This window comes from Phaethon aethereus (assembly GCF_964289735.1).
Source record: "Phaethon aethereus genome assembly, chromosome: 26".
NCBI lineage: Eukaryota > Metazoa > Chordata > Aves > Phaethontiformes > Phaethontidae > Phaethon > Phaethon aethereus.
In genome coordinates this window covers 3,097,598-3,167,362 of record NC_138602.1, presented here as the reverse complement: position 1 = coordinate 3,167,362, position 69,765 = coordinate 3,097,598, and the positions used below count along the sequence as shown (strand labels likewise).

General features: G+C 51.0%; 4 protein-coding genes across 5 annotated transcripts; 3 read left to right on the top strand and 1 right to left on the bottom strand.

Annotated features, from left to right (window-relative positions):
• Positions 1-29,451: 29,451 nt before the first annotated feature.
• Positions 29,452-47,155, top strand: DPP9 (dipeptidyl peptidase 9; the record flags this gene model as incomplete). The annotated part of the gene is made up of 20 exons (XM_082011033.1): positions 29,452-29,507; positions 32,476-32,729; positions 35,497-35,609; positions 36,635-36,808; positions 37,036-37,204; positions 37,367-37,480; positions 37,774-37,906; positions 38,420-38,477; positions 38,967-39,067; positions 40,538-40,715; positions 41,526-41,691; positions 41,801-41,880; positions 43,413-43,565; positions 43,782-43,917; positions 44,524-44,669; positions 44,973-45,119; positions 45,273-45,425; positions 45,973-46,115; positions 46,453-46,564; positions 47,063-47,155. The coding sequence occupies 20 exons, from the start codon at positions 29,452-29,454 to the stop codon at positions 47,153-47,155; spliced, it is 2,679 nt and encodes an 892-aa protein (XP_081867159.1).
• A 4,231-nt stretch (positions 47,156-51,386) lies between these two features.
• Positions 51,387-53,613, top strand: LOC309413823 (procathepsin L-like; the record flags this gene model as incomplete). Of its 2 annotated transcripts, XM_082011038.1 has the most annotated exons (7): positions 51,387-51,503; positions 51,663-51,785; positions 51,994-52,143; positions 52,398-52,622; positions 52,708-52,876; positions 53,081-53,195; positions 53,414-53,613. In XM_082011038.1, 7 exons carry the CDS (start codon positions 51,387-51,389, stop codon positions 53,511-53,513), a joined length of 999 nt encoding a protein of 332 aa, XP_081867164.1. In that variant the 3' UTR covers positions 53,514-53,613. The 2 variants fall into 2 exon arrangements, with proteins under 2 accessions (XP_081867164.1, XP_081867165.1); XM_082011039.1 differs by lacking the exon at positions 52,398-52,622.
• Positions 53,614-54,237: 624 nt separating this feature from the next.
• Positions 54,238-57,842, top strand: MYDGF (myeloid derived growth factor; the record flags this gene model as incomplete). Its single annotated transcript, XM_082011041.1, has 6 exons — positions 54,238-54,474; positions 55,274-55,324; positions 56,224-56,285; positions 56,631-56,712; positions 57,318-57,390; positions 57,763-57,842. The coding sequence occupies 6 exons, from the start codon at positions 54,238-54,240 to the stop codon at positions 57,840-57,842; spliced, it is 585 nt and encodes a 194-aa protein (XP_081867167.1).
• A 3,571-nt stretch (positions 57,843-61,413) lies between these two features.
• TNFAIP8L1 (TNF alpha induced protein 8 like 1) lies at positions 61,414-62,056 on the bottom strand (the record flags this gene model as incomplete). The annotated part of the gene is made up of 1 exon (XM_082011040.1): positions 61,414-62,056. The coding sequence occupies one exon, from the start codon at positions 62,054-62,056 to the stop codon at positions 61,496-61,498; it is 561 nt and encodes a 186-aa protein (XP_081867166.1). The 3' UTR covers positions 61,414-61,495.
• Positions 62,057-69,765: the final 7,709 nt, after the last annotated feature.

The following is a 69,765-nucleotide window of genomic DNA, read 5'->3' as shown; positions in this document are numbered from 1 at the left end:
GTTTTTTTTTAAAGACAGCCCTTTCAGAGAGAGTAGATTTTTAAAATAGAGCTCAGCTTTGAATGAACAGGCACCAGACTTATTCCTGAGAAGCAGTGGCATACATGTGAGATGAGAGCTACCAGCACGTTTCATGCAAGACTCCATACAAGGACTCAAAGCTATGATGACTGATAGCTTCATCCAAGTCGCTTTTTATTCCTTCCCCTCTTAGACCTGGTAATTAGATGTTTACTTGCAGTGTATTACTAAACCATTAGATGTCTTTTGTGTTCCAGTGCATGGTCCCTGGTAAACAAGCAAGAGAATGTTGACACTCAAGCTGTGCAGCAACCCATTTGTATCTATTAGTGATAACTCTTTTGTTTATTTAATACCTGCTGATTAAAATGGACTAAGATTTCCTCATGACAGCAGCCCTTCACCGTCTCAAAAGCTGTACAGGTCTGGGGCAATTGCTGGTGTGCCTGCTGAAAGGGAATATTGAGAGCAGAACAAAGCACACTTGCTCTCTCCCATTACTGTCATGGGCAGAGATCCTCCGTTAGCAGTGCGGAGTCTATGTCACGTAGCTGGGCAATTCTCACATCAGCTACTGATTCCTGTAGCACACACACACTTTAAAGCCACCTCTTTAATACAAATTTAGGAGACCCACTGTAGTAGGTGCTGCATGTGTATCTCAAGTTAACCCTAAAGCCTTCAGCACGGCTGCACAACCAAGCTCCAGTCCCCGTCTAAGTAGACTTCCAACACAATCCTTAGCAAAATCTCCAGGCTATCTGCAACTAAAACCTAATCCTGACAGAAACGAAATCCTTTCCTCTCTGAAACAATGTCCCTTGGAATGATTTTGCTGCTAATGAACCCCGACTGAGCTGCTGTATTTTGGAGCCACTGGTGTGCATTTTAACAAGGAGCTCTCTCTGTGTGGATGTGCATCAACATAGCCAGCCCCCGTAATGTTCGGCATTGTAAGTCCCGCATTAGGCTGTGCCTGTGGGAACCCTGGGACGTTCCACGGAGGCTGCCTGAAGGTAATCATCTCTGCCAGGCCCCTGGCTGTCCCTAACCAAGTGCTCCGCTTGCATCTATTCCAGGAAACAGCTCTGGAGATGAAGAAGTTTAGACCCTAATGCATTCGCTAGCAAGAAGGAGTGGGGGGAAGTGCTGTTTGATTATAGATGAAAAGGAAAAATGCAAGGGGCTTTGGTATTCAGAAGAATCTCCAACATGCTGTGATTTGGTTGTTGAACCCTGCAAGGGACTGGAAGCCCTTGAACTTCGTTGTTTTCTCTGAGTCAGTTCAGCCAAATCATAAGCAATACTTGAAAAACATAGTCCACCTTGAATTAGCATCTTAGCATCCTGCATGATTAAAATGATGCATCCCAGTACTTCCCATCACAGAAACCTATTTCATATGTTACATCCACTTAAATATGTATTTTTTGTGTGTGCTTGTATCAAACACACATGTCACAGGGAGTAGAACATATATGCATTATTTAGATCAGTGTACGTTATACAGAATGGAGTCCATTCTGTCAAAATTAACGAAATTTTCAAATTTTCAAACCCATTCCTTCATTGATAGGCCAGCAGAAAAATACAATGCCAGTCTTCTAGAAAAAAAAAAAAATCAGCTAATTTAATTTTAAAAGTTGTGAACCCATTAGTTGGCATCTATTGTTCTACCTACCTGTGTTGCACCTTGTTAGCTTATGTAAAATCTGCACATACCTCTGTTGCCAAACACACCTTCATCAGCATGTAGTGAGGACTGTGCTAAAGTAAGATGTTGGCTGAATTAGATGGAGCAGATTAGAAAGATGATGAAAGATAAGCTAGGAGAAAATAAGACGATAAATAGGTCTGGCAAGATAGATGGATAATCTTCCTCCCAGACCAAACATGACAAGATAATATCCTTTTTCTTTTCTCTAGTTCCATTTACTCTTGGATCTCCAGAGCTTTAAGTATATCACTTAATTTGGACTTCTGGTACCCCTGTGAAATGAGTATCACCATGTCCATTTTTACAGAAAAAAAAAAGGAGCTGAGGTACATTACTTAGGAATAGGTTTAAGTTTAAGATTAGGCTTGCAAAAATCAACTAAGGCATTCTCTTTTGTTGGTTTGCTTCTTAGCTACCACTGTGCCTCGGGCAGTACGGTACGCCGAGGACAAGCCGGTAAAATCAGCGAGCTACAGCCGTCTTTTCACAACTCGCCTCGGCCACGCCGTTTGCACAGCCAAGCCGGAGAGGGAGCGAGTCCCGTCCTCTCCTTCGGAGCGCGTCCCTGCTCCCGTCACCAGCGGGGACAGAGGCTGGCGCAAGAGCCGGGCCGCGTTCAGGGCCAGATGCAGCCGCGGCGGCGGCGCAGCGCTCCTCCGGCTCCCTCGCCGGGCTGGGACCTGCAGAGCGGAGGTCGCGCCGGGCGACGGGGTCGGGGTAACTTCCCTTCTGTCCCCTACGCTTCCCGAACATAGATTATTTCTGAGCAAATCTAAACAACCTATACGAGCGCCTGATATGCTCGTTAAAGAGTCAGGACTATGGCGGCGCTTTCTCAATTGAGAGAAAGCTTGTCTGAAGTGTCCTTCGCTCTCCTTGCTCAGCAGGAATTCCCATTCCCTGCTAGATTCAGTGCAAGGTCTGAGTCTGCAAAGCACTTTTCTGGGTCCTTTACCTTCCCGATGGCGACATCGTAACTGAGTGCGAGGTCCTAAGTAAAGTTTCCTATCGCTTTGTGTGGCTGATTTCTCCAGGTACATTCAACTGGCAACACAGGGCAACAGAATATCTGATTAGACAGAATTAGAGACCACAACAATAACAATTTTGTGAGTTTAACTGAAAAGATTCGCAAATGTTCTCCCTGGGGACTGTGCAATTTTTCCCTTCTTAAGAGAAACTCTCCTTTCTGCTTTAATGGCAGGGTGTATTGTCATCTTACGGCAGCAGGTACTGACTGTGCTTCTGGTTCGGGGGGCTTGGATCCGTGCCATTTTCATCGGGGCCGGAATCTTGTAGGTGGACTGTTCATGGCAGCTCTAGGTTTTCAAAAGAAGTTAGCAATTTTGGATACCTTACGTTTGTATCTGAGACGCTTTGAAAGATTATGAGAGAGGCAGGTGCTCAGCGGTCCCTGGAAATCAGGACTAATTGACGTATGTCATGCTGGGCACCTGAAAACACTAAATGCTTTGGAAAATCACAGGGGGGTGTTCTGTTTCTGAGCATGACTTGTGAAGACTGTACAGCCTTAAGTAACACAGGATAAAAAGAAGGTCTTTGCATAATATTGTGGAAACATCCTTTAAGCCTCAATTCAGCCAAGTGCTTAACTTTAGGCATGTATTTGATTCCTGTGGGAGTTAAGCGCTGAAGTTTCTGCAGGTGCATTTTGTATTTTCGTGAAGCGGGGCCTGGTATTGTGTAAGTCACTGTAGGTTTGTTTTATGAAAATTTCTGAGTCAAGTCTCCAAATTAAAATAAAACAAAAGGCAAAATTCTCCCCTCTGTCCTGAAGTGTGATGCTGAGTAGGACACACAAGGCTTTGCTGGCTTTCTGCATGCCCGTGGGTTCAAATGCAGAGCCACAGACTGTAGCATGAAATATCTATTCTTTGCACTTCATAAAAACCCCAAGCCTGACTCACAGACTGTGTTAAGTGCTGAACTAACAGAGAACAAAACGTCCATGCCCCAAAGAGATTACAGTCCCATGCAGCCAGGCTGCTCACCGTCTGCAGCCGCGGTGATGTAGCTGTAGGGCTTGAATTAATGCAAGATTCCGCATGGCTGCAAACATGCACTTGAGAAGCAAACAAGTAATAACGCAAAGAAAACCCACCCAGCTCCTCCCCTCGTCAGTCCGCAGCCCATCTGAAAAATCCTCGTTGGGCAACACTTGTTAGAGCCTCTTCTTACAGCTCGGAGGCTGCTGGAGGCAAAATCTTGGTGTTGACCCTTAGCTGTACTACTACACACACAACTGTGCGGTCTGTTTATAAACAAGGTAAAACTAAAAACACTCCGTCCTCATTATATGCCGGGAAGGGGGCCGTATCTCACAACCGAAACTCGCAGGAGCCATCTGGTCTCTGTAAATAAGGGCTACTGGAGTCAGGGCGTGAGCGTGCAACGATTGTAGTACGTGAATGGCCCTATTCATGCATGTAGGATAACAAGTCCTAAGCTACCAGCGTGCTTAAGGCTCTGCTGAGTCAAACAAAAATGTGGCAATAAAGGGTTTTTTTCCTGTTGCAGGTTCAAATCTATAACTAGAGGACGGAGCTGCTTTTAAGGCCGGGTTGGGCGCTTGCTGTGCATACTGTAGTCGGGATAACGCATGCTCCGTCCTGGTTTTGGTTTGTCAGCAGTGAGCTATGGCTAGGATTTTCAAAGCTGCTTGGAGGGCAATTCCCTTTAATCTCAGCGAGTGTTGAAGACTCTACATATCCTGGGCAGCCTTAGGGTACTCAAACACAAATATCAATATTGAATATTGTATTAACTGTTCCTTAGCTATTTGTTTTTCTTTTTCTATTTTGTCTCTAAGCTTAAATTCAGATAATTTTATTAAATTAAAACCCCAGCCTCTATTTCACTAAGGGTATGATTTACAAAGGTATTTCAGCATCTAAAGACAGATCATCTTAATAGAATTTACCAATGAATATGGAACCCCACTCCTGATTATGTTCAGGTGAGGTATATGCTGACTCGTTTTACAAATCCCACCAGGACCCTAACATTTGTTCTAAACTCATTCAGTTTTAAAGAGGTGTTAAACAATGACACAGTTTGAGGCCACGCAGCAATCAGAACAGTCTTGGAGGAAAGGCCTTGCCCGTACAGAATGTCTACAGCAATTTTATCACCCGTTTTTCATCTCTTCTGTGCTTTGGGTCCTTATCAGGACCTTAGGGTAGTTCCACAAGAGGTTTATTTCTTTTGCTTTCTTAGGAATTGGTCGCTCTGGAGGGGTCTGAATTTAGTGTCTTAACAGAGACAACTCTCATTGATTTCAGTGAGCAGAAAAGCCAAATTCTTTGCTGAGTCGTTCCTTAAAGATCTCATTCTGGCCCTGATTCAGTTGCGTACCTAAATCCTGCTGAAGTGTTTGCTGAGCTGGGGGTGGATGCAGGTGCTTAAACTGAAGTGTGTGCTTGAATGCTGGGCTGAGCCAGACCCCTCGTCTCCTGCTGTCCGGCAGGGAGAACCGGGTTAGGTAGGACCATGCTCGTGTCGCAGTGCAGTAGTGGACCATGGTGCACGCAGACACACACGCTTTTAGTGCACATGAATGCAGGTGTTCGAAAGAGACGGAATGTAAAATCGCATGCGAAGGCAGGTGTCTGGAGCAGGCATGGCGCCTAGGTCTGCATGCCAAGTTCAGGTGTCTGGGGCGGAACAAATCTCTGCCAAAGAGAGAAGAACCTTGACATGTTTATCCAAGCTCAAAAGCTGTTGCAGATCTCGTGTCTGAAATCCACTCTCTTTTTGCTGCTGAGATTCCCAAGCACCTCCCAGTCTCCCAGCTACTCACAGCCTGAAACCCTACCAGATGCCATGATTGCAGTGGAAAAGCAGCTCATTACTGGAGTGGCAGGCGACGCACAGACAAATATTTGTGCAAGGCATACAGAGCCCAGGGACTGGAACACATTGTCTCTGCGATGGGAGGAGGAAAGAGGAAGGAGGATCTTGCCTTTAGCAAAATTAAAAACCAAAAATCTATACAGTGTTTATTTCTAGCAAAACTTAAAATGTTTCTTTCTAGCAGGCAATAAGGTAACCTCCTGCCAGATTGATTCCCAGTTTACGCATTTTGCTAAATACTTTAAGGTTCAGGAACTAAATTGAATTAAGTTCCAACCTTACCCTGAATCCCCTGTTCTTCGGAGACTTCTGTGTTAGGATTTCTCAGAAAAGAGACGAGACTGTATCCTTCTACGAGATGTGTTTGTTTTTGAGATCTACAGAAAATTACTAGTAAAAAAAAAGGTGACAAAATATGCCCTAAACAAATTGAAATGACTTTGATTAAGCAATACACTCTGCACAATACAAAATTTAGTTAGCTTCAAGGATATGGTATCATCTCTCCTAATTTTTTTTATATTCAGTATGAAATCTCATTAGGTAATTTCCCAGAATGCAGAGATAAACCCCTAAAAGAAGGAATAGGTATTTGGTGCAATATAATTTTCTGGCTTCTCCTCAAGTCCTTTTGCATGCCTGTGTTGGGGCAGGAGATAAAGAACATTCTTTCTTGCTCTTATTTTACAGCTGAACTTCAAAGGGAAAAGACCTTATATCGATGTTGTAAGAGACAAGGCATTGCAAAAACTGAATCTCAGGGTTATGATGAAGAACGATCACAAACTGAGTCACTGTGTGGACACAGAACTGATGGAAGATGTTAAAAGATTTACAGATAGATAACAGAAAGATCTCTCTCCATTCAAATTCCATAGGCAAGCATTTCCACCATTACTTTGTTCAATGTATAGAATGTCTGTCTCTGAAGGCTGTGTATCTATTCAAGGCCTTTCAGGAAATATCAACTTTATTTTCAAGTGCTTTTCTTTTTTCCCAAGTATTTAATTTCAAAACAGCAAATAGGAATCTCCTTAAAATGGAGAATAGCTTGTTTCCTTTTCCTCTCAGAGACCAACATTACTTAAGAAAAATATAGGTGTAAAGAGAGGAGACAGTCTGAGCCTTGGGTTATATTGCCTTATTGAGCCTCTGTTTAGCAAAGTATTTAAACATATGTTTAACAGAGCTAGGTGAGAATTTTCAATGAACAGGGATTCATTTAGTGAATAGTCTCAGCTTCCAAAAATGGACATAAAACAAATGCAGCAAATCACTTCATCTGACAATAGCAATAGGAAATGCTTTATTTCCAAAGTGCTCAAACACTTTACTTTTAACATTTTCGCATTTTTATCTTCTAAATTATATCTGTGGTTCAATAATCTAAACAGGAGAAAAATGTTTTATTTCAGCTTTGTTCAAATTTCTGAGTTGAGCCAGAGTGAAATACTTTGTTGTTTCAATTTTGTCAGAATTAGAAAAGAAAAACTTTGTTTAATTTGATCACACTCGATTTTTTGGGGGGAGGGGGGGTTAAGCACTTTGTGAAAAAATCCACTATGATATAGCCATTGAGCACTTAAATATAACACAATCTGTCAATGGACTCTAAATGTACTACTAAAGCAAGACAAATTTTGAGTACTCAGATAGAATAAACTACTGAGCAAAAATATTTTCAAGTAACTGTTCATTGAAAAATTTACTCCCAACAGCATCTTGGTGAATTATCCTATTTCTCCTACAAACTAGAGAATTTTAAGTGCGACTTTATACACCCGTCGGCCACATTTTCCAAACAATCATTTTGACTTTTTCAGCATAAAGCTTTGATGTTGGAGTAGAAGGAAGTGTAGATTACATTCAGATTCATACAGTCATTCTTGGCTCCCTGAATTATTTTAGTTCCTGTCCTACCCCAAACTACCCCAGGTCTATTTGGGAGAATGCCACTAAATCTATTCCCATCTCCCTTTCCACCACATTCATTCCGTGGGATCTCAGCCAGATCCCAGCGTTCCTGACTGCAGCCTGCCTCCCCAATGCCCCCGCTCGGTGCCATGGAGCGGTCACTAGTGTTTGTGCATACCTGCCCAGACAGCAGCCGGATGGTGAAACGGCACGGGTATTTCTGCCCCAGCACCGGGCATCATGCGGGCTGACCGAGGCCGTGCCCACTCCCGTTCCCAATTTGCCTTCCCTCTCCCCCCAGAGACCCCTTGCCATTGTCCCCTCCGGGACTGGACTCACCCTGGCCCTGTCTGTTCCCGGTGAGCAGTCCAGCACCGCTTCGCAGGCTCTGGGAGGGGGACTTGGCAGCGCTCTCCCTGGGTGCCAGTGCCTGGTGCCCAATGCTTGCTGCCGGTACTGGTGCTGGTGCCCAGTGCTCAGTGCCAGTACCCAATGCTCGGTACTGGTGCCCTGTGCCAGTGCCCGGTGCTGGGTGCCCAATGCCAGTGCCTGTGACAGGTACCCGGTGCCTGGTGCTCAGTGCCAGTGGTCAGTGCCCAGTGCCTGGTGCCGGTGCCTGTACCAGTGCCCAGTGCTCATTGCCCAATGCCCGGTGCTCAATGCCTGTACCGGTGTCCCGTGCTCACTGCCTGGTGCCGGTGCCTGGTGCTCACTGCCCGTACCAGTGCCCGGTGCTCAACGCCCGGTGCTCACTGCCCGGTGCCCGGTGCTCACTGCCCGTACCGGTGCCCGGTGCTCAACGCCCGGTGCTCACTGTCCGGTGCCCGGTGCCGGTGCCCGGTGCTCACTGCCCGTACCGGTGCCCGCTGCTCAACGCCCGGTGCTCACTGTCTGGTGGCCGGTGCCGGTGCCCGGTGCTCAATGCCCCGTGCTCACTGCCCGGTGCCTGGTGCTCACTGCCCGTAGCGGTGCCCGGTGCCCGGTGCTCACTGCCCGTACCGGTGCCCGGTGCTCAATGCCCGGTGCTCACTGCCCGGTGCCCGGTGCTCACTGCCCGTACCGGTGCCCGGTGCTCAATGCCCGGTGCTCACTGCCCGGTGCTCACTGCCCGTAGCGGTGCCCGGTGCTCAACGCCCGGTGCTCACTGTCCGGTGCCCGGTGCTCACTGCCCGTACCGGTGACCGGTGCTCAGTGCCCGGTGCTCACTGCCCCGTGCCGGTGACCGCCCCGGCGGGGGGTGCCGCGCGGGCCCTGTCCGTGGTGCTGATCCGCGGCTGCGGCAGGCGGGGCCGGGCAGCCCGGCCCTCCGCCCGCTCCGCTTCCCCTCTGCCCCGGCTGCCCCCCAGGCAAGCGCCGGGGGAGGCCGGACCCTTCTCCTGAGCACCCCCCCAGGACCCTGTCCGCGGTCCCTCTGCCGAGCCCGCCGCTGCAGCAGGCGGTCCGGCTCCCTGGCAGGGGTGGGACAGGCTCCACAGGTGGCCGCGGTGCCCCTCGCCTTCCCCCGGGCACCTGCGGCAGCCCCGGCTCAGCCCAGCCCTGCCCGCCCTCGGCCGAGCCTGCCTCCGCGCCCTCGCCGGGGCTCACCTGTCCCTGGGTCACCTCTGGGAGCCGAGGGGCTGGGAAAGCTGCCCTGCCTCTGCCCCGCGGCTTTTATGAGCCGCGGCGGGGGGGGCGGCGGGAGGAGCACCCGGGCGGGGACTCTGCGCCTCGGCCAACGGGAGGCTGCTGTTCCCTGCAAATGCACAGACCGCACCGATTACATCATGGAGAGCCGCCTGCGCTTCAGTGTAAAAGTCTCCTCCTCGCGTAAAGGCGGGTCGGAGGAGTGACGGCAGATAGCAACAGGTCTGCCCGTTGGGGTAGAGACGCCTGGAGCCCTTGGGAAGAGGGCAGTGGCGGGGAGGTGGGTGATGGAGCTGTGCCCATGAGGGACACCGCCAGGAGGGCCAACGAGGTTCTTCCTGTGCTTCAGTCTGAGCAAGGACCTGCCGGTTTTGCCTTGCGGAGGTGAGTTGCTCAGTATCTCCCAGGACCAAACCCTAAACAGCCTGTTCTTTCCATCCTACCACAGTGTCCCTCAGCCTTTGCCGCTCATACTCTCTGATTTCCCAGCCCAATGGACAAGCCAAGTTTCACCCTAAATTCTCAGCCTTTATCATCCTGTTTTCAGATCTTTTACACAAAAACACAGCCCTCCATTTCTTCCCAGAAATACTGAGCTGAATTGCAGACCAGATCTGAGTATCTAGAATCCATCCGGCTCTCTTACCTTCCTAGAGCAAGGAGGTCAGACAGTTACTCCCTCAAGTGTGCCAAAGAACAAATCACTCGCCAGTGAAAACACATTTATTTCCTAACCCTTACATCCAGGAACATGCATATGCTTCTGACTTTGACTGGAGGGTGTCAGCTGGGGTGGATTTGTGTTGCACCTCTTAGATTGCAAAAACACAGGTTGCAGATGTCAATTCTTCAAGATTGCCCTAGATTGTCCTAGGTCATCAGTATGTTGAGGTAAAGCTTTGTCTGCTGGCATATCCTGTGCACAGGATATATTATCACATGATACCAAAGGAAAAATAAGAATTGATTGTAACATTAATTAGATAGAAATTGAAATGGCCCAAAGTAAAAGGCTTGGTCTAGGTAATACTTGAGATCCACATTCAGATCTGATTTGGGGAAATTGCTGCCTGCTATGAACAGATCTCCTGCGGGTAAATACTGAGCTCTTAAGATCTGCATCTAAAAGCAGATGACATGAAGGGAGCCCGTTTTCAAGTGGCATTGGATGCTATTCAAATTACAGCATGATTAGAATAAAGCCAGGTGCTCTGTTTCCAACTCTTTTTTTCTTCTGGTCTTTATTACCATTGTGGATTGTGGGCCAAATCCTTTGGCTGTCTTACATCAGCTGAGAATCTGACCAGCCACTGCAACATTTTTGTTGTTGCCCAAGATAAAAGATGGTTTTGAGCAGAATGTATCTGTGTTCAACATGAATCAGTGAATACCCTGGGAGGCTCAAACACTGATCTCTTGAAGGAGGAGATGGAGATTGAGCAGTACCCGATGACCTTGCAATGCATTAGTCACAGCACGAAGAATGTAGACTGGTGTGTGGGTAAAAGAAGATGTTACAGCCTTGCTAGTGCCTGGCATTGAATGTGTGTCTGTGAGAGATTTTCATTCAGGAGCCAAATCTGGAAGCCTTTGCTCTGGCTTTATGCAGGCAAAACAGGAATTGGGGGGGAATGTGGAAAGGACAGGAGCTGAAACTGTAACAGGCATCTTATGGAAAATGCGGAGGGGTGCCTAGTCCCTCCAGAACATAGATCAAAAGGACAGTGAGACCTGGGTACCTAATTCCCATAGAAGATCCTACTGGAAAAGGAACCTGGAGTAAGGGATTGGATCAGTGCTTATGTCTATTACTACCCCAGCTGTCTCTTCATCCTTAGTTTTCCCTTTACCTCATTTGCTCACTAGGACTCTCCCAATTTGCTCTCAGTTCAGTCCCAGTTTCATAACTGCTGCTCTCCCCTGGCCCAGAGCTGCAGCTACAAAATCATCTTTGATTTCCCTCCAGCTTCTGCCTTTGAGTCTCTGCTCCTAAGTCAAATGGAGAAAGGCCCCACTGAGCTTAAAGAAATGAGCCATGAGGAATGATGAAGAATAAACCCTCCAGCTGCATATCTGCGAAGAACAGCCATTTTGCAGTCGTTCACAAGGGATGAGAAGTGCACAGGCATTGCCTGTTTTCCTGACAGCTGTAGCCTCTTCTTTTAGAGGTATCAGGCGGGACTTTGGACTCAAGTCCTCTCTGTGCCATCTAACCAGTAATTTTGGCCAGCAATTTCACTTGAGACTTCAGAAACTTGATTTTCAAAGGGATCTGAGTTGTGAACATGAGGTGTACCTGTCAAGTCCAAACTGTCTCAAGCCTGAGCTACTCATTCAAAAGATGCATTTGAAATGTAGGGTTTATTGCGAGAAGAGACATGGAAACTCACCGCGTCTATGGCAGATTCATTCTCTCTGGCTTTTCCACCTTACAAGACTCCTCTGTAAACTTATTTGCGTTCTAGGTTTGTTTAAGTGGAAGAGGGGGTTGGACAGATTTTTCTCGTGGAGGAAGTCTGGGATGAACTTAGAAGCCACAACAGGAAAGGTCACTGTTTTATTTAATTATTTCAAGTTGTTTTCCACCCCCTACTCAGAGCAGCCCTTGCGGCTCGGTAATTAGCAACGAGGCGAAGGGGGAGCGGGCTGGACTTTGGCCCCAACTGACCTGATTCATACAACATGTCTGATTAATGCACCTGGTCACATGGCAGCTGCCAGCGACTTGTTGCTGGGCATCCAGAGGTTTCCAAGGGAACCGCTCCTTCTCCTGCCGATGCTCCTCAACAAGTGCGGGAGAGCCGCAGTTCGGAGGGCCTGATGTCCAGCCGGGCACAAAGGTGCGTGGAGAAACACGCAAAACAGAAAGCGCCCGCACCAAATTTAGTGATGCTCCGTAGCAGAGCGGCTCGGACAAAGCCCTCTGAGCAGAGCCCTGCGGTGCGTGCTCGAATCCCTGAGCCACTGCTCAGCCCTCCCTGCCATCCTCTCCTGCACATCTCCCTCGTGCACACAGCCGTAGCTGCTGCACACCTATCCCAGCCCACGCACGCAGCGCTCGTGCACAATCCTGCATACGCCCCGTCAAACCAAAGACACATCACAAACAAAACAACAGCTACGTGCTAACAGAGGCACGCTCCCAGCCCCCGTGTATTTTCCTCTTTTCGCAGAGGAGCTGTAGGACACATTTGAGACCCCTTTCCTGAGGTGTGTTTAAAAACGGTCTTTCATATTACAGAGACCTTTATGGACAGCGCTCCAGTCTCCTAGGAAGCTTTCCACCACTGCACACGCAGATGTAGCCTACCTATGCGGAGTGGCACAGAGCTCCCACGTAGACCAAGCTCATCTCCCTCCCCCAAATCCCTCTCCCCATACACGCAGCCAGAGTGCTGCCTACACACAGGCGTGGCGGCTTCCACATACACAGCATCTCTTCACGCCTCCCCTCCAGACACACGGCCTTACACATGCACACATTCTGCACTACTTGCGGGCATCTCCCTCTGTGCACGCACTTCTGCAGACTTACACTCACATCCCTGTTTGCAGACGTTCCCGCTTGCTTGCACACAGATGGAGACACCCTCATGCATGTGCACACACACTCACACTTTCGTTTCACACTCCCCACAATCTGCACGCTCACCCTGAGCACGCAGCTCTGCGTGCACCCATAAATGTACTTTTGGTGCCCACCAGCACACCCCAACACCTCTGACAGGGACTTCTGCTGGCATGCACCCTCTCATCCCTTCTCCCCTTCCTTGTAGCTGCAGGCATTGTATCTGCATTGTCTCACAAGCCTAGCATGTGCGATACACATGTACACGGGCCAGCAGTTCTTGGCAGTAAAAACGAAGTCCCTGAACTAGCAATCGCAGCTGACTTGGCAAGTAGCACTCTTCTGTAATACCAGTCTCCCTAACATATTAGGCAGTCTCACAACAGCCTGTCTTTCCTCTTTTCCCTTTCACTGTGATGGAGGGTGTATATCTGCACCGTGTGCTCTAACAGTAACTTCCCAAGCTTGTTAATGCTGCTCCAGTTTTGTTAGTCATGGGGTAAGCATTAGCCGCAACGAGGCTCCAGAGGTTGTTAGCGCTGTGCCAGGAGACCTTCCATTCAAATCTCACATACACCAGATCCTTGGCAGCAGAGAGTCAGCTTCATTCAACTGGTTTTTGTAGAGCAACACTGATTTATCCCCGCTGACACAATGGTTTGCATTGCTGAAGGACACGAATGCTCAGGGAAACATGTTTCAAACACACTCGGTTTCTTCACACTCTTTACCTTCCAAAGTTAATGCAGGAAGGTAGTGCATCCTCGCTAACTCTCTGGATAAAACTGCTTTCAGGAGATGCTTATCCACTATCTTTTATCTAATCTTCCAAACTAGAGCATATGCCTGCAAGAATATAAGAAGTGAATGGCTTCATGTAGCAAACTGGATTTACATGACGGGAAGAGAAAGATTGAAAGGGTCTGGTTCCTGTGCCTCTTAACTCAGTTTTACACCACATCAGAACATTTGATACAGGAGATCTATCAGACTGAGAAGAAATGTTATTTGGACTAAGCTCAAAGGCTTAAGCGAGAGAAGGCATGTTCAAAACTGCATATAAAACAGTGGAAGTTAACAATGCAACCAGGAAGATACAACTCCATGGAGGGCAGAAAAGGCTACGAATGAACAACTGCTTGTTAGAGTCAAGGTCTCTGTATGAGCATACGTAAGGAATCAGACATATTTTTGTCAGGGTGAGCTATCTCTCACCATGTTCAAATTATGTGTGTGAGTATGCACGCCTGTGAAAGTACAAGGGCATGTTCATCTGTAATGAACACACTTTTAATGAGGTGTCTGCAAAAGGCACAATCAAGCAGCGGCAGAATACGTTCATGCCTCAGGGGAGAGTGTGGAAGTCTATCTCCCTGCCTTTATCTCTGTGTTGTATTAAACCCCATGTGCATGTACTTGAACTTGTGACATTGAGACCATCACAAATATAATGAGGAGAAAGAGGTCATTCAGACAAACTTGCCTGTCCTTGGTTGAGTTTGTGTTCATGTCTCCAGCAACAGACACTCAGCTGCTGAAGCAGTTAAAAGGAGAATATTGTAAAAATAAAGCCCATGCTGAGTAAACAAGAAGCTTGAGAACTGGGTCTGTCAGGGGCTAGAGCAGCTTGTAAGCAGAGGTTAAAGGAAAAAATAAAATAAATAAAAACAAGTTGAAGAGCAAACAAGAGCACAGGCAGTATTATCACAAGCATTAAAAGTAGAACCTATGTTCCATTTTCAGAAGTGATTTTAATACTTGGAAGTCAAAATCACATGACCTTTCAATAAAATATGGGATTCTATGTGCCTTAGATATTTTAGATGCTGTTTCTCACAATATGAGAAGTTGATGCCCCAGTGAAATTATCAGGCAAGTTTAAAACAAACAAAAATAAGTGCTTTTTCACACAGCACATAATTAAATTTTGGAGCTCATTTGCCACAGGATATTGTGTAGACTGAAAGTATAAATAGGTTCAAAAGGTTTTAGACAAGTTTATGGAGGTTTGGTCTATCAGTGGCGATTAAACTTAATAGTCTGGGTGCAACATCCAGGCAGTCCTCGCAGATTGCTGGAAGGTACAAAACTACAGGTAGGAGAAGCCTTATTCTTTATATACCCTTGTACACTGTCCTAAGTATCTTCCTCTACTTACTACCAGGGCCAGTACACTGGGATGCGGATGTGTCTGCTGTGGATCAGTCAGACCATGTTTATATTCCTAAACATACCATGAATCACCAGTTTAGGCTTTCAGAGGGATCTTAATAATCAGTCATTTAGGAACCCTGATCCTTAGTGATCCTCATCTCATTGATGCTGCTACAAATTAGCTGCTGTTGCCACTAGACTCCAACAGAATTACACCTCTGTGGAACTCACCTCATATGGTGAATTCCAAACAGTTAATCCAGGGTCATTTGACACTGGATTTGAACCCAGGGTCTCCTCAACAGAGAGATTCCAGAAGGTGGTGGAAATAAGGCTTTAGTTGGCACAAGAGCACATATCACTGCATAACAAGACAGTCCGGCTCAGATCCCACCACACTGGTCAGAAGCAAATTCAGAAAAGGGGGTCATTGTGCTTTGAAGAGATTTTACAGGCTGTGCTGCTCCACATGCCCATCCCAGGAGAAAAGTAAACTGCGTTATGAGGAAAGGCGTAGAGGCAAATCCTGCCCTCACATGCAGTGGTGTCAGTATGGAATATCTCCAACCTGCTGACAGATGCTTAACTAGTGCAGAATTAGTGAGCACAGTGCCGGTCAGAGAGGCTAAGTCCTAAGAAACTCCACTGAGGTGGGTAGAATTACCAAAAATTGATACTAATTCTGAACTGACTGGGACTACCAGAGGCAAATGGCAATGTCTGGTTGCTGAATATCTACACCAGAGAATAGTAAGCACTGGCCCATTGATGTCTGTATGTTTTGTAGTCTTTCGCTTCTGGCAGTGGACAATGATGCTTCCGAAGAAAGATGTGCCCCTTCCAACATCCAGGATCAAATGTTCGGTAATTGTTCTCTGTGTGTGTATGTATGAGTTCCTCTTATCGGGGTTCCCGGAGACCCTACTGGTCCAAACCACAACATGCCTGTTCTGTGTTTATTCATGCCCCTTCTTCATTTCTCGTCCCCTTCTACTCTCATCCATATTTCTTCTCTTCTTCCTTTCTCTTCCCCTCTGTCTCTGTCCTACCCTCCCTGCATACCACTCCCACTCAAACACCCAAGCCTTTTTTTGGTTGAAAATGATGAAAAATAAGCCCCTTGTGAGGAGCTGCAGCATGTGCTCTGCAGAGAGCAGTCTTATTCATTAAGGTAATGGTCTTGTATGCATTTGGGCATGTTATCAGTAACACTCCAAAGGGAAATGGACTACTTAAACCTATTATATCACTGCTTTATTCACCATGTGCTGCCATTTACCTCCTACATGACGCTGGGCTCTAATAGCACCAGTTCTGAGAAACCCTGCACATTAGCCACAAGCAGCTCATTAATCCACTGTTTTCATTCTTGAAAAAAAATGGGCTCCAACCACATGAGAGCTCAGATGCCGAGTGCTCAGCCAAAACCAAAACAGCTTTGTTGTGCCAGCAGCTCTGAGGTAGCCCCAAACAGAACAGTGCTTTCTGCTGATGGGGCACAGAGGGGGTCCTTGGAGGACAGGGAGGTGCATCGGGGAATGGGACAAAGCTGTCAGCCAGCAGCTGCTGCAGGGAGACTTGGAGAATCTGTTTCCTGGAGGGTCCAAGTCAGGCCTGTGTAGACTTCATTAGAATCAGGTCCTGGCTGTTGATGCAGCTCCGTCCCAGGATATCAATTGTCCCAGACAGAAGAAAGAAAATGGAAGGCATCTCTTGAACTCCAGCATGAGGAGTCTGATCAGACCGGGGACTGGCAGAATTAATTCCAGGCAGGTACAATGAGATCTTCCTCGAGAGCTCTTGAAGAAAATGAAAGGCCTCGTGTCCCAGCCCTGAGCAACAAATCTGTGAGCCTTTTTGCTTCTTTGCAAACACACAGCGGTTGTGGCATAAAAAAGCAGTCACATCTGCTTCATCAAAGAGAAGAGCCCTGCTAAGGGCCCAGGCTTTCTCTCCGCAGTCCCCTGCTTGCAGCATGCTGAGGAGGCAAGCTGCTCCATCTCCTGGCTGCCTGGGCTCCCTGTCCAAGCCCCTCTATCTCAGGGCAGAGCTCGCTGGAGAATGGTGCAGGTGTCTCCAAACATGATTATTTATTTCTGCTGAAATCTCCAAGGCTAACAAACAAACCCTTCTAACTAGAAGATGCGCAGCTCATGGACAGTAGTTCACATAAAAAAACCCCCGCTCATCCATGTGGGAATAAAAGAACATCTGTGTCCACAAACTAGGCACAGACCAGAAACAAGAGGCAACGCTTTTTCATGAGTGGGACATCAGGAATCTGGGATCTGTTCTTCTGGGGCCTCTTGGTCACTTTTTCCTGCCTTATTTATCAAAATAGCTGCTGCTCCCTGGCTGCAGATCCCTGCTTTCCTACAGGACAAAGAGAAACACAGAGGCAAGAGGATCTGGCCAGGGTCATTGGTGGAAACAGGAGCAGAATGCAGGAGCTACTGCAGTATTTAACAACCCCACTTTGAGCCCTGCCTTCTATTTCAGTAATTCTAGTTCAACCTAGTGGTTGAACTAGGTTGAGCTCAGCCACAGCTCTGCCATGTCATGGCCATCATCAAACCTTCAGCTCTCCTTTTCAATCTTACAGAAAGCTGTTGCAGAGGCAGGGAGAACTAGAGATGCAAATGTAGATCTTCAGGACCTACTGCATCTTCTTAAGACCTATGCTCTCCCCCTAACCAAAGAGATCCCTTTCCCAGCTGGAAAGAAGGGTAGAGGTGCTGCTACCCACAGAGGAATAGGAGCTGGATGCAGGATTCAGCTCTGGAGATACTGTGAGGCAGAAGTAACCACAAGAGAGAGTCATCAAATGATGGATCTTCTCTAATTTTAGATCCCAGCTGCCGCTTCTGGACAGCAAGCAAACCTAAAACATTATCTGCCTTCCAGATGTGCACAGCTCTGTTCCACTCCCAAAGCCCTTCCAAAGTCACTGGTGTGCACATGTTGCTTTATTTGAGATGGCTTAGTGAAAAAACTGAGCAGGGAAATAGGGCTTAGAGGTGTGCAGTTGAATTAATTTCTGCTCTTGAGTGAAGACGTGAACGAAATGGGAGGCGAGGGGTAGAGGGCTGCTGCTGGTGGAAGAATTCCTGCCTGGCTTGACTGTGAGGTCTGCTCGGGAGAGCCAGACAGCCACGCAGTTCAAACTGCCCTGGGAGACCAAGGCTGATAAAATACCTGCTGCCAAAAGGAAATGTGATTACAGGCCTGATCCTGTGCCCTGCCTGCTTCAATGTGTCTATGCAGAATGGCTCACATGGAGCGCAAAGCTGAGAGGCACTTACAGAGGCATTTAGTCTAACACAAAACATTCTCTTGGGGCACAAGGGGGATGGAGCAAGGCTGGGCAGACTCCTCTCCATTGAGCTCAGCTTCACTGAAATCAATACATTATTATGGTAGCGACTCCAGCCCTTAATATTCTACCTCTGAACAGTATCATGTTTGTGTTGAACAAGGAAGACTTAGGCTCGACATCAAGGCAAATTCTTTGCAGTGACAGGAACAATTAAGTCCTGGAACAGAGCACTGGGAAGGGGGTACAATTTCTAGTGGACAAGGTTTTTAAACAGAAATTCAAACAAAATTCTTCCAGAAGGGATGTGAGGCAGGGATGCTGCCTTAAGGCAGCAGGATGGGACTTCTGCTCAAACATATTTCTGGTCTTGTGAAACACAGTTAAAACAGGTTTTACAGAGCTGTACAATCGCCTGACCACTCTTTGAATAATACGGGTGACGGGCCCTAGCTTCACCCTGTCTGTGCCCCTCTTTCCTACCCCTCTTCTCCAGTCCTTAGCTGAAGCTTACCTGCTAACTGACATGTAAAACAAAGCTACAAATCCCCTCTCCCTACCTCTTGCATGTCTCTGCCTCTCACTGCCCCACCTGAGGGCTGTTTTCTCTTTTGATGCTTCTAATGAAACTAAGTGGCTGCAACCAGAAAGTTTCCACTTTCTGCCTCTGGGCTGATTACTGTGGAGCTGACACAGGCAGCATCCTGCACCGGAGCCTCTATGGATGGGAACCCTCAGGGGAGGGGATAAAGTAATGCTCCGTGCCCTCTGCTCACCAAGCACCATTAGAGTACTGACTGCCTAACCTGGCAACCTAAGAGAGCAGGACCTCACCAGCCTGATTCTGGGGCCAAGGTCTCTGGAAAACATGCACTAGTGCACGGATGCGTGATATCCTCTGCGGTCCTTGATACTGAGCTTCAGAATCAGAACCTAGAAAAGAATAAGTAAAGTTCTTTTATCAGCCATGCTGCAGCAAACTTGGCTGGTGCTGCTAAAGGGGAGCTGGTCTCACTTGCTATTTTGGTGTGTACTTAACACTGTCTAGAGGCACATCTCCACATCCCTAATGGACAGAGACTGTTTACGCCCTGAGTGGGGACAGACGGAGCAGCTGTAAGGTACTGGTCCATCTCTCCAACCCCTTCTGCCTAGCCAGCCTCATCTTTGAAAGCCGGTGAGAGAAGAGTCCAGCACAAATTCAGGCCCTGGCTTTCCTGCTGACAAGGATTTCTACTAGAGATTTATGAGCACTAAGGCTGAAGTTTTCTAGAGCAGCCACTAGCTTTCTGCCTGGACAGAAAGACTGAGGCTGAGTAGGCTGAGCTCGCTAGGATTTCCAGATGACCAAGACACTGAAAATCACACTTGGTTGGGTCTCAGGAGGCAGGCTGCTGCCTTGTTATTCCCCCTCCCTCAGTTCAGAAACCATGAGTGCATTGCTCCAGGTAAGATCAATGCCGAAGACCTCCACCAAACACACTGTATGTTTCTCAGCAGCACTTTGGCACTAACCAATTCATCACAGACAAGGCTCTCATGCCTGTTGCTCCTGGCACCTATTGCTCCTGCAAGGGGCTCCTGCCCCTTGTGAAACTTCACTCCGGATTTCTCCGTTAGCCACGTGCTTTCTTCCTGCACGTGAATCGAGGGCTTCCCAAACAACATCCTGACCTCTTGCAACTACAGCCCTGTTCTTGGGCTGAACTCTGTCTTAGATCAGGGCTGGTTGATGCCGTGGTGCCTCAAAGATGGCTTTTGGGACAACTCTTGCACCCGAGTTCCTGGCCACTCCTGGAAAACCAGGCCTATAACAGTAGGGCTCAGTTACCCTACATATACCTTGCTGACATGAGGGGAAAGTAAACAAGATTCTGCTCAGCACTGCGGAGACCAACTGCTCCAGCGTTGCTGGCAGATGGGACCCAAGAGGGAGACCATCTGTTCCTGAGTGAGGCCCTAAATTTCTCCCTGTGAGATCCTGGGCTGAGGATATCCAACTGAGTTCAGTGGGCACAGGGGAGCAGCCATGACCTTGACTGCTAGTTCAGTCCTTGCTGACTGGGCATCTTGCAGAGCTGAGCCAAGGCTCGGGCCTTGATTCCGTAGGCTGTTGGATTCCTGCAGCATTCCTACTCCCTACATTAATTTTTTTTTTCCTCTCTCCTCATCTCCACCCTCGTTTCATCTCTGCAGTCCTTCCCACATGCATGCAAAGCTTTGGTAGAGTATGTGTTCCCTGTTGCAGAACTGGACAGAGTTCCTTCCCTTGCAGCCCTCACGGCTGCTGCTAACTCTGCCCTGTACCCACTCTGCTCTCCTTGTCCAAAAAAGCACAACTGCCCTGTGCAAAGGGCATTTGCCCAATACTTGGCTGTTGACTGTTCATCTAGATCCTCCAGCACATCCTGGTGACACTGGAGGGGGTTTTTAGGCTCTTCAGGCACACTGGGGAGGTTGCAGAAATGCTGTTAGAGCTCAGGGAAAGGTCTGGCATCTCAGAGAGAGAGAGAAGAGGATGACATCCAGGGAAGGCTGGAGAAGGAAAGAGCAATCTGCTGGTAGTCAGCATGTCTGAGAAGCTGGGAACATATTGCATTAAACCGATAATAACACCTTGAACAGCAGGGTGGTAGTTTCCATCTGGCCTCGTGCTGAGCTTGGTCTCTCTCATTTCTTCCTCCCTGCAGCCAGGGAATCTGCGGCATCGGGTTGGCCACGGGTCACCCAGCAAGGCTGTGGCAGAGCAAGAACAAAGCGGAAGAGCCTTATAGTGAGAGCAGGGTGCTGAGAAGCAGCAGCACAGCCTCTTGACTCTCCTTTCGCCCCAGCTAGATCCTCCTTAGGCTTGGGAGGTGGGAAGGCACTAGAGCTCTTTGCTTAATTAGTAGCAACAGCTGAAGCACTTGAGAAACAAAAGCTCCTCTCTCTCTCTGCCCCACTTTTACTTGGGAGCCAGGGGTGGGGAGCGAATTGCTTGGAAGCCAGAAAGTGCCCTGGATCTTGTCACCATGGCTGCACAGACACAGCCTCCTGTTATCTCCAGAGGAACAAAACCCTCCTCCTACCCTCTCCTGTCTCAGCTGGAACTGATAAAAGAAGAAGAAATAAATAAAACAAATAATAATAGTACTAATAAAAAAATACCCCAACCCAAACCAGCAAATAAATATCCAGGGAATAAACCAGCCTTCTGCAAAACATGTTTGTTTTTGCAGTGGTTTTTGGGTTGCTGGAGAGCTGAAGGAGTCAAATGAGCATTTCAGGTTATAGAGTACATCTCAGTAATACCAGGATTTACAAAAGTTGCAACTCAGGAACATCCCAGATCATATAATTTGCTTGAGAATAATGATCTCTAGCTATATATACCTAATTGTATAGTTCTGATTTATTTATATATATGGATGTGTGTACTATTAACATCATTATATAACATTTTTATGTCTTCTTGTTCAGAACCCACAGAGATCACATCAGTAAATTTTCTGTAAGAGCAGGAGTCTTGCCTCTTCTGTCTCTGTATTGCACCACGTGCAGGGAGAGGCATCAGAGGTAGCAGCGAGTGAGTGGAAGAAAGTATCAGAACTAATCAGCTAACACAGGTTTTTGTGCTACCACAGTTAAACTGCTTTTGATATCTGGGCACCTCCACTCTTGACTGCAGTGTGGATAGGGACTTTCAAAAGCAAAACAAAATGAAAAACAAAGTGGGACTTTGTTGTTGTGTTGGTTTAGTTGTATTCTCACAACTAAAAGCCTAAAAATATGCCAAATAGCATAGCAGTAAAGCAGCGAAAACTAGCAACCATATATTTGTATTTTGAGAGAAATTAGAGCTGTTATGGTTGCTCCAGACGGGCTTCCTACATAAACTGGGTAGATAATTTCACTTGGTGCTTCATGCATCAAAGCTCTGACCATCTGGCTGAACGCGAACATACCTTTTAGCAACATGTCTCACTTTGGCTTGATGCCTTCAGGGCCACCTCCCTACAACAGGCACTATTTCAGTGCTTAATTACACTTACTGTTAAAAAAGGACAATTTATTTTTAGTGTGTGTCTTTCCAATATCAGCTTCTGGCCACTGAATATTCTACTGTCTGTGTATGCATATAGGAAGCGGTATGTTTAAATCAACCTGTGAAATGCGTAGGCCATTGGGGATCAGAAGATAAACCACAGAATGACTCTAAGTTGTCTTGCATTTTAAAAGAAGTCATTCCTATGTGAACAAACAAATGAAGAATAACTGGTAAGTTATTCAAAGTTTAGCCTAGCTTTCTCCTTTTGGCACTGGCTGGCACACTCAGTTCTGTGGCCTACCCACTTTTTTACTATCAGTATTGAAAATAATAATGTTTGGCATTCTACTAAGAAAATTATGACTTTGCAATACAATAAACATTTTGCTTAAATGATAAGTATTGTCTTTGTTTACAAGTTTTTCTTGCAACTGCCAAAGAGTATCAGGTTGTCCTTTGATTCAATAAGGCTGAAGAACACCATATTAAATGGCTGACTACATCTTTCAAGTTTTCCACACCCACATTTTCTCCCATCAGTAGCTCTTTGGCCAACTGTAGAAAAGTGTTACTTATAGAAGTCCAGTCTGGGTAGCAAAAGACCATTCAGTGAGAGACATTTCTGCCTGGGAGATTTACGGGGGTGAACTCTTGCTTTTAAACTTACGTGACCTTCCTTTGCATATGGACTTACCTGGATAAATTCAATTAGACCATGACAACAGCTTGCCTGAAAAGATCAGGCTCTTATCGATAGCTCTGAGCACATTGTTATTGCTAAAGGAAGCATGCCGCTCTCATGTTCTCCCATTGCCAGATAAACATGAACATCTGCATAACTATTGTAATAACAGCAATAGTAATATTAATGATACTGGGGTGAGAACAGGGACTAGTCTCCAGTGCTTATATTCTCCTGGGCAACTGTCTCCAGGATCTCTCTCCGAAGGCAGTCAGACACTCAGATGTCTTTGAGAACCTGGGTTAAGAGATCATTTTGAAGGAGTTGCTGGTTTTTCCCCAAACCCACCAATCGATAAAGAACTGAGTGTAGGATTTCATAGCACATCAGGTGTTCAGGCTAGGTGTGGACTTTTGATGGACTTATGAGGGGAAAAAAATTGCAAACCCTGGTCAACACTGAGGATTGCAACCTAGGTCTCTGGGACTTCATCATACTTATCATGCCCTGACTGTGCTCCAGAAAAACTACTGTCTCTTTGCAATTTACTTTTTTTTTTTTTTTTTGCTAAAAGGAAGAACAGTATCTCTGGGCCTGAGGTACAAGAAGTTAGTCCCGTAGTACAAAGGCCCCAGAGGGTCTCTGCCCTCCTTCCCCCTGTATGATCGACAAGGCTTGCGCTAGTGCTCACGGAGGGTGTTATGGGTCAACGTCATTGTCACCCCTTTGCCTCATAACCAGTTATGATTAAAGACCAGTTTCCAAGGGTGCACAGCTGCGTTCTCACACCCCTTGGTGTGGCAGAACTAGCTGATAATTTTGTTTCTGCAGAGGGAGTATTTGACCTCTCTGTCCCCTGCTGCCCAGGTGCCCCCTTTTATGTATCAGCATCACGCGTTGATTGGAGTGCCTACCCCTCTGCTATCACTCACGTACATACACCCCTCCATCTCCCAGCACCCACCAACTCCCAGCATCTGTGCCACTTGCTTGGCCTCTTTTCCTTTATGCCGCTCCCCTCCACAGTCGTGTGACTGCTATTGTGTGGTCCCCGCCACACAAAAGCTAGCCTGACCTAATTTAAATCAGTGCTATTGAAGCCGTTCTTGTTTTATCTCCCAGCACAAGGGCTGTGCTCCCCATTTCAGAGGTAGTAGAAATGAATGGCTAATTGGGGGGTATTGTGCAAGGCAGCGTTGTCTCCCAGCTCTGATTGTCAGCTCTCCTGCTCGACAGTGCTCTGAGCTCCCTTCTCTTGTAACAGCCATGCAGGCTGTTTAGGGAGTGGAGGGAGGAAAAGGGGAGAATGGGACTCCGCAGCCATCGCAGCGTGTCAGGCAAACAAAGCAGAGCATGGCTGCCTTCAGCGCACTGGTGAAAAGGCTGGCTGGGGGAGGGCTCCCTTGTTCAGAAAGGGCAGACGCTGTTGATAATAGTAGAGAATATCCATCCTTCACCTCCAAATAAGCCCCCTGCTTTCTTTTTCATGGGTATTTATATGACAGTCCTTCCTCACCCTGTGGAGACTGTTCTTGGTGAGGGGGGTGAGGCAGAGGGGGCTCTCACAGGCGAGCAGTGCCACAGGGGTGGTAAGTCTTGGGAGCAGAGGAAGCGGGATAGGTCCGGGGCTGGAGGGGAGACTGAGATGCTGCCAGTCTCTTTGTCCTGCAGGGCAAAGTTTGAGCAGTCACTGAAAATGGATCTTTGTAAGAGAAGCAGGTACATCCCCAGGAGCCATTCCAGCAAGTGGCAACCAGCACGAAGAGGGAGCTTTGTCTGGGTCCTCAAAGCCAGAGCTGCCTATGCGAGGAGGATCTAGAGCCCAGGACCCATCTACACGGTATGTCTCAAGGCTACCAGAATCCAACACTGTCTTAACGAAGGACCACCACAATATCTTAACTACATAGGTTTGGGAGTTAACACCGGCAGCACAATGTCTTTTGTTTAATTTCTTCCTCTGCCTCCCACAGGTACCTTCCAAGATCTTCCTCCCTGGGGTTGTCTGGTCTGCAGCTCTCCTTTCTCCACCTACCACCAGACTGAAAGAGGTCTGTGGAAGAAAACAAAACCCCAAGCATTTCAATCTTTCCATTGATGGTCTTGGGTTACTTACAGATCTACTTCCTCCTGCTCGAGGGAGAGGATTTTGCCCCCAGCACACTCTGCTGATGCACAGAGCAAAGGTTGCTACCAGAGTCCTCTCCTGCAGGCTTTGCCAGCTGCAGGCAAAAAGAGCAACACCGGCGTGTTTAACAGCAACGTGAAGCAAACAAGTCAGGTTTGCCACGGCCTTCAATGCAATGTTCTAAACCTTATCACAAGTCAGATCAGAATAAAGTACTGGCAAGTCCTGGAGTTAAAGGACATGTAACAACCTCCTCTCTATCCCTTTTGGCCCCAAATCAAGAGATCAGCTACAAAATTGTAAAATTAAAAGTAGGTTTTATTAAAAGTGACGTTCTTTTCACTGGATTTATGATTCATTTCCCCCTTCTAAGCTTTTTTCCACAGCCATTGGAGCATAAAACACACTTCAACAAACAAAACAAAACAGGAAAAATAATTCTTACATTACCATCTGATTCCAAGGGCTGAGGTTTTACCAAAAAAAAGAGCGATTGCCATGGGTGTATGAGTTGCTAATACTGCATTAAGATAAATGAAGAGGAACTAGCATATTCCTAGAACCATCTGGGATCGTCTACAGGGACTTTACCCAAACCTCCGGTGATGGGAATCTCACTGCAGCGTGATGCTGGCATGCTGTGCCATCCTCTTGCACGTTGCCTTGGAGGGAGACCGGCAATGAGAACAGTCTGGCATGTTATGCATTATAGAAGCTTCATTTGCCGGGAGGGAAAACTTCTCCCCAGTGGAGGGGGAACACCAAGGCTCTGCCCTTCTGCTCAGAAAATGGCCAGTCCTCTTCCAGTCCCTGTCCCCTGGGCTGGATCCGCTCCCTCCTGAGCAGCTCTGCAGGGAGCTCTCCTCCCTGTTGCCACTATTCTACCGACATCTGGTGGCAGCTGCCTTAGGAAGAAAAGAGGCTTCTTCAAAAGTGGCCCAAGGCCTGGCACGGCCTCCACGCCGAGCCTCGGGCTGGGCCTCTGGGCCAGGGGATGCGCCCAGGCTGGGCGGGTGAGGCCGGGCCTGGAAGGGGAGGCCAGTCCCAGGCCCCCCCCGGCGGCCCCCGTGGCTTGGAGCAGTGTGCAAGGCCAGGCCATGCCGGTTTGGGGGGAGCCCCTCCTGCTCCCCCTCAGCGGGAAAAGGCAAGTTCCTTTTGGGGCTGTCCCCTTTCTGAGGACAGCACCACCGAAACGCAGCCCAAAGACACCCACCTCAGCCGCCTTCTGAGGCGAGTGCACCTCTGGAAGCACTAATTACGCATTAACGCTAATCACCTGGGATTCCGCGCGGCGTTTCTCACTGTTTGGGGTAGGTTCTGTGTGAGGTTGCCGTAAGGCGAGGGCCGCGCCGAGGGGCAGAGGCCGGTCCTCAGCCGCCGCGCAAAAAGGCGCCAACATCACGCCCCGCTCGAAAAGCAACAGCAGCGCGGGTTTCCGTAGTGTAGCGGTTATCACGTTCGCCTCACACGCGAAAGGTCCCCGGTTCGATCCCGGGCGGAAACATCCCGAGTTTTTTTTCCCCCCCGCCTTCTGTTTTATTTATTTCCCCGACGGTTCGGGGGTCCCGCCGCGAGTTGGGAGAGAAATAACGGCACCATGTACCGCACCATCACGCAGCCCCCGCGTCCCGCCGCGCCTGGCTGGCGACCGCCGAGGTTCAGGTGGGTAAAGCGCACCTGGGCGGTGCGCTTCGCGTGCGGACGCGTTGAGAATCAGTTTTGGGAGTCGGTGGGGAGCCGGGGTCAAAAAAAAGAAAAAAAAGGGGGGGAAGAAAAATATCTCATTGCGTTGGCCGGGAATCGAACCCGGGTCAACTGCTTGGAAGGCAGCTATGCTAACCACTATACCACCAACGCCTGGCGACAACATTTTCCCCGGCCTGTCTCAGCAACTTCACCCGCCTGGCCCCAACCATACTCCAGGGGCGAGGGGAACGCAGCGAGTGCCTATAACAGCACCACAGTTGCCCCACGGCGGCAATAAATGCTGATTAGGGGCCCGTCTTGGAGGCTGGGTGGTGAAGAATATTCTCTTTGATTTTTTTTTACCTTCTGTTAGCCTCAGTTTTCTCTACCTCCCCTCAGTAGGACGAATGGTTCCATCCTCCCGCAGGCATCTCCCCCTCCCACGCAGTGGTTCCTCCCAGCCCCGGCTCTCCCCGCCGCCCCCACGTAGTTGGTACTTTCCTCCCTCCGCGCGCTCCCGCCATCCCGCCCCGCGCGCTCCCGCCACTTCCGCCGCCGGGTGAAAGGTCGCGCTTGTGGCAGGCCGCCGCCCCCCCTCCCCCGTTTCCGGGGCTGCTCAGTGTCCGGGACATGGAGCGGGAGTGACGGAGCCGCCGCCGCCCCCCCCGCCCTCCCGCAGAGGAGCCGCCCCCCCCACCCGTCAGGGGGAGGTCGCCGCGCCCCGGGGTGAGTGGGGAGGGGAGGGGCGCTCCCTGGGAGCGGCGGGGTGGGGGCTTCCCCCGCCCCCGGTACGGGCAGGGCTCGGCCGGGGGAGGTGGGGGCCCGTCCCAACGTGGGGGCGCTTGCCCTGGGGGAGGCGTGTTTGCCCCCTCCCCTGGGCCGGGGGGGGGTTTCCTTGGGGGGCGAGAGTTCCATATTAGGCCCCCCGTGACTCGTGTGTTCCCCTCCGGCGGTGGGGGGCGGCCACCCCGTGCCCGGGGTGTTCTCCCACGGTTTGCCCTCCAGGCGTGGGACGGCCGCCGGGCCCGGAGGGGATTGTTTGCGTTTCACTCCCCCCAAGGTGCCCCCAGCGATGGGGCGGGACCCCTTGCCTTGGGGGGGTGCCTGCCCGCCCAGCAGCCTGTGCTCTACCCAGGCAGGTAGAAGCTGCTCGCTTCTCTTCTCCCACAGGCGAAGAGCAGCCTACAGCCTCCAGCAGTGGAGGGAGGTGGGGGACAGGCTGCTCTGTCCCCTGGGCTCCCCCCTCTCCTCCTCAGCCGTGGCCCGGCCTTCTCGCCGCAGCAAGGGCAGGAGCTCCCTGCCAGCCCCGCTCGCGGGCCTGCAGGGGTGGACACGGGCTGCTGGCAGCCTTTGCCAAAGCTCGTCCCTCTGTAGAGAAATCCCCACCCGTTTATTCCACCCTCAGTTGCTTTTATTTTTAGAGAAGGTGGGCTTAAAGCTTCCAGCTGTGACAGGGACACATTTGTAAGGGTTTCTCTAGGTGACTGTGTTGCTTCGGCGCTTCCTGAATGCACCAGCAGGCCCCTCAGGGTCTCGCTGACAAATGAGCGTCATGATTCATGCCAGGCTTCTGATCTCTCCTGTCTGTTTTGTTCAGTTTCTTTTTCCCTGGGTTCAGCATCAAAAGATGTTAAACTGTTCTTTTCCTCTGTGAAACGTGTGAGCTGTGGCGGGTGGGATGAGGGTGAGGTGTTCCCCTGAATCATTAAATTCACAGAATAACTGAGATTGGAAGGGACCTTGGGAAGACTCTGGTCCAACCCCCGGCTCGAAGCAGGGTCAGCTGTGAGATCAGACCAGGTTACTCAGCATTCCTGAGCATCGCTCCTGTTGCCCTTTGTGCTTGCATTGAAAATTGCCTTTAAATTACTGGATACTGCTACTTCATCCCTCTCTGTCCTCCTCTGCAGATTAGGAACTTCATTGCTGGCACTTCTTTGTGACGCTTTGTCTCTCCTGATCCTCTGTGAGCGCGGTTTTGGTGGGGAAATGGCTATTTGGGCAGACCAGGGCCCTCGGTAAAAGATAGTGGCAGGTCTCGGGTGTGTTTGTGATTCAGAGCTCTCTTGAAGAGGAGACAAAGATCTTTGTACTTTAGTGTACTCGGGTAGAAAGGACGATAGTGAAGGTAGCGCCTTCTTTTCCCTGTGGAAAATGAGCTTGTGTGGTGAACGTGGCATCAGGCTGAGGCAGAGGGAAGCAGCAGTCTGGCTGGGAAGACAAATGTGGTTTTTATGTTCCAGGTGGGACTGTGACGCTGTTGGTAGTGGGGCTGCTGACCCTCTGCTTGGCTCCTTATGGTGTCCTTTGTTTGACTCTTGCCTGTAAGTGTATGGACCAGACTTCTGTTTTCTCAGTTCTTAGTACCCAATACTTCTGAGAATTTCAGGACTTGGGGAGGGGAATGAAAGGAAGGGTCAGTACTGAGGATTCTCAGATTTTAAGAAGATTTTTGGAGGAAGGAACGAGGCAAGCCACAGAGTTCATTGAGTCCCATTGTTCAGGTGAAGAAATACCCCTCAGATTTATCTGGGCTGTTAATATCCAGCATGTGCTGGCAGAACAGATTTGAACTGTAAAGTGCAAACCAAGGATTTTGTTTGTGCCTCCACGCTCAGTTGGAAATGTGCCTTATGGAGGATGCTTTTATACAGTCTTATTCCTATGACGGGAGAAACTATATGAAATTTGCTTTTTCCCTCTTCCTCCCTAGTTTCCTGTCCTGCCCAGCTTGCTGAGTAGTTAATGCAGAAGATAAAGAGGGTTCGTCTGGAAAACGAGACTGCAGGAAGTTGGAGAAGGTATGTGTCCCGGTTACTCCCAGGGCCTTTATTGACCTTTAGATTGTGTGGGACAGAGCAATAAGCACTTCTTGGAGTCAATGAGGTTTGTGAAGAATCCCAAGTATATAATTCTGCCGGGGAGCTCTGTGTCAGGATCTGTGGGTCAGGAAGTGACTCAGGAAGATAACTTGTTTTACTGACTTCCAATTCCATGGTTTACAATTTTTTCCCTGGGCTGATGTCCCACCTGTGCTTGCTTGTTGTTTTCAGACTAACATGTTCCCCCTGAAGGGGGGGCTTGGTGGATGTGTGCCTGATCCATCTAACCTGGCCAGGCAGGGCAGAAAAAGACCTCCAAGGGATAGCTAGATGTTTTTGGGAGTGCTTCTGCAACAATACTGAATCATCTAAATCAATGCCTCAGTGTGAGGACTGTAAAGGACAGTGTTTTTCCAGTAAGGTGTAAATCTTAGATGCGCTATATTGATGCCGAAGTTTCAAGACAGTCTAAGAGTAAGGTGGTTAAAATTGGTGCCTTGATCCAATTAATCTTTGGATAATTTAATCCCCAAATTCACTCTGCAATTCAGTTAGGTAAATTACTCCTATACTTGTTTACTTACATATGTGGTGTTGCCAAATACTTGCTACATTTTGTCCAAGAGATGGCTGTAGTGACAGATGAAGCAATTGGATTTTCTTTTTACTCTGTATCGGGTCAGGACCTAAGTTTTGCCAGACTCCACCACACTCCAGCTATGATAGTGGTATTTCCCAATGCTTTCATGTAACTTTGTGTGATGGCTACTTTGCTTATCCCACTATTCCACTCTGTTCATAGTGTCAAAATCACCAGGATAAGAACAGTACCAAGCTGAAAGTTGTGCCTTTCGCTTCCTTAGTGAATCATAAAATCATGGCAGTATCGTTTGGAAGGGGCTGCAGCCTCCAGTTCAGTTTGGGACAGTTACCAGTATTACATTTGTGAACTGTTTTGAGCCTGTAAAGGTGCAACTTTTCCTTGTCAGAAGTCAAGCTGGCTGGTAAGACAGTTTCATCAGCTGAGTGAGAGTAACCTAAGGGTCAGGCATTTTGAGCCAAAGCCAGATTATTTTAATTGACTGACTTGATCTGCAGTGGGATTGGGTTGAGAGAATTGTGCCAATTTATGGAGTTTTGTGGTCTTCCTGTCATGTGTTTCTGATAGACGACACTTCTGCCTTCGGATGTGATTTTAGTTGCAGTAATGAAGACCCTGGATATAGGCAGTAGAGGCCACAGACACACTCACAGTCTTAGAACATCCCGTCACATTCTCTTTTGTGGTTTTACTTGGGCTTCCTGCCTGGCTTTGATTGGAAAATACTCCTCTCTATTCATTTTCAAGCTGTGGATTTACTGCTGGGCAATAGGTACCAGGAGTACCTACAGATTTATTTCAGGACCCTGTTCTTGTGTTATTATTCGCACATTTTGTACAAGTTAGGGACTTAGCAGTTTGAAGATGTGGTTATATTTACAGACCTTGTACCATGTGCCTGTAGTTTAAGGAAGTCCAGATGTACATTGGTTTAGGTTTGCTCATCTCCTGCCGTAATTGCACAAGATGTCGAACTAGGTGAGAACTTCCTTTTAGTTTGTTAGAAGGTACAAGCTGGTGGGGAATCTTCCAGGAACACTTGGGGTTGTCTTGAAAAATACTCATGGTAGAAAATGGGCAGAGGTGAGTGTTTTCTTGTGATATAAAAATCCTTCTCTTTTTCCCCTGATTCTCTCTGCGTCACGAAAGAACTCATGCATCTTACTGAGGCTGAAGTCTTCGAGATTTGGTTTATGTGTACTTCTTGCTTAACCCTTCATCTCAGAAGCTGCTCTCCTGTGAGAATGCAGGTCACTGCCCTACATGACAGAGGACACTCAAGAAACATCTCATTTGAAAATGTAAATTTCGGGGCTGCTGAGGACAAGGGCTTTTTTGGTGTGATCCTTAGTCACTGGTTTGCCTCTTGATGCTGTGTCAAAGGTAGCGATTCTGTCTCATGGAGCAAACTTCTCTGGCCTAATTTTTCAGTAAACTGAAGTTCTTCTGAAATTCTTTGTAGCATTCTTCTGGATACCCCCAAAACAACTAAAATGTCCTCAAGGAGGGGAATCCAGCTTTTCAAATGGGGTGACAGAAACTGGTTTCCCTAGTCCTAGGCTCATTCCTGCTTTGCAATAGATTACATCATTAACCTTGGGCAAGTCTGTTAGTCCACCTCTCCTCAAATTAACGTTTGCTGTAGTTGCATGTGGAGGCGTTTTTTGTAGACTCTCATTCAATAACTGCTAGCTTGGAAATGTATGAGGAATGTGTGCCGCATGTTGCAGGGTACGACCAGGGTCTGTTATTGCTGTCTTCCTTCTGTTAGCAAAGACACTTGCACTGTTTTCTTCCTGTTTTGCCATCTCTCCTACTTCATTCCTGGCTGCAGTAGCTGTTCAGGTAAGTGAGGTGCTGTGCTTGGGCTTAAACTTCTCTAAATGATGAACAGGCTTTCCTGTAGGGCAGGAAGGGGACTTCACTTTTGTGGTCTTCCAGGGCAGAAGTTTATGTGCCTTTACAATAGGTCATAGCTTTGATGACTTATCCGTCCAAATTCCTGGGGTGTTTTTCCTTTGAGTCAAGCTGATTGTTTTCTGCACCAGAATCTGCTGCTTGTACTTCTTTTAACAGCTTGTTTCTGGAACTAGTCCTGGGAGAGTGAGTCTTTTGAGGTTAGTATCTTCGTTTACAGGACTCAGTATGGGATGGGAGATGCACTTTTCCTTTCAATACATTGATGTATGTTTAAAATGTAATCTTTGAGTGCAGAGAATCCTAGGATCTGTAGTTTAAGGAGTGCCTGTTCTCTTAAGCTTGTTGCATGCTTAGAGCTTTATCTAAGCAACAAAATATGCCTGCTTGATTTTAAGGCTTAATTTTCTCCCTCAACTCCTCCCTCAGTATTTTGTCCAGTTCTGAAGGGGAAGAGAGGATGACTGCAGTGGACACGCTATCAGACAGCTCTGAAGTGGTCGAGATGGAGGATGTGCCTTCCCAATTCCAGGTGCAAAAGCATTCTTGGGATGGGCTGCGTGACATTATTCACAGCAGCAGGAAGTATTCGGGCATGATAGTGAACAAAGCTCCCCATGATTTCCAGTTTGTCCGGAAAACAGAAGAGTCCAGCCCGCACTCTCATCGTCTTTATTACCTGGGTAAGCCAGCATGCCAGACGCCGGGTGTGAATATGTTACGGGAGAACTTCCAGTCTAAACAGGCGAGGAAAAGGATGAGAGGCATCTCCATTTATGAGATGAGGGAACTGAGATTAAGTAACGCTGCTCAAGGTTTGCACACTTGATCTATAGCACAGCCTGGAACTGAGCAGAGACCTCTCCAATCCCAGACAAGCGCTTTAACCACAGCCTTTCTGCTTAGCAACAAGGGGAAGTGCTGGCTGGCCAGACCTGCCTTGTGACGGAGGTGTGATTGCAGTGTCCTTTGGCAACCCAGGTCAGGCCAGGTGATGGGGCAAGAGAAGAGATGTTCCTCAAACTCAGGACTATCTTGTGCCTCTGTAGCTTAGGAGAAATGGGATTTAATTGATTGATCAATCAGACTGACTTTCCAAGGAGTTCACTGTCAGTAATTACTAACTGTATGTTGCAAGTTCTAGGTATTAATGGCTGGGTGGTGGTGTCTCCCTGTTTTATTAAGTACCATGTAGGTAGAATGCTTTCAAGGGGCAGGGGGGAAGATTTGGTGGGGATGAACTATTAATGGTATTCACAGGGAAATATCCTGTTCCTTACAGTAGGATTGAGAGACAGCAGAATGCTGTGTTGTACAGGTCCTTCATTATAGTTGCAGCCACAATGTAATTAGTGACAGAGTGGTTGGATTTTAGTAACTGGATAATTTTGTGGTTGGTAACATGGGAAGCTTTATAGACTATAAAGAGTTTGTTGTGCTTTGGGGCATGAGCTGATCGTTACTGGGCCAGTAAAGAAATTGCCTGATGTGCAACTCCATACAGCTGACTGCTTCCCTGAAGTGACCCTGCACTTTTTTTTCCCCTTCTTTTTTGAGTTGTTGTGTGTAGGTCACTGTAGGACAAAGGATGCTGGATTTGAGGGACTGATTTGTTTTGTCATTAAGCAGCTCCTGTGTGTCAGTGGCTTGATTTGTTATAGCTCTTCATACGTTCTTATGACAAAGTGCGACTATAAAAGGCAGTATCCAGAGTTAGCATATTTTTCTTGTTGAGTCTGAACAGTGAGACTTGTTTTAAAGCTGAATGTATTTCAAGGCCAAGTTGACTTTGATACAGTTTTTGATCTAGATAACTAAAGAACTAAAGATCTAAGTGGCTAATTATAAATTTTTTTTAATGTTCTTCTGTTGTATGAAATGGCAACCAGACCAGCTACCGGCTGGTTGGTGTTCTGCACGGGTGTGACTGTTGTAGGAGCCAGAACCAGCAATGAAGATACACGAGTGTCTTTTCAGTGTTCTCTTCCTTAAGGAAACGTAAGGGTGTAGAGCAGATTGAGCCATCCTTTAAGATCAGTATCTGCCAGGTAATACTGAGCTACCTCTTCTCAGGCATTCCTAATAAAGGGTAAACACTAATTCTTTCTGTTGCCATAACGAGCATCTTTTGAGTTGCATACTGTGTGCTGTTAAATACTCAGAACCCATTTCAGCAGTTCATAAGTGTTTAACATCAGCATGCTATTACTGTCCCAATGGTAAATAACATTTTTTAAGTTTTTCTGTGAATACTGAATGCCGAGGAGTAGGATGAAGACTGCTGAAGAACTTTGCTGTAGAGGCTGAATACTTTTCTTTACTTGGGAGCAAAGTATAATGTCTTTTGGGGAGGAAGGCGATATTTTTCTTGTAAATGCTGACTGATTGTAGTCAGCTGAGGTCATTGTAGAAAGTACTGATATAATAAGGAGAAGTCCAGGTCACAGTCACATGAGTATCAAATGTGTGTATATATAGTAATTTGTTCCTATCTGCAGTTTTTTCTGTTTGGACATCTTAAATCATCCCTGGGTTGTCCCTGTAGAATTTTATGTTGTATCATGGCAGATGCTGCTTATATTAAACACCACATGCTCAGCACTTTGGTGTTTCTGTATCTCTGAGGATTATTATGCTCACATATTGCTTTGCTTCCTGAACGCTTATTAATATTTCAGTTTTAATTTTAAGTAACCGTACTGCTGGGTTAGCCAGCTCAGAAATCTTTCTGTTCTGCCCAGAACATGTGCAGAGTAGACAATATCAGGACACATTTCCCTGTGCGAAATTCTGATCTAGGGAGTCGCTACAGCATATGTAGAGGGCAAGTTCGTGGTCTTTGATTTTGTTGAAACTGCCAAAATCGTGTGTCAGGATATTTTATTTTTCGTGGTTGTTTTGGAAATTGGATGAAGGCCAACAGCTTATTTGATAACCACAGTCAAAGGCTTATGTAGAATGACGAGGTCTTTTGACTATGTAGTATACTGTTTCATATTTGAATGGGCTCTCTAGAGTTTCCAAGCTTTTTCTTCCCCTCTTGCAGGCTGGTGCGTTGGTCTGAATGAGGTCCCTGTAGGAAATTTCTGGCTGAGAAATGTGGAGAGTAATGTTGAATCACCCATTCAGGGAGTGGCTTTTTTAGAGTGGATCTAGAGCGTGGGTTGAACAGTCCACAGAGAGGAAAGTTGGACATAACCAATTCTGAAGGGGTTGGTTAGTGTTAAATCTTGCTTAGGGAAATTTCTAAATAAGTGAATATCTAAATTTAAATAATTTGGATATTATTCTGTGATTGAACTGAGAGCTGCTTGGGAATAACAGCTGGTAAAAGCCTTTGGAGAGCCCTAACCCCTCTGTTATCAGACTTTTTTTTTTTAATTTGCTGTTGGTCATCTTTGTCCTGGCTAACTAATCTTAAGTATGATGATGCTTTTGTCCTCCTACTAGGAATGCCATATGGTAGCCGAGAGAATTCCCTTCTTTACTCAGAGATCCCCAAAAAGGTACGGAAGGAGGCCTTGCTACTCTTGTCATGGAAACAGATGCTGGATCACTTTCAGGTAAGCCAAAATGTGAAGAACCTGGGTTGACAGTGCTTGGGAAATCTGGCTGATGTTGTGGGGCTGGTGTGGTGGGTACTACTCTGAGATAATAGTGTGCCAGCGTATAAGACATGAAGAATGGTATTGGTAGGTATGTTGTATTGAGAACTGCTTTGCTTCATAATGCAAGACAGTCACTTGTGAGTGCAGTGAAGCTGGCAGTGAGCATGAAACAGCAGTTGATGTGGCAAGCAAAGAGGACTCTAAACTAGCACGTAGTCTACCTCAGATTATAAACTATCAGGACAGTGCACCTTTCTTCTGGGTATCTTGTCTGGACTTTTGCGATGCTCATTGATGAGGCTGGTGGAATGCCTGTCTGTCATCTTTCCTGCATTTAAGAAAGTCAGAAAAGTTTAATTTAAACAGCTGCTTCTGCCCTACACCAAATGAACAGTAAAGGGGGTGAATTTTCCCCTCCCTGATTTCAGTATGTTAATGTCCTTTGTCACGAACAGCATTGATGAAGAAGAGAGCGGACAGTGTTTGTCTGTCTTCCTTACTAAAAAGGTTCCTGGTTGAAAAGAATTTAGCTGCCTTGACCCCATTTGGATTGCTAGTCCTCTTCAGGGTAATTCAAGATCCCCGGAAGAGCTTTTGTTTGCAGAGTCTGACATGGAAACTGTTTGTGAAGGCTGTAGATAATGTCATTAAGTTAATTGGTTACATCTGATTTGCATAAGCAGAGCAAGTGCAGCTGTCCTCAGTTCATGCTGAAGTGACAACTGCAGAAATGACAGATTTGCAATTCATCTCTCATGTAGAGGGAACTCTGGGGCATGCGGTTGGTTTAGTTCTCCTGGATCACACCTGTAGGCTAGAGTACAGTAGTTATAGTATGGTAAGACTGGAGACTGGTTTTGGCTGGTATGTTGTATTTTGGGCATTCACAACATAACTGGTGCCAGTCGTGCAGCGTTCCCATTCTGTGGAAGTTTCTCTCTTTGCAGATTCTTTCAGATTTTCCTTTCCTTCAATACTAGGCAACCCCTCATCATGGGATGTATTCTAGAGAAGAGGAACTCTTGAGGGAACGCAAGCGACTTGGTGTCTTTGGTATAACATCTTATGATTTCCACAGTGAGAGTGGCTTATTCCTGTTCCAGGCCAGCAACAGCCTCTTTCATTGTCGAGATGGGGGCAAGAATGGCTTCATGGTGAGTCTGCTAGTGATTTTATGAATATCACCTGAAACAGACTTAATGGTTTTTGTTGGAGATGACTGCACATCTGCAGCTGTTTGGTTGTGGTCATTTCTCTTGTGTCCTGTTAAGGCTACGTGTGCCCTCATTTCATGGGCTGTACTGTATCTGTGGTTTCAACCTTTAAATATGAAGCTGGAAGCTGATTTGGTACAGAACTGTTTGTGTGTCTGTTGCTGTAGGTGTCTCCAATGAAGCCTCTGGAGATCAAGACTCAGTGCACAGGGCCACGAATGGATCCCAAGATCTGCCCTGCTGACCCTGCCTTCTTTTCATTCATTAATAACAATGATCTGTGGGTAGCAAATATTGAGACGGGAGAGGAGAAGCGGATGACATACTGCCATAAAGGTAACTGGTGCTTCTTGCCAGATTCAAGTGGAAATTCCTTCTGATGGATTTGGGCTGGAAGGGCTCATATCTTCATGGCTTATTTCTTACAAGTACATTCTTCCTTTGGATCAGCTTTTTCCAGGGAGGTGTAAACGCAGTTTCCTCTTTGTTCCTCTCCAGGCTTATCCAATGTTCTCGATGACCCCAAGTCTGCTGGTGTAGCCACTTTTGTCATTCAGGAGGAGTTTGATCGGTTCACAGGCTATTGGTGGTGTCCCACAGCTTCCACAGAAGGTCAGTCAGTGTTCTGCTTATCAAATTCTGATGCTGTAACTGCTGCTGGCCCCTGCTATGAACAATGTTTTGAGCAAGGTTTTCTGTTGGGCCTGGGGTTTGGTCTGTTTCTGGGGAGGCCACCTGAAGGAGCAAAACACTGAGGAATTATAATTGTGCTCTGCGGAGTATTTGCAGGTGGTCTCTAGGAGCTGTGGCTATACAGGAGGTGTGCGCTCTGGACCAGAGTGTACTGCCACGGTGCTCCAGGCAAGTTAGAAACAGCTGGAAAACATGCTTACTCTTTGTCCTAGGTTCAGAGGATTTAAAAACACTGCGGATCTTGTATGAGGAAGTGGATGAGTCAGAAGTGGAGATAATTCATGTTCCTTCACCTGCCTTGGAGGAGAGAAAAACAGACTCCTATCGGTACCCCAGGACAGGTAAGTGAAATACCGTGGGGCTGCTAATGCAACTCTTGACTCCTGCTGGCAGCAGCAGTGGAATTTGTGCTATAAACTTTGCATGATTAATCGGGGTACTTACTAGGGTGTAGAAGCTGGTTGTAAATGTTGAGGCCTAATTGAGTCTCCGAGCCCAAAATCTACTGCAAGAAAGGAATGGGATTTAAAGTTCAGCTTCAATGAAAGGATTGCTGAGAAAATGGAATGTATCTGGTGGTGTATCATGGAATACATTTTGAATCACGTCTTTCCTCTCCCTCCTGAGAACATGCACAGCCAACTAGGCAAGGCAAAAGCAAACTTTTCCCATACCCAGAATGACTCTTGTGATTACACTGGTGTTTGCTCACATACATAATTTGATATTTGAACATTCACACACAGCCATTTCTGTAGGACCAGGGTCAGTTGTTTTCTGGGAAAGCTGTATTGTGTATAACCATGGAGTGTTCAAGTCTGTCATATTGGTATTCTTTCAATCCTTCTCCACAGGCAGCAAAAACCCCAAGATTACATTAAAACTGGCAGAATTTAAAACAGACAGCAAGGGTAAGGTAAGTGATAACAACTCAGAATGGGATATTTCACAGGAGGGTTGACCGCTTCTGACTCTCCCTAGAATTAAGACAAGGTCACTAAGAAATCGTAGACATTGTTAGCCTTTGTTTTCATCCTCTTGTAACACCTGGTTCTGTAATGTGTTTATCCAAGAAACAAAGAGCTTGAAAATGCTCAAAAATATTGTTCTGGTGGAGAGGGAGCTGGGAGAGGGGAGGGAAGTGAGAAGTAGGGTTAGCCTGGGATACCACATTGTCAATAGTAGAGCAGGAGGGTTGAAGCCTGATTTAATCCTGGGCTTCAGTCCCTGGCTGTACCTCTTCTGTGGCTGAATGCCAAAATCATTTTGCTTTGAAGCTTGTTTTTTCCCTTCTCTTCCTGCCATTTGTAGAAAGGCTTGCTTCTCCTGGCCTGACCCTCCATAGGAGGAGGTGGGGAGGTCTGGTAGCAGTCTGATTTGATACTGGACCTTCCTTTTGCTGCAGATCGTGTGTGCTCAGGACAAGGAGCTGGTGCAACCATTTTCTGCATTGTTTCCGACTGTGGAGTACATTGCCCGTGCTGGATGGACCCGAGATGGCAAATAGTACATAAGTTTTTCTTCCAAACTAATGCTCCCAAGGGCTTCCCTGGCTGAACTACTTCAGGCCCTCGACATGCTTCGTGTAGTAGTCATGACCTGGTTTTAAAGCCATGAGTGCCAGAAATGGCACATGAGTATTTGGCTTCTTCAGTGTTATGACATCCTAAAAGTAGGAATTAATCAAATGTAGACCAGAGTGACAAGCTGTGGGGTTTAAGTCACAATCACAAAGTTAAATGACATTGATATGTTAAGTGGGCAGTCCTAGGGAATTCTTTTGACTTAAAGATGTTTAACACAAGTACAATATGCTTCCTGCTGAAAATGAGAATGTACTGACAGCAGTTTTATCATTGTTCATTGGTCCAGTTTGTGATCAGTGCCAAACGTATCATGGGAAAGCGGGCAGTTTGCGTGGTGCCGAGTCCTTCGTGTAGTGTGTACAAGGAGGAAATATTGCTCTGTGACCAGTGTGCTCCTGTAGGTCGCTATTGCTCCAAACGTGATACACAGTCTTGTGCTGGCCAGCCTTGCCTGAAGAGTTACAGAATTCACACTGACCTGACTGGTTTGAAATTTTAAAGCTCTTAATTTTTTCCTCGCAAAAGCTTGCTCGACTGTTAACTAGTTTCTGTCCAGATCAAGTTAAGGTGACTTAAGCTGTCTTTGAAGACTGCATTCTGTAACTCATCATTAATTTTTTACTCTGGAAACTAAATTCAGACAGCTTTACAGAAGGTAATCCTGTAGGTGATTCTTATGTTCTGCACCAGAGCTTATCTAAATGTGCTGAATATATCAGTTCATGAAATCCACAGTCACTGAGATGCTAGGGAGAATGGCTCTTTTGAAAGTCTGTCTTAATGATGAAACTTCCCTTGATGCACTTCCAGGCCTTGGGGTAGCCACACTATGCAGCGGTGGCTTGCCATCTGTCATGTTGAGAGGCCTGCAGTGCAGCACCACTTCAAATGACTCTCCTTGGAGAGGAACAAGGCTGAGACTGAAACGACTCCTTCACTTGGCAGTTGTCTTAGGTCTGTGCCTTTCCCTGCTAGTGCAGCGTGTGATGAGGAAGCTACAAATGGATCACTTTTAAGAGTGATCACTTCAGCTTGTTAGGACCTTGCTAGAAAACAAATCGTGCTTCCTGATGGAGGGGCTGTCCAAGGAAGAGTTACATTCTGGAGACAGGGTTCTGTTAACAGTGCTCCCTTGGAATAGACACTCTGGCAAATCTGTCAGGCATCTTGCCTGAACGATACCCCTGTGAAATACCAGAGATGTCTGGCAATACATGTTTGTTGGCAAAGCTTCCAGGAGATTAGAAAGCAGCGATGATGAGAAAAGCTTTGCATTCAGATGCCGAAATCCTTTCTGCCAGTGGGGAGGGGAAAGGGCTGCATGTTCTGAGTGTTAGAAAGGGACATCTATTTTGTGATACTGACATTCACCTCCAACTTCTTTCCCCAGTGCCTGGGCTATGTTCCTAGACAGACCTCAGCAGCGGCTGCAGCTAATCCTTTTGCCTCCAGCACTCTTTATTCCAGTCCCAGAAAATGAGGAGCAGCGTGCTGAATTTGCCAAAACTGTGCCAGAAAATGTCCAGCCATTTGTGATCTATGAAGAAACCACTGATGTGTGGATAAATGTAAGAGGCTCGGGGCTGCGAGGAGAACACAGGCTGCCCCTTCCTCCCCCACAGTTAACCATTTTTGTGTTGGCTGTGTGTCCAGTTTAGTCCATGATCCAGCAGACTGCTTTGCTAATCAGTAATTCCAGATTTGGTGTTAATTCAGGAGGTTTGATAAAGCCATGAGAAGGACTTTCATGCAGTCAGAAAGACTGGAAGAGATGAGGATCCTGCCATCTCCTTGCAGTTGCAGCTTTCATTTAATTCTTCCTAACGTTCGTGGTGAACACAGGCATTTTGGACACTGACGCTCTTGGATGTAACACTGCTATTCTTTTTGGGGTATTTTAGTACAAGATTAAATAGCCTCTTGAGGGAAGAGCAACCCTAATCCCTGGAATTTGTTGCACTTGTTTAGGTAGGTAATGGACATAGGGGACAGGGAATAAACTTCAGCCTCTAAGATTAAGCATCTTAGTACTGAAGTGACAAAGGGGCCTGGAGTTCACACCGTGGCATTCCTAAGGTGTTGGAATAGCAACCACCTTGTGGGACTCATAGCTGAAATATCTAGCTCAGAGGCAGGACTGATGCTGGTTTTGGTGGTAGCCATGGAAAGCCCAGAGCACATGGTCTTCGATGTGGGCCCAGAGTTTCTTTGTGGTAAAAGGAAAGTATGGAATGGCTTTTTCCCACTAGCTGCTCATCTGAGTTGTTTCTTCCCCCCTCCTTTCCTTTGAAGGCCCAGTGGTTTAGCAGTGACTCCCTTGGCTATGCCTTTGCTGTCTCAATACAAATCACTCACGTGTCTTTTGCCTTGTGTGACAGGTTCATGATATCTTCTATCCTTTCATCCAACCGGCGGGAGAGGAGGAAGAACTCTGCTTTATCCGAGCCAACGAATGCAAAACAGGTTTCTGTCACCTTTACAGAGTCACAGCAGTCCTAAAGCAAGGCAGCTATGACTGGGTGCAGCCGTATGTCCATAGTGAGGGTAAGAGCTGCACTTTGTCGGTGTTTCAGCTTTGGGAGCTCCCTCTCTGATTTGCTTGTGTTTGTCTTTTGGGGAAGACAGTGATTTATTCTCATGTTCTTTCTTCTAGATGATTTCAAATGTCCTATCAAAGAGGAGATTGCCCTGACTGGTGGGGAATGGGAGGTGTTGGCGAGGCATGGATCGAAGGTAGTGGTTATTTTTATTTTCTCTTGCAGTGTTACAGCTCTGCATTGTCTGCCCACAGTCCTGGCCTATGCCCTCTGTTACACCCGGGAGCAGCTAGAACTACTTAAGCTTCATTTTGTTTCTCTTTTTATTGCTGCCTCTGCTTCCCCCAGAAGTGCTGTAGTCCAGTGCACACTGAACTGATTGCCTTTTTAATCAGACTTCAGATTGCTCCTTAGGTAAATCCCGTAAGGCCATAAAAAAGGACACAAGTCTGAGGTTCAAGAGCAACAAAGAACTATTTTGTGGAGAAGCTTGGGATTGCTGCCTTTGCCAAAGCATTTTAACCCCAATGAGTACTGGTGAATTGGAAATATGTCCTAGTGCTTAGAGTGAAACTCTTGGTCTCCAGCTGATCCCTCAGTAGAGCCTTTAGGAAGAAGGCAGCTAGGGAGTATAAAGCAATTTAGAATATGGAGAAACTGTATCTGTTATTGGTTGCAGAATAGCCAGAAATGAATTTTTATTAATCTTGTGGAAAGCTAGTTCCATTTTTGCTGCAGGAATTAACTCTGAGTCTGATCTTTAATGCTCCCAGGTGATTTCTGTCAAAATAAAGACCTTGTCTGTTCATTTCCAATTAATCTGGATTTTCACTTCTCGCTTTTTAAAAGGCCTACAGCTCCATGTGTTTGGTTTCTGCTGCTTTTCCTCAATCTGCAATTAACCTGCTGTCCCTCCCCGTGTGAATTCTCTCTGTACATGCTGTTGATTTTGGCCACAGCTCTTCCCTGCATGTGTTATGGCTAAAATTGTGTTAGCAGCAATTATTTTGATGCATTTGTTGCTCCACAGGGCTCTGCCCAGTTTTCCTGGCCAATTAAATTGGATATTTTTTTTCCCTTTGCTGTCCACAGTGGTCCAAACTGTGGATTAGCCAGAAATAGCATTTGAGCTTCAACGTTTGGAAACTGTAAGGTGGAAAACAGTTCAGTTACTGTTGCCGGATCAATGCAGTATTTAAAAGCTGTCGTCTCTATTCCTGGCTAGCCAGGTGGCTTTTAGAAACAGCTTTACCTGGACATTAAAAACATATTTAAAGTTTGGTACTGTTAGAGCTATTAGACTGATCCTTCCGCAGATGGGAATTCATTATCACAATTGCTGGAAAAAATACACAAGTACCCTTATAATCCAGACATACTATGGGAAGATGCCATATTTAACCACAGAATCTTCCTAGTTTCACCTGTGGGGAATAGAGCCCAACTTTTTATGCTCATTGGTAAGCAAATGCTTTGAGTCTCTTAAAAAAGCTGAGTGACCACTTTTCGTTACTTCATTGGACTATATGCAGTTCTCCATAAGTGCTGCGTATGTGTTCTCTAGCCTTTCATATCAAGAGGCCTTGTGTACGGTCCCTAATGCCGTGAGCAGTCTGTCATGGTCTATTTGTGTTTTAAGCTGACTCTGCCTGGGGCCAGGCTGTTTGAACTGGCAGAGGAGCAGTAGTTGTCATCCTTCTGTCACTGAGCCCTCTCTTCCCCACGTAGATCTGGGTCAATGAGGCTACAAAGCTGGTGTATTTCCAAGGCACAAAGGACACCCCGCTGGAGCACCACCTCTACGTAGTCAGCTATGAGTCTCCTGGAGAAATTGTGCGACTCACCACTCCGGGCTTCTCCCACAGCTGTTCAATGAGCCAGGTTTGTTGTTTCTTAGATACAAGATGCCCTCATCCCCTGGCTGACAGGGATCCAGACTAAGAATGGTAATGAATCATGACCAGTAATGAGTCCTGAGGGCTTCTTTGTCTTGGTTGCTTGAGATGTGGGAGCTCTCGTTTGAGACCTGCATGGACGAGATTAGATGTGGGAAATGAAAGACCTTGTTCCCCTAACTCTTCTTTCTCCCATCTGTAGAACTTTGACATGTTCATCAGCCACTACAGCAGCGTGAGCACTCCTCCTTGTGTGCACGTCTACAAGCTCAGTGGCTCCGATGATGACCCGCTCCACAAGCAGCCCAAGTTTTGGGCTAGCATGATGGAGGCAGCCAGTAAGTCCTGCAGAACGTGTCAATGCAATGTTATGTCTGTGATACTCTTCCTACTAGTAGTAGGTAGTCAGAAGTGATGGAGAGGCAAGTGGCCCAAGTAACCACTCTAAGGCAAAATGAATTATGTTATCTTGTGGGGCAGGTATCTCTAGTGGGTAGCTCATCCAGGAAATGGTGTATAGGCTTTTAAGATGTTACTGTTCTGTACTTTAAGGCTGCAGGCTTTAAAGTTTTAGATACAGCTCACAGCAGCACCTGAACCCCTCCTGAAAAATGTTTTCTCCATTTGACTCATCCCTGTTCTTAACCTTCCACATTTTGCTGTTTGTGGCATAGAGTGCCTTATCTGAGAATACTCAGCTGATGATGTTTTCTTGTGTGATCCCTTCACTCTTTATATGGGCTGTTGCCCTACACAGGCAGATAGAAGCTCTATGTTTCCCAGTGAGAGGCTTCTGGGAGGCATTGCTAAGGCTTGGTATGGTTTGGTATTGAAAGAGCCTTGACTAGGGTCAAGTTTGAACAGAATGAGCTTGTTCAGGCAGGGCAGGAGGCGGTGCTTGCTGACAGCTACTACATTGCTAGTGTCTGAACTTCTTTCTGCAGGTTGTCCCCCAGATTATATCCCACCTGAGATCTTTCACTTCCGTACACAGTCAGATGTTGAGCTCTACGGAATGGTCTACAAACCTCATGATGTCCAGCCTGGGAAGAAACATCCCACGGTGCTCTTTGTGTATGGAGGCCCTCAGGTAATAATCCAGATTGTTGACTGCTAGTGTTGGCCATGGGATTGCTGTCCAGGGCAGAGCTCTGCTGTAGCTCAGTCATGCATTCAAGACTTATGCTTTGGTTAGCACTGAGCACTGGATCTCTGTTCTGACCTCTGCTTCAAACCTCAGATAATTTTTCCAGCATTTGGTCTGATTTGCGTGGCTCTGATAGCTCAGTTAGTGGCTGCTGTCCAGCTCGGGATCCCACACAGTGGGACAGACAGAGGAAGGTACTGGAAGGCAGCTGCTTGGCTCTGAAACTTTTCTTCCCTCCTCCTGCAGGTGCAGCTGGTGAATAACTCCTTCAAAGGAATCAAGTACTTACGGCTAAACACGCTAGCGTCCCTAGGCTATGCTGTGGTAGTAATTGATGGAAGGGGTTCATGCCAGCGAGGACTCAAATTTGAAGGGGCCCTGAAAAACCAAATGGTAATGTACTACTTTTGTTGATGAATCTGTTCATTTGCTCTTTCTAAGACTGCCTGGCTGCATGTTTCCTGTGTGAGTGTTGCTCTTGTCTCTTCTGTCTCAAGTTTCTAGATTTAGAAAGCCACTAACCTGAGCTTCTATGTTGCCTTTTAGGGTCAAGTAGAGATAGAGGACCAGGTGGAAGGTTTACATTATGTAGCAGAAAAATACGGGTTCATCGACTTGAGTCGGGTAGCCATACATGGCTGGTCATATGGGGGTTTTCTTTCCCTCATGGGTCTTATCTGCAAACCCAATGTCTTCAAGGTAAGTTTCTACATGGGGCTGTCATCCTGGGACTCTTATCTCTCTCAGCTTCTGGAACTCTTGGCATCTGGAGTTGGCTTTTTTGCTTGATGTTTCTGATGGACAGGCGAAAATGTCCCTCAGTCCTGCCTGCCTGTAGCTCCTGGCTACAGTCCTGCATTCTGCTTACAGTTCACACTTGTCTGAGGCTTGATGGGGTCATTCCCCAGTGACTGCTAGTGGAGGACTTAGCCTAATATCCAATGAGATAATTTATGCACTATCCCTAATTCCCTTCCCGAGTCCTCCTTGAAAAGGGGAAGCCTTTAGTGCTCTTAGGCAGGGATTTGCCTCATTGTGACTATAAAAGGAATAGCACAAGGAAGAAACTGGGTTTTACAAGTAAAAATCTGGGGTTTATGTGGGTTTGCTGTAGAAGAATTCTGGTCTTGAGTGACAGACCAGTCCAGAGCCTGTTTTTTCCTGCCTCTTCAGGAAGAAGGGGAGCACTTGAACTCTTTAGCACGTGATAATTGAGGCTGTCTCCTGCCACCTATTTGTTTGACAGATTGCTATAGCAGGTGCTCCTGTCACAGTGTGGATGGCATATGATACCGGGTATACTGAGCGGTACATGGATATCCCAGAAAACAACCAGCAAGGTTATGAGGCTGGCTCTGTGGCATTACACGTAGAAAAGCTTCCCAATGAGTGAGTACCGCGTGGTTGAGTGATCCGCTAAAAACCTGCTCCCGGGTCCTGCTTGGTGCCACCAGTTGCACCTCTGCTGAATCCTAGAAAAACAGCTGGATTCTGACCCCATTTAATTTTACCTTACCTGGCTGGTTGCTGCCGTCTGCAGCAAGCTGGGGCACTGTACCCCAGCCCCCTTTGCTGGGGAAGGGTTGAGGACCACATCCACGGCCTTATGCTGTTCTGACTGCCTGTCCATTGCGCAGTTTTGGCTTGCTGACTGGCAGCTCTTTGCTCAGACCCACTGCAGGGCTTTTTGTGTGGTTTCTCATCCTGTCTCTCATCCCACCCCCAGGCCAAATCGTTTGCTGATCCTCCATGGCTTTTTGGATGAAAACGTGCACTTTTTTCACACCAACTTCCTGGTATCACAGCTAATCCGGGCTGGAAAACCTTACCAGCTGCAGGTAGGAGGAACAAGAGTGAAGTGGGAAGGTCCCTTAAATCTGGAAGAAGTTTTCTGCTGTGTGTTCAGGGCGTGGGAGAAGGTGGAGACAGATGCTCCCACATCTTGTTGCCATGTAGATGACCAGTAAATGCCTAGTTTGACTCCAAGAAGTGGCCGGGAGGTGGCACTGTGGCTGTTTCATTGCTGGCAGATGTGGCCTGTCTCTCAAAGCATTTGCAAACGGGGCTCCTGTCCTCAGGCCTGGAACTTTCCTTCTCCACTGAACTGTTGCTGTCTCACTTGGCTGGTGGCAGCAGAGGTGGCTGACTTTGGAGCGGACTAGCAGCACACGCCAGCGCAGCGCGGGAGGGGGGCTGGTGTTCTAGACCTTCCCTGGCACCTCTTTGTCCTGATGGAGGCTGGGCTGAGGGAAGAGGGCAGACGTGAGGGAGGCTTGTCCATGCTGAATGAGCTGTTAGCTCGCAGCTAACTGTCCTGTCTCTCTGCTTCTGCACAGATCTACCCCAACGAGAGACACAGTATTCGGTGCCCTGAGTCAGGAGAGCACTATGAAATCACGCTGCTGCACTTTCTACAAGAATACCTCTGAGAGCACAAGCCTCTGCAAACTGGACACTGACAGCTCACCTTCCCCCTCTTGTGCCCTGCCACTACTGCCTCCTTCGACAGCCATCTCACCCAGAGCACAAATGGCCGAGTGCCCCCGTCTGGGCCGGGTGTCCCCCCCGAGCGAGGGGGGGAGGGTGGAGGGCACCTTCCCTTTGGACAGTGCCACCTTCTTTCATTATCCACGCTGGAGGTCTGCCCCTGCTCAGCTGCTCGTCCTGTCCCTCTCCTCTGGCCTGGCTGTTAATGCTTTTTTTGCTGCTACTCCCTCTCTCCTGGGGATCAATGGACAGTGGTCTGCCTCCCGAGGCTGAGGTTTGTGTCCATCTCTCTCTCCCCCTTCCTTTTCCCCTTCCACTGCACCTCTGCAGTTCCCATACTCTTACCTGCAAGAACTCAGTGCCTGTGTTGGAAATCGAAGAGCCGAATCAGCAAGCTGCCTTAAGCCAGGAGTAGGAGGGAAGAGAGAACTTACCTGTTGTTAAGCCCCGAGGGAGCTGATTGCTGCTGCTGCTGCTGCTGCTGTGTCCTGGCGCTGCTGCGACAACGTGGAGCCCTGGGATGCGACGAGAGCTCTACAGAAGCATGCAACACTAGTCTTTTCTATTTTTCAATTTAATTTTGCAGAGCAGATGGAGGAAGTGGCTGGGGTCGGTAACAGCGTCCTCTGATACCTTTCTCTAATGGCCGCTCACAAGCAGGGTTGTGCCAACAGGTAGCGTGGCAGCTGAAGCAGCTGGCTACAACCAGAGATCACAGCAGCATTTGGGTTTTTGCAATGCAAGGTGGATGATATTTATGCAAATCCTCCCTCCCTCCGTTCTCTGTGCTGCCTTCTGATCCCACCTTCTCCTTCCCTGACACCCCGAGCTTTCAGATGTGCACTGAAATTGGCTGTGCTTCAGTTCTCTGCGGGTCAGTGACTGTTCCCCTTGCCCGTCTACTCAGCAAATGCTCTCTTCTTGTTTTTATTTACCTGGTCAACAGGAACTGCAGTTCTGGGGAGGGGGGATTGAGCAATTGCACCTCAGGGGAGCACATACCCCCCCTCAAGCCAAGGGTTCTGCAAGGGGCAAAAAGATTTAAAAAAAAAAAAACAACACAACAACCAAACCCGAAAAAAACAAAACATAAAACCCCACCCAAATGAACCACGTTGACTTGCCCTGGAGTATTTTAAGTGCGTATTATGAAAAGAAAATATTTTTATGGATTCTTATTCTTTTATAATTATGAGTGTAAGATGTAGCGACTCATTAAAATATTGGAAAGAGACATGCTGGCTGGCATTTGTGCCTGGCTTTGGAGTGCAGGAGAGGGCTGGGGAGGAAATGGCAGCTGGCTCACGATAGCCAAAGCTGTGTCTGTGGTAAAAGCAAAGTGCTCTGTTTGGTTTCTGTGCCGAGCAGTGGAGAGAATATTAAATCCCTGATGTTCCTCGGGGGAAGCATGATCCAAGCAACTGAAGGTACGGGGTGGAGAGTTGGGAATCCTGGACCGTGTTCTTGGCTCTGCCATTAAGGCGCTGCATGACCTTGAGCGAGTCAGACATCTCGTCCTTGCAGATACCAGCCACGGTGCTGGCGGTCGGTACCTTGCCCGGCGCCCCGACTCACTCCGACTTCCTAGGGGGACGCAGCTGCTCTGATCCAAGCGCTTGCAAGCGCTCGCAGCTCTGATCCCACGCGAGAACACAGGGAGCTGCTTTTTGCAGGTGCAGAGCCTGCCCATGCTCGCCCTCTCTGGAGCTTAAAGCTTACAAAACCTGGCCTTGCTGTTTTCATTTCTATATGGGAGTCAGGCATTAATTAAACTACTATTAGATGCCTTGAGGGCGCAAGCTGGAGGCTTCTGTTTTAAATGCAAAGCATCTTACAGCTGGAGCATTTTGTTTTCTGAAGATGGCTGTGAGCATAGTTGTTGCCTCCTACTTGTCCCTGTGCCCGAATAATTGTCCTGACTATTGCAGTTGTATTTTATCTTCTACCACGCACCCCGCTGAGTAACTTCTGGTGTAGCTTTTGAGGTCGGAGGGGCGGAAGGGGACGTAGTGGAGGAAGTTGCACATCTCTCAAGTTTCCTTGAGAGAAACCTGCAGACAGAGAAGTTGCTCCCCTTTCTCCCTGCCTTCTTTAGAGCCGGGTGGGTGCCAGTGGATGGTAAGAAGCTTTATTTTGCAGGGTTTGTTTCTTCTCAGTCTTTTAACTGCTTTTTCCTGTCCCGAAAGAGCAAGTGTTTCTTAAAATGTCTGCAATACACTCTTAAAATGCTCTTGTCTAGAAGAGTTTACGAATCTGTCAGCTCCTTTGATCCTCCAAGCTTCCTTCTGAAGCTGTAGGATTATTTGACACCATAAAAAGGAGTCGGTTTTCTTCTTTTGAGCCTTGAGAATCCTGAGAGGCATTAACTGGGAAATCACCTACTGCAGTCCTGAGCTTTTCAATATGTAACAGGCTCTGCCAGGGATTGAAATACAGATGATGTGGGAGGCCCCCACCCAGCTGTCCTGCGGGAAAGGTAGTGGGAATATGAAGCACGATGCCACTGGGTTCATGAGATCTCTCTCGGATAAAGGAGTTGCAGCTGTAGCATGAAGTTGAGTTAATTTCCTGAGCGAGCAGTAACGGCCGGAGGAAGCGGCGGGTGCTGGGGAAACTGGGCACAAATGAGTCTTCTTCAAGGCTTGGGACTAAGCATGAGAGGGGCTTGGGAGGCATTTCTCCCACAAAAACTCAACATGTGGGGCTTTATTTTTAGGAGGAGGATGTGAAGGGAGAACAGATGTTCTTGATGACTTGTTTTTAAAACAAAAACAGTGCTCAAGCTACAAATTATCTCAGAAAAGCCACCGGTTGCCCTGAAAGATGCTTGAATGGAAAACTTTCAGGCATCTCTGTTCCCAAAGCATGTGGAATAAAGGTGCGACAATGGCTCTCGCTCCTGGAAAGCCACGTCAGTGGAAACTCTGTGTTTGGTGATTAGGGGTGTCTCGGGCATTTGATCTCTGTCCTCTGCCCAGGCACTGCCGTGTGCTCCGTGGCTTTTGCAGAGCAGCACCCCCAGAATAACTGAAGTTACTCAGAAATACCAGGGTCCATCAAAGGAGGCGTGGGGCGTGCGGCGGCGATGTGAGGAAGACAAATGGCTGCCGTGGAGGGGGGCCGGGCTGGGGCTGGGGGAGGGCTGTGTGTGAATGCTGGCAATAAGAAAGGGTGTAAATTGATATTGGAAAATCCTCACGGAGGGATTTTGGTGAAGCACGTACGCACGGGCATCCTGCCTTCATGCTGGGACAGATGCGAGGCTTCAGTCATCGGCGTGGAGTGGCAGCTCCTTCGCCTCCCCACCTCTGTATAAAAACCTCTTATCTCTGGTTCCAGCTCGAGCCCTTTGCTCAGAGGCTGGCACAGTTTTCTGCTGGTGCAGATTTCCACTGGCTTTCAAGTGAAAATGGCTTCGTCCTGGCCCAGCAGCCACAGCTCTTGCTCCACTGGGCTCTCCTGCTTTGCCTCGAGTCCCAGAGCTGCTCTGGGTTGGAGTTCAGAGGATGAGTTGTCTCCAGCAAACAGGCAAACCTTGCTCTGGAGGGGTCCAGATATCACACTGCCTTCTCCGCTCATCCTGCTGCTTGGGGCTTGATCCTGCTGGGTGCTGGGTCCCCAAGCAGGGGCAGTTAGCTGTGCTCCTTGGTGGTGTGCAGGGAGTGCTGCTGCAGCGGGGGATGCTGCTGTGGGAAGGGAAGAGAGGGACAGTCAGGTGGCAGAGAAAACCAGTGGGATTTTGCAAATAAAGAGTGGGGAGAGGCCGGAGGGAGCGTAGTGGGGCAGGAAGAGCGGAGAGCCAGCACCGTCCCTGCCGCTCTCACTGCCCTTTTGTCTGTGTTTGCCTCCTCCTGCCGTCCAGGCTCTGCTCTCTCACAAAGCCGCTCGTCACCCTCCTAAAAAGGACAGTTAAATACCACCCAAAGGACAGCTAAGATCTCCTCAAACTCCTGCCAAAACAGCAGCATGGCCATGCAAAAGCTGGAACCAATGGGTCTCTCTTCCCTCTGGCTTGGCTGCTCTGTTTGCATTTCTCTGCCTCCCACTTCACCTCTAATCTGGGCTTGGAAGGACTTGTCCTTCTCCTAGCTCGTGGCCCCAGCTGGTAGCCACGGGGCTCAGCCTGGGGATCCCCCCTGACCCCGCTCTCGCCTTTCCCCCCAGCTAGAGGCCATGGCTGTGCTGCTGGGGCTGCTGCTGGCCCTGCTGGGCTGCACCGCGGCATTGGATCCTGCCCTGGAGGAGGCCTGGGAAGGGTGGAAGAGCTTCCATGCCAAGGAGTACCCAGGGGTAGGTCCTGCCTCCCCCCCCTCCCTAGGCCTCCCGGCATGTGCCGGCGCTGGCCCCAGGGAGTCTCACCCAGATCCACCTGTGTGCACCCACTCCATCCCATGTCCCCATGCTTTTGGGGGACATTTCTGATCCTGCTGCCGCTCTGCCCCATGGCAGGAGGTTGAGGCTGCCCGCAGGGAGGTCTGGGAGAAGAACCTGCAGCGCATCCAGCAGCACAACTGGGAGGAGTCGCAGGGGCAGCACGCTGTCCGCCTGGCCATGAACCACTACGGGGACCTGGTACCTGCCAATGTGCCTGGCACCTTTCCCGGGGACCCCTCCCTGCACTCAGGCCCTGATCCAGGGACTGGGGATCCCTAACCTGCTCTGCTGGGAGCTGCAGGTGCCCCTGGGTTGCCACTTGGGGGTCAACTGGCTGGTGGGGAGCTGTGGTGGTGCCGGCTGGGTGCTGGTGGCATCACTTGAGTTTTTCCTTGGCGACCTGCAGACGGACGAGGAGTTTAACCAGCTCCTGAACGGCTTCACCCCGGCGTGGCAGGAGGAGCCAGCGCTGCTCTTCCAGGCTTCGGCAGCCCGGAAGACCCCGGCAGCCGTGGACTGGCGGGCAAAGGGCTATGTGACGCCAGTGAAGAACCAGGTGGGCACAGGGCAGGGGTCCAGCCAGGGCTGTGCGATGGGTGCTGGGAGTCTGGGCAGCAGAAACAAGCAGCTGCATCCTCCCAAGCACCAAAAAACCTCTGGGCAACCCTGAGAAGCAGCTCCCATAGTTTTGGCTGCTGCAGTTTTGCAGCTGAAGAGTTGGAGAGCAGCGCCAGGGGGGTCACAGCATCCATCTCTGGTGGGTTTTGAGGTGATGCTGTGACCACCCCGCACTGTCCCAATCTCACCCAGGGGCACTGTGGGTCGTGCTGGGCGTTCAGTGCCACGGGGGCCTTGGAGGGGCTCGTCTTCAACCGGACAGGGAAGCTGGTGGTCCTGAGCGAGCAGAACCTCATCGACTGCTCCCGAAAGCTGGGCAACAACGGCTGCCATGGTGGCTACATGACCCGTGCCTTCCAGTACGTGCGTGACAACAGCGGCTTGAACTCGGAGCACATCTACCCCTACATGGCCACAGTAAGGGACGGCAGGCAGCCCCGGGGACATGGCAGAGTGGTGCCGGTGGGCCCCAGCCGCAGCGTCACTCTCTCCCTCCTCTCAGGACACCTCCAGCTGCCGATACAACCCCCGGGACAGGGCAGCCAACTGCTCCGCTGTCTGGCTGGTGGCCCAGGGCAGCGAGGCGGCGCTGGAGCAGGCAGTGGCAGCCGTGGGCCCTGTGTCCGTGGCAGTGGATGCCAGCAGCTTCCAATTCCACTTTTACAAGTCAGGTACCGTCTCTCTCTTTGTGGCATGGATGGGTAAACTGAGGCAGGGCTGCCTCGCTGCGAGGGGTGGGCTGCTGAGCCCTTGTTGAGCCCCAAAGTTTCCCCAGGGTGCCCAGCCCAGGGGAATAGGATCCAGCACCTTGCTTTCACATGGAGAAGAAGGGATCAGGGCTGGCCCCCAGCTCATCCCAGCTCTGCTCTTCCCAGGCATCTTCAGCAGCATGTTTTGCAGCCAGCGGGTGAACCATGGGATGCTGGCCGTGGGCTACGGCACGAGCCAGGAGCGCGGGCATAACGTGAGCTACTGGATCTTAAAGAACAGGTAGGGGCTGAGGGTGTCCCCCCCAAACCTGCCGCCCCTTTCACCCCCACACACAGCCTGTCTCCCCGCTCCCGCCGGGGTCGGAGCTGCATGGCAGGAGCACCCCTGTCCCACAGGGTGCTCTGGCTCCCATCCCCATCTCGCTCGCCCTCCCGGCGTGGGGCGGGTTCTCCGTGCGTGGGAACGCGGATGTGCTCATTCTCCATCTCTTCCTGCAGCTGGTCGGCGGCGTGGGGTGAGCAGGGCTACATCCGCCTGCTGAAGGGCGCCGACAACCACTGCGGGGTGGCCAACCAGGCCAGCTTCCCCGCGCTGTGAGCCAGGACCTCCCTCCCTGCCCTGGCTGCGGATCCACGGCCGTTTCCTTCTAGAAAGGGGCTTTTGTTTTTGTGTGGCGAGAAGCAATTAAAAGCAGTACGGCTAATCGCTCTGCGCCTGCAAATGGAGGCCGGGCCCGGTTTGGTGGCTGAGGCAAGGCTGATGCAGATGGTCATTTTCCTGGAGGGAAAGGCAAAGCTCCTTCCACACAATGCTAGGCGAGCGGCGCTTTTTCCGCACTTTTTCTCCCAGCCTGGCCATCTCTCTCCTCTCCTGCGGCCCCTTTTCTTTCCAGCTGAATCCCACAGGCCTCCAGCCAGGCCATGGCTGCAGCTCTGCCCCTGCACACCCAGCTCTCTTAAAAATAGGGCTTCACCCCATTAAACCCACCTGACAAGGCAGAAAATGAACCTTCCCCTCACCCTGCTTTTTATTCCCCCCCCTTCCTCAATAATTTGGGGGGTTTAGTGCCAGGCAGAGCCCAGCCTAGAGGAAGGCAAGGCTGGGGTGAGAGGGGCTGCCGGGATGCAGGGCACGGCCTGTGGCAGCGTGGGCTCCCCAGAATGTCCCACGGCTGCCCCATATCTCCCGTGGAAGCAACGAGGAGACGGCTGTCTCCGTGTCCCCTTGTCCTTGTGTCCTTGTCAGCTCCTTGTCCCAGCGGTCCCCTGTAACCGCGGCCCCGCAAGGGTTAACCCGCCCGGGCTCCCTGCCCACAGCCAAGATGGCCGCCGAGGCGCCCGCTGAGCGGCCGCTGCCCGCATTGACCCCTCCCGCCCGCCGTAGTCCGGGTTTCCTTTTCAAGATGGCGGCGCCCAGCGGGAAGAGCGGCCGGAGGCTGTGGGCCGCGCTGGTGCCCGCCGCCCTGCTGTGCCTGGCGGCCCGGGCCGCGGAGGAGCCGAACACGGCCGACTTCGACGTGCGGCCCGGCGGGGAGGTTCATTCCTTCTCTCGGAGCCTGGTGAGAGGCGAGGCGGGAGGGGGTGAGGAGAGGGTACGCGCCTCTCTGTGATTGACTGCACGGCACGTCGCTCCCGCCTCCCGCCACGGGGGTTGGCTGTCAGCGATGGAAGGCGGGACGAGCTGGTGGCTGGCGGGGGGGGGGGGGGGGATCCGGGCCGGTTGCTAGGGGGCTGGTTGCTAGGGGCGGGGGGACCCGGCCTCTGACGGGGGCAGGGGAAGGGGTCCCCAGGGGGAGAGGGGTCCCCAAGGGGGGGTCTCCAAAGGTAGGAGGGTCCCAGGGAGGAGGGGGTCCCCAGCAGAAGGGGTCCCCAAGGAAAATGGTTCCTCAAGGTGGGACAGTCTCCGTGGCAAGGATGTCCCCAGGGAGGGAGGCTTGCCGTGGAGGATGGCCCCCAAGGAGAAGGGCGTCCCCAGGGTGGGGTCCAAAGGAAGGAAGTAACCCCAAGGGAGGGGGGGGTCATCAGGGGGAAGGGTGCCTCGAAGAAAGAGAGGCCCCATGGGAATGAGGCCCTATGGGGAAGGGGCCCCCAGAACACGGGGTCCTGCTGACACCCCTCGGGGATGAGGGCTGCGCGGTCCCTGGCTCTGCGTTCCACCGAGGTCCGGACATGGGGGTGGTGCGTCACCTCCTCCGTCACCCCCAGGGTGAGACCGCCGGGGGCTGCACCGTGCCGCAGCCCTGGAGGTTCTCTCAGGTGTCCCCAGATCTTGCGTCGTCGCCGAGAAGTGGCTGATGGGGAACAATGAGAAGGTCCTGCTCGAGCGGGGTTGGTCATCGTCGTCTTCTCTTCTTCCAGGGGGATTACACCTGCACCTTCACTTACTCAGCTCAGGGAGGAACGAACGAGGTGAGTTGGGAAAACCTTCAAGCGTTTCCCTTCCGCTCGGTCCCTACAGCTGCACAGAGTGAGAAGCTCTTCAGGAATATTTCATCTGTGATGAGCTGATTCCAGGGACCGGGAGCTATGAGGAAGGGTGGTTGCACCGTTGCCAACGCTGTATGTTTGCAAAAGTAACTTCTTGGATTTGCTTCCTGAAGGGAAGCGTCCTTCATGTGTTGCAATGATACTGTGGTTCGCGAGGCCGTGACATTTGTAAGGCTTAACAAATCTCTGGGCTGGATGTCTCTGGAGAACAGGGAGTGACATTTTCGTACCCCGGTTGGTAAGGGAGGACCTTGTAGGAGTAACTCCTGCATTCTTTAGGAGGCTTGAAGGTTCTTTGCAGCTTGTGTTGCTGCCTCGGTAAGTGCTGTGCAGATACACAGTTTGTACTTTCTTATCTGCAAGTCCTGTTAAAATCGGGTCCTTTTCTTTTAGCGCAAAGGGAAATGAGACTTTAACTCCTTGTTAAAATCGGGTCCTTTTCTTTTAGCGCAAAGGGAAATGAGACTTTAACTCCTTGTTAAAATCGGGTCCTTTTCTTTTAGCGCAAAGGGAAATGAGACTTTAACTCCTTGTTAAAATCGGGTCCTTTTCTTTTAGCGCAAAGGGAAATGAGACTTTAACTCCTTTCTGTAACTGTACTAATGAGATTGTGGAGACCGGAGGGCAACCAGACCTTGAGCTGTGTGACACACAAAGTAAAAGGGGCCATCAGCAAGTGTTGTGTAGTTATGTTGTGTTATTTTAGAACGATTGAAACTTGTCACGCCTGCAGCTGGGAGGGGAGGTGACTGGCCTCAGGGGTGAGTGGGGAGCACGCGGTTCTTGCCCACATTAACTGTTTGAAACTTTCCCCTCTGCAGCAATGGCAAATGAACATTGGAGTCAGTGAAGACAACCTGCTCTTCTCCTGCTCCGTCTGGAGGTGTGTTCTTCAACCCCAAACTCTCTGAGGCAAAAGCAACCATAAGGCAGGTGGGATCTGGGCCAGGGATCCTGCCTCCCGGCTGGCTTTGCCTCTCTGCAGGGCAGCACCAGAAGGCTTTCCCCTCCCGAGACGCTGTGACTCTGGGTGGGCTGTTTAGCCAGGCGGTGGTTTATAAATGCTGTGTTCCCCCCCTCCACCTTCCTCACTCAGAGCTACAACAGAGCCAGAGGTGGCTGTGGAGGGAGGGAGCCATGAATCCTGAGCTCAGGAGCCATGAATCGTGAGCTCATCTGCATCTCCACCCTCTCTGCCAATGTCGAAGACACTGATTTCTTGTTTCAGGCCCCAAGGGAAGTCTTATCTCTTCTTTACCCAGTTTAAAGCTGAAGTGAAAGGAGCCAAGATAGAGTATGCCATGGCTTATGTAAGTCCCAGCTGATTACTTGGAAGCAGGCATGTGGGAGGCTGCTATAAAACATGAATTGGACATGGAAAACATTCATTAGACATCTGTGCAATAGAATGCACTCCATCACATCCGTAATTAGAGAGTGGTGGCAGTCAGGAGAATGGCTGCAGGTAGGCTCTCCTGTGCCATTTTATTTCTGTTCCCTCAATGCCATCAGTTTGCCGCTGGCTTTGCTGGCGTCGGTGGCTCCAAAAGGCACCATCCTGCCAGAGTGCACTGCACAAGGGGAGTCTTGGTTTGCCTCAACAAATTGCATGTGACAAAGTAAATGAAACCTCTGATGGTGCTTTTGTCTGGTTCATTCTTCCATTTCCCAGTCGTCTGTGGTGAGGCTTTCAGTCACCCGAAGGACATAAGTCCGTGGTTTAATAAGAAATGGAAAAATAGCCAGAGATTTTCCTTCAGATTTTCTTTGTGGACTTAATTCTTTTGCTCCATATTAAAAGAAGAAATTTGTTCTTTTTAAAAATGTGCTGCTGTTTGTTTGTTTGCTTTAAATAGTAGTACAGTAGCTTCTTGGATTGCCTCAACTGCTTAAACCTTCTTCCTTCCCATTTCAGTCTCAAGCTGCCGTGGGTGGACAAAGCGACATCCCCTTAAAACAGGAAGAATTTGAAATCACCGAAACAACAGGTCTGGGACCAAGAGAACTATGTGAGAAAGGGGCTGGCGGGGGAGACAAAGCTGGCTGTCTACCAGGGGATGAGTATTTAAGCTTAATGCAGATAGGTGACAATCTATAGGAGGACAGTGCATGTTATCCAATCGGGGGTATAGTGCTCTTGATCCATAGCTGCCAGCAGGATTTTGCAGGTCCCGTTCCAGTGTAAATGTTAAATTAGCATGGGGGAAGAACGGGTTTATCACAACATGCTTGTCGCGTGCATAAGAAGGAAGTGCAATGCCCGACTTGCTGGCTTTATCATCCTGGAAAGGAACCAGCAGGGCTGTTTTTGTTCATGCCTTACCATCTGTTTATCCTGTGCTTGTTTTCTCTCTTTCTAGTGTCTCACAGAGAAGGCAAGTTCCGTTTTGAACTGTCCAAACTCATGATTGTAGCAAAAACGCCTCGTGACGAGCTGTGACCCCGAGGCCAGTGTTGGGCCGAGTGTTTTGGGTGGAAGAGCATGGCAGATAAAGAGGATTACGTGTTAACTGCGGGTTTTTTTTGGTTGGCCAAACCTTTTATGTTTTCCATATTGAAATGTGCCAGGGTCCAACACGAGTGGGGCTTGGAGGTGTTAAGACAGATGCATTCTGTCTTGTGTCAGAGTAACAATGTGCTTTGCAGCTGGAAACCTCCTCTGAGACTCCTGATCTGCAGCCAGCCATTCTGTCGCCCGCTTTCTGCTTGGTTGATCTGCTGAATATGGTAAAGCTCCCCTCGAACAGGGGCTCCTTATCTCCCTTGCTAGGAAGAGCAATGCAGAAAGATAAGTGGCTGGATTTAAACACAGTTTGCTAAAGGAAAGTTCTTAACTCTAGTCTCTAGAGGGGAAACAGGATTTCTCTCTCTGCAAGCATGACAGGAGGAAATAATTAAATTGGGTGGGAGGGGGAAGGAAGGGATAGAGTTGGCCAAAGCTATCTGACTCCTTGTTGAGTGCGGCTACCGAAGACGATCGCTGGCTTCGCTGGGGAGGATGTTCTGGACCTGCCCTAGTGCAGAGCGCAGGTTGGGATAACTTGGCATGGGGAAGGCAGAGCTGCTTATTCTGACACAACCCAGGAATCAATCCAAGCAACACTTTCATGTCTCAGTATAACTGCAGGACTATTTTCTACGTACAGAAGTGATTTTTTTCTTATTTAGAATAATAGCAGTGAGGGAATCTGAAATTCCTTTCCTGTGTAAATACAACACAAATAAAGAAATAAAGCATCGTGCTCTGGCCTGAGTTTGCTTTGCTCCGTGACTCCTGCCCTCTCCAACTGGATGCCCAGCGAGTGGCGTGACCTTCGGCACTTGCTTGGCCAGGAGGAGCCGAGATTTCACGCAGGAGGTTGGAGGCTGCAGAGGGTTTACAGGAGTTCTGCCCACCCGAGAGGAGTCCCAGCACATGAGAACAAGCTGCGAGTTTGCGTAACCCGGCACTATCATCACGAGTGCTTTTGGTGAACGGTGATGGTTGTGGTTGTTGGTAGCGGCTTTGCCCATTTGGGGGGAATTCCCTCTTTTTTGTCAGTCTGAGGGTGCTTTGCACTGGAATTCTATAAGCTCTGTTTTCCAGGCTGTTCCTAAATGCTTCTTTCTTCTGCTGTGCAGCTCCTTCTTCGATCTGCAGATACCTGCAGGGCCCAGGAGTGGTGTTGGGTGGGGAGGTGCGTCCCCAGTAATGCTCCTACCTGAGCTCCGAGCCGCACGTGCGGTGCTGGAGTTGCTGGTCTCTGGCCTCTCTCCCTGTTTAACCAGTTGCTCGGAGGGAACCAGTTCAAAGAGAGTTGAAGGGACTCATTTCCCAGACTCATACAGCCAGAGCTGTGATGGGAAACCCAGGCCATAAAATGGCTCTTCTAGCAGAGAGTGTGCTCTCCAGGGCTTCACCCGGACAAAAAGGCAAGAATTTGGGAACGAGGTGGGTGTTTGCCACGGGGTGCAGGGGAGAAGCTGCAGATTAGGCACCTGTATGCGAAGGAAAGCTGGTGCCAGGCGTTCGGTGGGTTAAGCGTGGTTCTGGGGTGTACGAAACCCTGGGGACAAAGGGAAGAGCCGTGAGCCGGGGCTCATCTGAGCAGAGATGTTTCATGCAATTAAGCAGCATCTTGCAGCATCTTGACGCCGACACGCACCTCGAGAACGGAACAGCAAAGCGTTTCTGGCTGTCAGCGCAGCAGCCGCCGCGGCCGTCAGCTCCGTTCCGCTTTGCCTGCTCTCCGCATCTGCCGATAACTCCACCGAGCTCTTTCCAGCTCCTCTTCGGCACGTACCTGACAGCTGCCATGAGCCCACGGAGGGGAACGGGAACGTCTGTTCTCAAATGCCGCACGCCAAAGGCCGACTTCACCCTGCCCTCTCCGAGGGACCGACGCCTCGCTGGATCTTGGCCGTGTTCTCCGTGCACGTCTGTAAATGTGCTTTACCCCCACCCCGAGCTGCGTCGCGCGATTAAATTAGCTGTGATAGTTGGAGCCCGGCCTGTGAAATGACAGAGATAGGGGCTTTATTTCTTTTATTTAATCTTTAAGGATGAAAGTTATCAGCGCCTCGAGCCAGCGGTGGAAAGGGAGCAGCGAACAGGAGCCGTGGAGCTGCTTTCCGCCCGTGAGCGTTGGCAGCCTCCGTGCCTGGAGACATCCCCTGGAACAGGAGGCACAAGAAGGTTGCGGAGATAAGGCCGGCTGAGACCGTGCGGCGTCTTGTGTGCTAAAAGGGCAATTTTCGGTGTTCAAAGCCGAGACCAGCGTGCGGGAAGTGGGCCATGGCTGGTGCATCCGTGCTCTGAGAGCACGCTGCTTTTACGACACGCCTGCATTGAATGCTGCAAAGTTGCCCGTCGCTTTCTGCTACCAGGGTTGTGCTTTTTTAGCTCCCGCTGTGCAGCGAGGGGACGCGGCGATGCAGAGGAGCACGCGTGGGTGTCTGCGTGGGAGCAGCCTTTGCTCTCCCCGGGACCCCGGAGCTTTGCTATGGGTTTGTGCTGGGTTTTGCACCGCGTTTCCTCCCACCCGTTCAGCGCTGGCCGTGCCACGGAGCGGGGGCAGCCTGGCCAGCAGCGATGCTGGGAGATGGAGAGGAAAAACCCCGGGTCGCGGAGAGAAGTCGCCATTTAAAAGACAAAACCGGCTGCCCCAGCGCTCATTTTATCGCTGTCGGCCGCCTTTGTAACGACCACACGGAGCACCCAGGCCAAACAGGTGAGTTTATTTAAATAACTCATCAGGGCTACAGAGTTTGCTAAAAAATAACAACCATAACTCAGTGGAGGACACATAAAACGTAAGAAATCCTAGGGAGAGCCTTGGACAACCACCAAGGCAGGTGTCACAGCCATCACAGTGGTACTGCTGTGGGAGGCTGGCGGGGGCAGTTGGGTCTTGGATGAAGGGGTCTACCTGGGATGCAGGGAAGGAGCGGGTCCCTGCAGCTCCCTTCCTGCCCCGAGGGACAGCCGCTCGCCCAGGTGAGGTGGGATCCTTCTGGTCTCAAGGACTTGTCTTTTAGGAGGCCAAAGCCTCTGTTAGCCTACAAGGTGCAGAAGCACCTTCCTACCCTGGGCAGCAGAAGCCTAGACCATGATTTGCTCCCACCATGTCATGGAGCTGCTGAAAGACAACCATGGGGCTCCACAACCCTCCGGTAACAGGGTCTCAACAACCGTTCATCCAACCAACTGCCCACCTGCTCAGAGACACCTTAGAGGTGTCACACGCTGTGAGTCTTTGGTTTGTTTTCTCCCCAGGAGGGTTACGATGGAGTTCAAGGTGAGGAGCCCAGTTCCTTGGACTCTGAGCTAAGAGCACTTGGTGGGCAAAGGAAATCAAACTGTACAGCAGGGGCCCAAAAGCCCAGGATCACCTGCAAAGGACTCAGTCCAGTGCAAGGGTGGGCTTGCGGACCCCAGGCAAGGGTTAGACAAAGTCAAGAGTTCAGTCTTTCACAGAAATGAGAAGAAAGTGAGTGAGCACTACAGAGAACGGGACATCAAGCCCGGTAATGATCAAAAACAGTACGTCCTGTCCTCGGTCTCACAGGAGGCAGAGTCCAGCAGTCGCTGCTGATGGCCCATCTTGGCCAACTTCATATGTTGTCCTCCTCCAGCATCTTGTTAACCCCTTCGCAGATCCTCTTCAGGTGGGTGCGGTAGGGCTCGGACGGCCCATAGAGAGCCGAGAGGAACTCATAGTCCGCAAAGTGGTTGAAGACGTGGTTGATACGGGAGTGGGATTTGGCTGTCAGGTGGCCATTGACAGCCTGGTGCAGCAGGTCCCGGCACTCCGTCAGCACACCCGACATGACCCTGCGGTCGAAGGTGAAGTCTATCTGGTGGAAGCTGACGGCTGTCATGGCCAAGGTATGCACCTTCTTGCGGAAGCGTTCCATCACCAGCAGCTCCTCGGGGTTGAACTGCCCGTTGCGGTAGAGCACACCCAGCTTCATGACAATCTTGATGAGGTTTTTGATGATCTTCTGGGCCTCTTTGCGATTGTGGGTGTACTCCTTGGTGGCCCGGTAGAGCTCGTCCAAGATCTCGCTGCTGGTGTCATCAATGAAGACGTTGGCTATGGTCTTCGTAGCCATCTTGCTCAAGAGCTTCTTCTGGGCCTGCAGGGCCAGGTTCTTGGTGCTGAAGGTGTCCATCTCTGCAGGCGGAAGAGACACACACAGTTCAGCCCATGGCCTGGATCAGTCCCCGTTTCCTCCCCTCTCCACGCAGCCTTTTGGGAGGAGGAAGAGCATCTCGGGCCAAGGCAAGACTGAAAGGAGCTCCTGGCTGTCAGGGCAGGCAAGAGCTGAGCTCACGCCCCGGATTTTGTTGGTGGGATGAGTTATGGGGTGTTCCCACCTTCCTTCCCCCAAACTCTGGGGAGAAGCTACAGTGTGACGGGCAGCATCGGAGGCAAGCGAGGTCTCCATACCTGAGCATTGGCCGTGACCCTCCATCCCCGTCTCCCTCCTGCGACCGGCACCGCCCTCTTCCCCGTGCAGGAAGAACTCTTGCCCCATCATTTTAACATTTTTCTTCCTTAAAAACCTGACTCATTTCCTGCAGGGTGAGCTGGGGACAACCCAGGTGATGGCTGAGTCACCCCCGCAGCCGGCACAGCCATGTGCTGGCGTATAGCCCGGCGCCTGCCGAGGCCAGGACGGCACGGCTGGTGCTTCAGCACCCACCGACGTGCGCTGAAGCCCTTCTCCCCAGCGCTGCCCGCCCTGGTCCATGCTGTCAGACCTCAGACTCATTCCGCCGCTGGCTCAGCTTCCTCCGGAGCAGGCACGAGCGTCACACGGAGGTGAATAATTCAGTGAGCCAGAAACCTCACCCTTCGCTCACCTACAGCCTGACTCCCCGCACCCCCACGGGACCAATTCCATCATCCCAGCAGCTTACGGCTTTAAAAACTGCCGCAAACGAATAAAACACCACCGAGCCCGGAGACGCATCTTGCCCCAGGAAATCACAGCGCTACAAATCACGGGCAGGCGAGAAGAGCACGGTAACAACCGGCTCCCGCGCCGGGATGGATGGGCAGAGGCGGCGGTTGCTTATGCAAGAGCCTGCACGTGGCACGGTCAGCCTGGCAAAGCGAGAGCGGGGAAGGGATGGGATCGCGCTATAAATACATCACTAGGGAGGGGAGAAGAGCTATTCGAGCTAAAGGATGCTGCTGGCGTGAGAACGGATGGGGATAAATCGGCCATGGATAGGGAGGAGAGTTAGAGCTGGGGTTAGGGTTATTCTAGCGCAGAACCGAGTTTGTCCTCAGCGTGGGCAGCCCCGGCCGAGCCACCACCCAGTCCCAGACCCCACCTGGGGACCCCCGGTCCCGCTCCTAGCGCCAGGGAGTACACGCCGGGCTGCGGGGAGCAAACCCCGGCTTCCCGCGGGGCGCAGGTACCCGGCTGCAGCCAAGGCTCGGTCTCGCCGCAGCCAGTCGTGCAAGAGCAACGGTGCACGGGTGGCGGCGCACGGGCAGTGGTGCACGGGTGACGGTGCAAGCTGAGCCCCGGCTTCCCGGGCATCATCCAGCCGCCGGCTCCTCGAGCCCGAGGGCGGCCGAGGCTCCGTCAGGGTGTGAATGAAGCGAGCGGTAACGGAGCCGCCATCACCGGAGCCGTGCGAGCTGCCGCATGCGGCATCATTTACAGCCCTCAGGAAAAACACCGAGGTTTTGTAAGTATTTCCTTCAATGGGAAAACATTGATTTTTGCCAGCGTGAGCTTCGAGCTGAGGCTCTCACACTTAATAAGACAGAAACGACAAAGCAGAGGCTGCTCTCGCAGAGCCATCGGCAGCTCCCCGGTGAGCCGGGATCATTTAATGCCGACGGCCCCGTGCGCAAGATGCTGCCGGAGCGCAGCCCGGAGCCCCGGGAGGGCTGGGCAGAGGCGGCGCGGCTCCATCTTCTCTCCCTTGGCTGTAAAGAGGGACCCGCTCTGCCCGCGGCAGGCAGCCTCCTCCGGAGGCAGCGGGGCTTTGCCGCGGCGTTGGCACCCTGGAAGTCCCCTCCCTCGCATCCCGCGGCGGTTGCGGGGTGTCCTGGGCTCCCCGCCGGGAGCGGTGCCCGGATAAATAGGAATTCCCACACCTGAGCTCTCTGCTGGGTGACCGCAGCTGTAAAGCAAGCGCAAACTCCACCTATGGAGCCATAAAAAATAGGAACCGCCGGCTCTCACGAGCTGCCCCACGTGCACCCACGGCTCCCAGTTAGCGACTGTAATAACAGATCAACCCTCCGCTCCCAGCCCCGAATAACGCCTGGCTGCCCCGCAGCCCTCTCCTGCCGGGAACTGGGGAGACGGGCATCGCTCGGCGGGGGGGGAAACTGAGGCACGAAGCAGTGGCATCTTTCCTGGACCCCAAAACCACAACCTGCTCCTTCTCCAGCGCCCGGGGGCTGTTTTACAGGTCGCTCGCCCCAAACCCCAAGGAAACCCAAGCTCACCTCCCGCCACGTTTGCTCAGCACCGTGCCGGTTAACCCAGCACCCTCCGCACCACGCTGTGTCCCACCAGGACCTGCTGACTCAGCACCAACAAGGAGATTTCACCGGAACGAGCCGTTTTCCTGCCGGGAAGGGCCCCGCGACCCCATTGTTCACGGAGGAGCTGCTATCGGTGCGCGGAAGAGGCAAGTCTTGCCCCGACAAGAAAACTCGAGACCGAAATAAACCACCCCATTTCCTTCCTGTCGCTGAAGTTTCCAGCCCTGCTCAGGACTCGGGGTTTTTTTTCTCCCCCTTCTTCTTTTTAATGAAAACGCCCTCAAAAAACAGCTGCTTCTACCGAAAACGAGCAGCCAGGCGTTGCTTTCACCGAGTCCCTCCCTGCTCCGGAAGAGCGTGGTGGGGTTGTAGTCCCAATGGTGGCTCTGGGGACAGTCACAGCCCTTTTTTGGGGGGGGTTCCACCCATTTTGCAGGTTTCGGGGTGGGTTTTGCAGCCCTGAGCGGGAACGTGAGGGCTCGGCGCGAGGTTGGGACATCCGGACGTCCTGCGCAAGGTGGGGACGCGGTGACACAGCCAAAGTCCCTGCCATGAGGACGGGCGCGTGCCAGCGCCGGGACACAGCAGCATCCCGGCCGCGCCGCCGCAGGGCAGGGTAGCCGAGGGCAAAGGACAGGCAGCTCCGCCGGCAGCTTCGGTGTTCCTCAGCACCGGGCCGGCACCCACGAGCATCTCATCCAACACCCGGCTGCAACCTCAGCCCCCCACCCCACGGGGACAACCCTGTAAAACGTCTCCTACGCCACGGCGGGCGCAAGCGAGAGCAGAGTCCAGCCCTCTCGTTAAAAAGCATCAATTAAAGCTGGAACACGAGGCCCCGTCATCCTGCCAGCACCGGCGCCGGTGGCGCTGGCCCGTGCCGTGGCAGAGCCGCCGCGTGAGCACCGGCCGGCAGCTTGTTTACGGCAGAGGGGCCGAACGCGGCAACGACGCCATCCCAGGGTTATTTCCCAAAGACCCCTCACCCCCCACCGTCCCAGCGCCGGGTTCCCACCAGCGGCTCCTTGTGCTCGTGCTCCCCGAGCCCCCCTGGCAGCGGGCTGAATAGTTCCTGCAGGAAAGCAGAAGCATTTAAATAATTTATGGGGCAGCACCGAGCAAGCGCGTGGCACGAGGGGAGGGCTCCGCGAAGCTCCAGCTGAGAGCAGAGGCACCTCTGCCTCCTCTTCCTCCTCCTCTGCCTCACTGGAGCCATAGTAACTTGTAGGTGTCTTGCTGCAAGTTTCCTCTGACACAGGAGCGTCGTCTCCCCAGCCGGGGTAAACATTTAATGGTGGAGATCTCCCTGGTTTTCCCTAAAGAAAACATCCCTGCTCCGCACCCCAGCATCCCCGGTCGCCCCAAGTCCTCGGCCGAGCGCCGGGGAGGTGGATGGGATCCCGCTGCTCCGCTCCCAGTGCCCCAGCGTCGCTTTCCACCAGCTCCCTGCGCCTCCAACCTCTATTAATTAATTAAACCCCGCCGCCGTGCTGGATTACAGGCGACGGGTCGGAGCGCCAGCGCGACACGGGGATGTAACCGGAGAGCCCGACCGCCATCACCAGCCCGTCCCCCGCCATCTGTGACCCCTCCAGTTTCCAGACCCCATTTTAATAGCAGTGGGTGGCAGGGGAGGAGGAGGAGGAAGGAGCCACGCCACCTTTTGCAATAGCCGTCCCTCGCACGTTGCCATGGGTGCAAACAGCAGCGAGAGCCGCCGGGTCCGGCGCGTGTGTGCCGAGCAGGGTGAGGCCAGAGAGGAAGCCACTGAGTAAACACCTCCCCCGAGGAAAAACTCATTTCTTGGCAAGGATGGTAAAAACCGCGGCCGCCGCGGCTCCTTGCAGCCGGCTGCGAGGCTGGAGCGAGGACCGGGGATGCTGCGGGGACCGCCGGCATCGCCTGGGCCGGGCACCGCACGGTGCGTCTTGCTGCTGGCACTTGTGCCAGCGGTGCTGCCAAGCGCTTGGCCGTGTCCCCATCATCGTCTCTATCATCTCTGGCACCGGGATCTGAACTCCCCTATCCCATAATCTCCTTCCCGCAGGTGCCCGCGCCGGGTCTGCAAACGCAGCCCTGGCACGGGCACCTGCGGGAAGGAGCAGAAGCATTTCGGTTTCTCCTTTGCACCAAATCCGGCGTGCACCGACACCTGGGAACGCTGATCTGCCCCGGCAACTCCAACATGTCTGTGCAAGGAGCCGGGCAGCCGATCCGAGGGGGCTCCGGCAATGCCAACCCCGGGGCGTGGGCGGTGAATCCCGCCGGCGCTTCCCGTTCACCGGCGTCGCATGGGAAAGGGAACCTGGCACACGAAGGGGTGCTGACCGCGGGGGCTCCAGCATGGTGTCAGGGGGGTGACACCCACGGTGTAATCCCGGGATGCTGATTTGGGATGGGGGAGCCGATCTGGCGCCATTATCAAGGAATCCCTCCCGGATTACCGTGCCCCGGGGTGGGGAGGCAGCTGCAGCACGGAGCGGAGGAAGAGGAGGAGGAAGGGGGGTTTATTTTGGAGCATCTGTCTCGCCTTCCATTTCCTCCTTTTCTTTATCGAGCTGCCATCAAGCTGCTCTCTCTGGCAGCAACTTCCTTTCTCCTTCGCTCGGAGCAGACGGCGGCTCAGGAGACTCGTGGGGAAGTGGAAAACAGAGTTGGCGGGGGGATATGTGTGGACACAGAGGCCAAACCGCCATCCGTCTGTCCGTCCGTCCCGCGACGGCGGCCTTGGTGCATCACATGCTTCCTGCCCGGGGATTGGCGAGGACAAAGCCGCTCCGGGAGGGAAAGAAAAGCTCCACGGGACAATTCGGATCCGGTGTTGGGCTTGGGGTCAGCAAAGAATATTTACGGCCCAAATCCTTCCCCACTGCAGAGCCCATAAAGCTTTGGTTGGTTGGAGCCGGGAGGTTTTACATCCAGCTCTGTTGCTCCGGGCAGGATCTGGCCCTCACCAAAGGGATCGGTCTCTCCAGGAACGGAGGAATTTCACCCGTTAAGGCCCGGGGGACGGGCAGCGGCCGGCTGCGGGGCAAGGACGGGGCGAAGCACGAAGCCGAGCGCTGCCGTGGGGCGTCCAGCCCTGCCCTCGTGCGTGGGCTGCGGGGATGGCCCCGGGGTCGGGGCTCCGGTGCCTTCGCTGAGCTCCCGTTAGCTCCCTCGGATTTCCTACCCGTTCTGAGGGGACATGGCCCTTTCCCCGTGTTTTACCCGAGTGGGGAAACTGAGGCACTGCCGGGGGGTGCCGGGGAGCCGCCCCGGGCTCTGCCCACCCACAGCTCCCGCCCCTCGGGGCTCCCCAAACCCCCGGTCCCCACCTCCGGTGCTCTCGGGACGCGCTGCCCCGCGGGCCGGGCGGGGCCGCCGGTGCCCACTGACACCGTGGGGGGGATCGGGGCGGTGCCCCGGGGGCTGCACCGGCCTCCGGGGAAGAGGGCTGCGCCCCGGTGCCGGAGTCGGAAGCACGAACCGGGCCGGTACCCAGCGCCGCCACGGAGCAGGGGGAACCGGGGGGAAACCGGGGGGACCCGATCCCAGCAGCGCCGTACCGGCGGGCAGCAGAGCCCGGCCGGCCCTTACCTGCTGCCTGCTTCGAGGGAGCGCGGCGCCGGCACCGGGGCTGCTCCGGTGCCTCCGGTGCTCCCGGAGGGGCGGGACCCCCGGGGCGGGGCGGGGGGGGGGTTCGCTTCCCCGGGCGACTCTCCCTGTCGGGCGCGGCGGCGCCCTGGAGCCGGTGCCGGTGCCCGGAGCCGGTGCCCGGTGCCCGGCGTGTCCGGGCCTCGCGCCCGCGGTTGCGGCCAAGTCCCGAGCGGGGCCGGGCGCGGCGGCGGCGGGGGCGGGGCCCGCGGACGGCGCCACCCAATGGCGGCGCGGGGCTTGCTACGAAGCAGCCAATGGGAGCGCGCGGTGGGGGGTCTCCCCCGGGGGTGCGCGCCCGGCGTGCGTGGGCCGGTCCCGTTAGCGGCGGCGTGGGTCAGGCCTCCCTCCGGTCCCTACGGAGCCGCGTGGGTGACGGGGACCCGGGTGGATGATGGGGTCACACGTGGAACCGGCGTGGGATGCTGGTAGGGTGCTGGGGCGCTTTTGAGCAAGAGCTTAGGAGGGCGCTGGGAGACCGGGCTGGGTGTAGGCGGGGGGGTCCCGTGAGGTCCCCACTCGCCCTACTTTGTGGGATTCTGGGTGTGCCGTGGGGATGTGACACCCGTGGGAAAGGGGGGATGGTGCGGCGGTCCGCAGGACGCGTGCTCCGATTCCAACAACCCCGCACCGGTTCCCTTTCCACCCTGCTCCCACCCTTCAGCAGAGCAGCGTGCGGGGTGCGCAGGCGGCCGCCGCGGGGGGGGCTCTGGGTGGGGAAAGGGCTTCTCCTCCGCTGGGCTGGGCGTCGTGGGTGCTGGGTGGCAGCAGCCCCCCCGTGGCGGGCGCAGGGCCCGTTTCTCACTGGGGTGTCGCAGGGAGACACGGTTTTTAGGCCGGGGTGCAGCAACCAGGGGACCGTGGCCATCAGCTCGTCCCCGTGCCCGGGACCCGCCGAGCCCTGCGGTCCCGCCGAGCCGTGCCGAGGTTTGCGCCCCCATCCCCGAGCTCCCCGGCATCGGGACTGTCAGAGCACCCTTCTCCTTCCTCCTTCCTCCTCCTCCTCCCGGCTCAGTGAGAAGGAGCCACCGTGCAGGATCCTAATTCCGAAAGATGGCATTAAACAGATTAAAGGTGGGATTTAGACCGGATTAAAGATCGGATTAACCAGATCCTTGACTTGAACCTTGGCCTCACACAGCGGCTGGGAAGTGAACCTCAGCCCCTCAGATCCTCCCCGGCCCCCTGCAGCCATCCCCCCACCCCATGGAGATGCCCGACAACCCCGGAGCCTGCCCCGAGCCCCTGCTCCTGCTGCCACTGAGGATTTGTCCCCGGCCCCACGTTGTGCCGGAACAGCCGGAGCAGCTGTTGCCGCTCTCCCGAACAGTTGCGGCATCAACTTGCCTGGCATAAATCACTCTCCCGGGCTCATCTGTTCCTGGTGGCCACTTGCAGCGATGGGAAACAAGCCGTTAGCCAGCAGCAGTGCGGCATGGGCCTGCGGGCTAAGGAGACAGTGATGGACTGGGGGGAGGCGGTGGATGGAGCCGGCGAAGTGCCGGCAGAATGTGGCGGCTTCCCACTGGCAGGGCCGGCTTCTGCCTGGCACTGTGTCCCCATCGCTGCCTGGTCCTATGTCCCCATCACCACCCTGTTCTGCATCCCCATGGCCACCCCATCCCATGTCCCCATCGCTGCCCCATGCCGTGGCCCCATCACTGCCCCATCCCATGTCCCCATCACTGCCCTGTCCTGTGTCCCCAGGGCCGCCCCATCCCATATCCC